This window comes from Elaeis guineensis, chromosome 12 (genome assembly GCF_000442705.2).
Source record: "Elaeis guineensis isolate ETL-2024a chromosome 12, EG11, whole genome shotgun sequence".
NCBI classification, from domain to species: Eukaryota; Viridiplantae; Streptophyta; class Magnoliopsida; order Arecales; family Arecaceae; genus Elaeis; species Elaeis guineensis.
In genome coordinates, this window is record NC_026004.2 from 74791876 (window position 1) to 74863693 (window position 71818).

At 45.9% G+C, this 71818-nt stretch overlaps 1 protein-coding gene across 2 annotated transcripts; it reads left to right on the forward strand.

Annotated features, from left to right (window-relative positions):
• Positions 1-16920: 16920 nt before the first annotated feature.
• Positions 16921-53324, forward strand: LOC105037226 (nuclear transcription factor Y subunit C-4-like). 2 transcript variants are annotated; one of them, XM_073246810.1, is made up of 4 exons: positions 16921-17484; positions 17587-17646; positions 17992-18181; positions 52180-53324. In XM_073246810.1, the coding sequence occupies exons 3-4, from the start codon at positions 18174-18176 to the stop codon at positions 53045-53047; spliced, it is 876 nt and encodes a 291-aa protein (XP_073102911.1). In that variant the 5' UTR covers positions 16921-17484; positions 17587-17646; positions 17992-18173; the 3' UTR covers positions 53048-53324. The 2 variants fall into 2 exon arrangements, with proteins under 2 accessions (XP_073102911.1, XP_073102912.1); XM_073246811.1 differs by lacking the exon at positions 17992-18181.
• Positions 53325-71818: the final 18494 nt, after the last annotated feature.

Genomic DNA, 71818 nt, shown 5'->3' on the forward strand with positions numbered 1-71818 from the left:
CAATTTTTTTTAGAATTTTGCTTAGATTTGAAACATTCCTTAGAGGAGGTTTTTCTTCCTCTTTTATTATGGTTCCTCAAAGTTTGAAAAGATATTCCTTTTTTAACTTTGGATTATCAATTTTATGTATAAATTCTAATAATAAGTTTTGTTCGCTATTACATAGATTTCTTTTGTGGAAAGCTCTTTTTCAGATTCATTTTTTCCTTCTAAGATTTCTTCAGAATTACTAATTTCTTCTTCACTTTCTGAGTCTATTAGAAGAATTTCTAATTATTTTTTAAGAGATTCTTGTAGGTTTAGTTCATCAATTTCTATGTTGTTTATTTTCATTTTTATCTTGCATTTATTCTTCATGTGTCCTACTCTTCCACGCTTATGGCAAACTGAAATTCTATTTTTCTTTATATTTCTCTTTTTTAAATATCATTTTGGGTTGTAAGTCTTGGATATTTCTAAAAAATCTTTTCTTTTAATGTTTGATTTCTTACAACTTTTGCAAGGATTATTTTTAAATATTTTCTTTTTATCTTTTGTAGATTTTATGGGATTATATCCAAATTGCTCACAAAAGGTTCCTAATTCTCTTTTAGTAGTTATTTGTTCCTTTTTCATTTGTGGTTTTAGTTTTAAGTAATTGCAAAGTTGTAATCCTTCATTGTTCAATATGCTAAACAATTCTCAATATGTTAGTTTATCATAGTCAAGAGTATTTATTGATACGAGCCTTGAAGTATCTTAAACATCTAGTTCTAATGATTTTAGGATGTTTTTATCTTTTATCTTGAGGGTAAGGTGTTGGGAAATGTGTCCCAAAAAGCCAATCGTCAAGCTGTTGACGGTTGAGCAACCAAGTATTGTAATTGATTTGTTAATAAATAAAATATATTTGGCATCTTCATCATAAGCTTTCATCTTCTAATGAACTCCGTTATTATGATGAAGTCCTTAGGACTATTTAAGATCGATAAAGAGAGGATTTATCGATTAGTCCTTAAAACTGTTCACGACCAAATGATAGGCTGTTAATAAGGACGACAGCTTCTATCGAGCATAGGTCGCTGTAGGCCATATGGGTTGGTTGTCCTCTTAACCAAGGAGTGTGGAGACACTGGTATGGCATACAGGTGAGATATAAGGGTACATCGTCATTGAACGTGACCAACTCCAGAGCATTCTACTGTCGAGAATGTCTCTGATGGGATATAGATATAAGTGTCCCTTAGACTTGAGATCGCCTCAGTGACTTGCAAGCAACTCACTGTGCTTTGGTATCGGACTAACTGAATTTCTAATTCAGAGACGGAAGGCTTTTGGGCATAGTCAAGTACTTGCGAAGTCAGAGTGTGATCGAGATGGGATTGACCACTCCAAGAGTTGGAGAAGAATGAGTCGCTGTATTTCAATTTAGCAAAACCTTGGCCAGGATAATCCATCAGATGGATTTGATATTTTGAAATACAATGTGGACAACCTGATCAGAGTTGACAGTTGAGCTCTGGGGTGTCCTATGATCATTTTGGTCAAGGGGATGAATTATATAAAAATTATATCCGCATGGGTTCTAAGGATGTTGTTCTACACATTCGACCTATCCGGTCGTCGGGTATCATTGCTAGATGGTCACTTCGATTGGTATAGGAATTTGTTCCTATGCTACCGGCTTAGGTTCGGACCTATGAGGTCACACACATTAGAGTTCATGATCCGATCGGATGGTTGATCAATGATTAAGAATCGTTCTAAGGTTAAATGATCAATACGATTGACATTTAACCCAGTACAAGTGTTGCATGAGGATCGATTAGCAATTTGATTGCTAATTGACTTAATTTGATTAAGCCAATGGATTGAGATTAAGTCTAATTAAATATGATTTAATTAGATTTAGTTTGGGCTTGATTGGATCAAGTCCAATTGGTTTATTGAATAAGCCAAGTGCAAGAAAAAACTAGTCTTAGTTCAACTAGGACTTGGATCAATCTAATTTTTAATTTGATTAGAAAATTAAATCAGATTTAAATCTAATTTAATCTGATTAAATTAGGTTTTCAATTGGGTTAAGATCTATTTTAATTGGGTTGATCTAATTTTGATTTGATTTGGTTTGAAAAACTAAATTAAAACAAGTCATAAAACAGAATCCTAGTAGGACTAGGATTCCACCTTGCGCCACATAAGCCTTCTCCACGCCCTCTCTCTTATTCAATGCCAATTTCCACTTATTTTGTGTGACAAAAGCCCTCTCCCAGGTCTCTCCCACGTTCACAAAAGGTCTCTTCTCTTCTTTCTTACATGGAAGGTGGTTTGGATCAAATCTAAAAGGAATAAGTTTGGATTTTGAATTCTATGAGATAGAGTTTTAGAAATCCAAAACTCTTTCAATTTTGTACCGAATTTATCCAAATTTTTTTTAGAATTTTCGTGGCCTTTAGGGTTTACATTGTGAACCCTTTTCTGGTGATCCATGCACAAAAATATGGAGGAGATGCTCAAGAGTTGGGCGTCCCTTAACTTGCCATGTTTGGATAAGCCTTGACTAGGTGTTTGACCTAGACAAGGACTCTATCATATCTCTCTATATAAGATGAGTTTCTTCATGAAATTATAGGAGAAGTTAGATATTTGAGAGACCTTTGTGCCATCCAAAAATTAAAGAGAAATACCTTTAGGTCGTGGAGATATAAAAGACGCAAGTTTGGATGTCTAGAGAGAAAAATGTGAAGAAGAAGAGGGTCTTCTTCTAGGGTTTTTATTTTCATATCTTTCCTCCTTCCATCTTGAGTTTTCTGAGAGCGTCTCAGATCTGAAACTCCTCCTTCTACTTTCCATCTTTGGAAGAGTCCAAATCAAGAAGAAAGAGGTATCTGATCAACCATCAAAGAAGGATCAGCGCAGTACTAGCATACTGTGCTGATTTCCTGAAGCAGGACTTCTGATCGAGATTCGTGGGCTCGTGTGGATGACTCCTAGAGGCCGGACGCATGTGCGGCTTGCAACATCATCCTTAAGCCCAGATCAACGAGGTTAGAGCATCTAAATCACAAGATAATAGATCTGATCTACTGTTTAATACATACATTAGATGTGGTATAAAAACATGTTGATTTGATCAACATGTAGTTCATGCTATATTTACATATTTTAATTTTTGATTTAATGCTATGTAATAATCATGTAATAGGATCTTAGATCTAGAGATTCTCTGATTTTAAAAAATAAATTTTGATTTATTTTAGTCTTCCGCTATATGATCTTGAAAAAGTTTCAAGATCTAACCCTGAAACCCTAGATCTGGTTCCTACAATTGGTATCAGAGCCTAGGTTCTTTATTTCATGATTATTTATATATGCTTAGATTATTTTTTAGATTAGATCTAATTTATAATCTAATTATTAAATCTAAAATTAAAATTTTAGATCAATCACAAACTGCAAGGTTGTCCTGCTGTAAGGTTTATCCCTTACAGTGCAAAGGTTGTCCTAGTTTGTGTAGATCTATCTTTAATCATAAATTTGTTAAATATGATCTAGATTAAATTTATGATTTATTAGATTTAAAAGATATTTAAATCTAAAATAAAATCTCTTTGTTAATAATTTTTATGCAAAGAAATTATTTAAAGTTGAAATTATTTCAATTACATGAACCTGTTTAGATTAGATCTAAAGTAGTTTCATGTTTATTTCACTTGCATCTTGATTATGAATCAAACATGCAATATGATTGGTAGAATCATATTGTAAAATTATTTTACAAATATGAAAATTATTTTTTGAAAAGTCAAACCCAACCCTCAGCCCAAAACTTAATTAAGAATTAAGAAGTTATTTGATTAGGTTCTAGGATTGTGAATTGAAGAACCTAAGACACATACCATAACACATTGGGTTAATGGGTTAGTGGGAATTAGGTCCATTAATTGGGTTAGACCTATGGTTAGATTAAAGATGGACTTAATTAGAGAATTGACTAAATCTAATCAATTGTTGTCTTAGATTAGGTCAAGGATTCTCTAGATCAATTACAATAGTTGTAGTTGGTCAAGTCCATGTCTTTAATGAGAACCAAATGGACTTGATTTTTGGCTAAGCGGTCTAGCACGAACTGTTAGGTTGATCTAATCGAAACTAATTAAACCAGTTGGTATCTAAGGTAAACCAGACCGATGGTTTTTAATTGGGAGCCCGCTTACCTGGCCATTTCTGATGGTGTCTAAGGCAAGCTTTGGCAGACCCTCCTACTGATCGAACTTACCTGGCCTCTTGGTGAAATTATGTTTTGATCGGATCACTTGACTATTCGAGCTGACCCATGTCAGCTAGGTAAATCAATGTGACTGATTTAGGTGCTCCTAGACCAGCCCTTTTAATGGTCTCCCTTAAGCTGACTTGGTGAAGCCAGTGGGAGGATCATGATAAGCTAGTTCATCTGACCTCATCCTCTAAATTATTTAAATTTTCTAAAATTATTAGGTCCTTAAAATGATAAAGTTATGGAGATAACTGAGTCATAGCCTCTCATTAAGGTGTTTGATAATGAGTCTATGAACTCAATAATCATTGCAGACCCAAAGGCCTGGTGCTTGTTGACTAATGGAATTATCACTCATCATATGACGACTTGGAAGTATCTCTCTAATGGTGGTTAGGTGAGCCAACCAAAGTTGGGCTTAATCATTCGTTGGTTAGATACACCAAGTATGATCATGTTAATGGTTGGACCTAACTTGATCCTTACAGTGGAGGCCAAAGCCTACTGATTAGGTTTCTGGGGCAAAATTAAAATTACTAGAAATTATTTAGAGAAACAATTGGTTATGAACCTACCCTTAGATGTACATGGGTTGGCCAACCAAAGTTGGACTTGTGTGCAGTCTAAGTGGATTCTAGTACCCGCTAAGGAATTAGGGTAATTCCTCAAATTGGAGGTAGAGGCTACCAATTCGAATAAAATAGTGGGAGAAATCTTTTGATTAAAGTCCAAATCTTTAGGTTTAATGAATCAATTACTAATTAGGTTATGGTTCTCTTTTGTGCAAATATGGCCACTTCCCTATCGCTCCGATCATTGTTGGACAATGATAAGTTGGTGGGACCCAACTTCGATAGCTGGTACCGAAAGTTGAAGATAGTCCTGGAGCATGAACGGATCCTATATGTGATAATGGATCCTGCACCTGAGGAGCTAGCTGTCAATGCACGTGGAACAGTCAGAGACACTTACCAGAAGTGGCTCAGTGATCGGACCACGGTGTGCTGTATCATGCTGGCTGCTATGAGCGACGAGTTCAGTCGCAGATTCGAGACGGCTCAGCCAAAGGACATGCTTCAAGTGTTGGAGGATGCCTTTGGCACACCCGATGATGTGGAGAGGCATAAGACTAGTTGTGCCATCTTCAACGCCAAAATGCAGAATGGTGCCTCTGTCACTGATCATGTATTGTACATGATCGGGCTGATGGAACGATTGAGCAAGCTCAGCTTTCCCTTGCATGAGCAGCTTGGGAAAGATGCAATACTGAACTCGCTGCCCGAGTCTTGTCTCCCATTCCTCACTCATTATAGAATGACAAAGCCTGAAGTAAACTACCATGGGTTACTGGGATTGCTTCAAAACTTTGAGAAGGATCACCAACTCCTCAAGGAGTCAGTGAACTCAGTGAACTCAGTGGGAGGTTCATCTTCTGGTTCTCGACCCTTTGAGAAAGGAAAAAAGAACAAGAAGAAGAAAGTCAAGAAGGTGCAAGTTCAGACTGGGACATCTGTGCAGAGCCAGACCAAAAAGATCAAGCCTGATAAGAGTCTATTCTACCGGCAAGCACCCTAGATTAGATAGTGTGTCAGATATCTACTTTTGGCACTGTAGGCTAGGTCATATAAACAAGAACAGAATAAACAGGTTGACTCAAGAGGGAATCCTCGAAGTCAGTGATTGTGAATCACTTCCAACCTGTGAGTCCTGTCTTCTTGGTAAAATGATCAAATTACCTTTTATTGGAAAAGGTGAGAGAGCTACTGAGCTCTTGGGCCTAATACATACTGATGTATAAGGGCCTATGAGCACCAGTGCTAGAGGTGGATATTTCTACTTTATAACTTTCACGGATGACCTATCCCGATATGGATATGTCTATCTAATGAAACATAAGTCGGATTCATTTGAAATGTTTAAACGATTCCAAAGTGAAGTAGAAAAACAAACTGGGAAGAGTATTAAAACTCTTCGATCTGATCGAGGAGGAGAATACCTTTCTAGTGAGTTTCTCACATATCTAAGAGAGAATGGGATTCTCTCCCAATTGACTCCTCCAGGAACACCACAGCATAATAGTGTGTCTGAAAGGAGGAATCGGACTCTGTTAGACATGGTCCAATCCATGATGGGTTTTGCTAGCTTACCGATATCCTTCTGGGGATATGCACTCGAATCGGCCTGTTATCTGTTAAATAGGGTTCCAAGTAAGTCTGTAATTAAGACTCCATATGAGATATGGATAGGGCGTAAGCCAGTACTTTCACACCTTAGGGTCTGGGGGTGCCCGACCTATGTCAAACGATTAGTCACAGACAAACTTGGACCTAGGTCTGACAAATGCTCATTCATAGGGTACCCCAAAGAGAAAAGGATATTTTTTCTACCATGCTGATGAACAAAAGGTGTTCGTCAGCCTTAAGGCAATCTTTTTAGAAAAAGAAGTTCCTTGGTGAAGGAACCATTGCCTCTAAGGTTGAACTTGATGAAGTTCAACAGGTAGAAGGACCGACACCAATAGCTGAACCTGAGTCGGATATGATTAGATCAGATCCGGAGCCCAATGTACCTGCACCATTAAGGTGATCCAGTAGAGTACCGCGTCAGCCGGACAGATACTACGATTTTTTGGTCCGAGACGGAGATCCCATCGAACTTGATGAGAATAATGAGGATCCGATCACCTATATGGATGCAATGCAGAGATCTGATTCCGAGAAATGGCTTGAAGCTATGAAATCCGAAATGGAGTCCATGAAGGTCAATGATGTATGGACATTGGTTGACCCACCTGAAGGGGTTAAACCCATTGGGTGTAAATGGGTCTTCAAAAAAAAGAGGGGCGCAGACGGAAAGGTGGAGACCTATAAAGCCCGTCTGGTAGCCAAGGGGTATCGTCAACGTTATGGTATTGACTATGACGAGACGTTTTCCCCTGTGGCAATGCTCAAATCTATTCGGATAATGCTTGCAATAGCTGCCCATCTAGATTATGAGATCTGGCAGATGGATGTAAAGACAGCTTTCCTGAATGGAGAGCTGACTGAAGAGGTGTATATGATACAACCTGAGGGGTTTACATCCACAGATGAGTCCAAGGTGTGCAAGCTTCAGAGATCCATTTATGGATTGAAGCAAGCTTCTCGGAGTTAGAACATGCATTTTGATAAGGTGATCAAAACGTATGGCTTCATTAAGAATGGAGAAGAGTCCTGCATCTATAAATGGGCAAATGGTCCAGTTGTGGTATTCCTTGTCTTGTACGTGGATGACATTCTCTTAATCGAGAATGACATCCCCGCACTACAGGGAATAAAAGTTTGGTTGTCATCACAATTCTCCATGAAGGACTTGGGTGAAGCATCCTACATCCTAGGGATGAAGATCTATAGAGATAGATCTAAAAGGATACTTGAGTTATCCCAGTCCATGTACATAGACACTATGCTGAAGAGGTTCAGCATGGAGAATTTCAAGAAGGGCTATCTACCGATAGGCCAAGGAATTTCTCTCTCTAAGAAGGATTGTCCGACAACTCCTGAAGAGAGAGAGCGTATGAGTAGAGTCCCATATACTTCAGCCGTGGGATCTATCATGTACGCCATGACATGTACAAGACCAGATGTGGCATACTCACTAGGAGTAGTGAGTAGATACCAATCTGATCCTGGAGAAAATCACTGGAAAGTGGTTAAAGCCATCCTTAAGTATTTGAGAAATACTAAGGACCAATGGTTGGTTTATGGCGAGTCAGATCTGAAACTTGTGGGGTTCACAGACTCCAGCTTCTAATCTGACCATGATGACAGCAGGAGTGTGTCGGATTATATCTTTACTCTGAATGGTGGAGCCATCTGCTAGAAGAGATCCAAGCAGCATACTGTGGTAGACTTTGTTTGTGAAGCAGAGTACATCGCAGCATCAGATGTCGCGAAAGAAGCTGTGTGGCTGAGAAAATCCATCACTGAGCTCGGAGTAGCACCCTCCCTCGATGGTCCAGTCCTGCTATACTGCGACAGCACTGGTGCCATAGCTCAGGTGAAGGAACCCAAAGCACATCAGCGGACGAAGCACATCTTGCACCGCTTCCACCTGATCCGAGCTCCTTTTCGACTTTTACTGAGGGCTTCGGCTGGGGGTATTTTATACCCAACACCAGTCCCCCTACTTTCGAGTTTGAATTTCGAACGAAGGAAGTACAGAGAGAGATGGGCACAGCCGAAGCCGTCCCTTCGAATCCTGCGCACCGCCGCTCCCAGATATTTTGGCATTAAATGTGTGCATATCGGAGCTCTTTTTCTGGTTAAGGTGACCTGAAAAGTCCTTTCCAAAATCCCGCCGAAACGCGATCCCAAGCGTCGCGCTACGGAAATCTGCGAACGGTCAATCCTTGATAGCGGTGAGGGGGACATGCGGAACACGTGGCATGCATCAGTTGGCCCAGGTACGCCCGCTGCCAAAACTGCGCTAAGATTCACTGGCTATTTAAACCCCCTACTCTCCCTTCGGGGCTTCATTCTGTCGAGAAGACGGCACCCTTCTTTCATCTGAGAGCCTAGTTACTCAGCTACTTCCCCCGCACCGGTCCTTGCCGTCTTCAGCCCCCCAATCCTTCTCTAAGGGGTTCCCATGCCATGTCCTCTACCCCGGAGGCTATCCTTGAAGGGATGTCTAGGGCTTGGAGGAAGGCGAAGAGGAGAACAGTGGCCGGTGAGGATCCCCGTTGTTTCAAAGGAGGCTCAAGGAAGAATTCCTTCAACAACAGGGGTTTAATAACGGGGGTCGCCGGTAAAGTTATTCTGCCCGAAAATTTTGGAGTAGCAAGGCGGGGTGATACCGGTCAAGAGGGCAGAGCTGTCGTCACAAGCAGTGATGGGATCCTTGATGCCATCGGGGCCGAGGGATCAGAAGCGGTCGGCGTCGACGGTGGGGCAGTGGAATTTGTTGCGGAGACGGTGGAAGTAGCGCATGCCGACCTTGCCGGAGCATTTTGGGTGGCGGCTGTCGCAGAGCATTCGGAGATGGAGCATATCTCTGGCATCACCGCTGCCTCCAAGGTGACTCCGACTCTTCTTGAAACAGGTCTTCGTCACTGCTGCCGTAGCCCTTACCACCCCCGGGAATCTATCCCACCCTTTTCCCCCTAGGGTTGGGACTTCGGAGATGGAGCGAAGCGAGACGGGACGAGAGCCGATAGGTCTGTTACACGCACTGGAGAACGTGGCTGAGAAGGACAGAGACGGGAAGAGGAGTTTGCAGCTTGGAGCGGCCTCCGGTATATCCTTTCCAAGCCGTATTCGCGAGGCTTGCAATGATGTATATCTTTTTTTTTTCTTGACCCACCGGGTCTTGTAACGTATATCTTATTAAATGAATAGGAGATTTTGTTACCTTGTCTGCATCTTGCATCGAATAGTTGTCTGTCGAACTTCTTCATTTTCCTTTCCTCTTTCTTCCTCCTTTTCTTCTTTTCTTTTTCACATCGTCCTAAGGTCATCGACGACCTCTTTTATTCGTGTAGGGTTGTTATTTGTCGAGCTCCTTTTCGACTTTTACGCCGTTCGAAGATACCCGATTGTCATTCCGTCAATGGCTGCAGGTTCGCTTGGGGCCATTCGGGCCCGGGGTCCCTTCCAGGGCTTGAATTCGGGGATCCGAGCCTCTGTCACCCTAAGGGAGTTGTCTTATTTTGCGCCGAAAGCTTCCTTGAAAGCTGGGACTCCCATCGGGAGTCCCAATCCTTGCTGTGACAAGGTTTTTTATACCTCGGGCGCTGTTTGTTTTCCAATCGTCACTATTGCAATCCATTGCCTTCCTTTTTCGCTTGGAGTATTTCTCCGCTGAAGCCGAGGCAAAGTTCGGCTCCCGTGGGAGTCCGAACGGAGAATCTCTCTCGAAGTTGGAGTTGTGGGCGGAGCCCGACTCCCGTAGGAGTCCGGGCGGAGCCTTCATTGGCGTCGTGGACAGAGCTCGACTCCCGTAGGAGTCAGGACAAAGCCTTCCTGCAATCAAAGTCATAGGCGAAGTCCGGCTCCCGTAGGAGTCCGGACAAGGCTTACCGGCAGTTGCTGTTGTCGGCGGAGTCCGGCTCCCGTAAGAATCCGGACGAGGCTTACCGACAGTCAAGGTTGGCGATGGAGCCCGGTTCCCGTAGGAGTCCGAGCAGAGTTGTCCTGTAGTCGATGTCGGTGATGGAGCCCGGCACACGTAGGAGTCCGGGCAGAGCTAGTCAAAGTCGGTGACGGAGCCCGATTGCCGTAGGAGTCCGGGCTGGGCTTACCACCGGTCGAAGTTGCTTAAGCTAGGGCAAGGTTTTCCTCTTGGGGGGCGCATATGGGCGTTGCAGGGCCTCTCTCCCCATCCGGTCTAAAAGAACCGGGCCTTTGACTTTGTTCATGTCAGGACGAGGTCCTCCTCCTGTTTCTGGCATGGCTGTGGGGGCGCATATGGGTGTTGCAAGGCCTCTCCCCCCATCCGATCTAAACGGAACCGGACCTTCGACTTTGCTCAAGTTAGGGCGAGGTTCTCCTCCTGTCCCTAACAGGGCTGTGGGGGCACATATGGGCATTGTAAGGCCTCTCCCCCCATCCGGTCTAAATGGAACCGGGCCTTCGACTTTGCTCAAGTTAGGGCGAGGTTCTCCTCCTGTCCCTAACAGGGCTGTGGGGGCACATATGGGCGTTGTAAGGCCTCTCCCCCCATCCGATCTAAATGGAACCGGGCCTTCGACTTTGCTCAAGTTAGGGTGAGGTTCTCCTCCTGTCCCTAACAGGGCTGTGGGGGCGCATATGGGCGCTGCAAGGCCTCTCCCCCCATCCGATCTAAATGGAACCGGGCCTTCGACTATGCTCAAGTTAGGGCGAGATTCTCCTCCTGTCCCTAACAGGGCTGTGGGGGCGCATATGGGCGCTGCAAGGCCTCTCCCCCCATCCGGTCTAAATGAAACCGGGCCTTCGACTTTATGAGGTTGCCCTTTTGTTTTTGATACAGTTTGTTTGAATTGTCCAAAGACATATGGGTATGCTATTTTCGATTAAAACGAAGTCACTGGTAGTACATCCGTAAGTTTTCTGAGCTCCACGGTCACGGGAGGTCGGCTCCTCCGAGCTCCTTAAGATAATAAGTTTCTGGCCGGACTACTTCTTTGATCTCATAAGGTCCCTCCCAGTTTGGGGCGAGTTTTCTCCGGTCCTGAGGTTGCGAGACAGTAGCTCGTCGAAGCACTAGATCTCCTGCTTTAAAGGCTTTGTTCTTGACCCGGGCGTTGTAATATCGAGCAACTTTCTGTCTGTAGGCTGCCATTCGAACCTGAGCGATCTCCCATCTTTCTTCCAGCAGATCGAGGTTGGCTCTAAGACTTTGTGAATTTTGGTGTTCGTTGAATGCCACGACTCGTGCCGACGGGAGTTTAAGCTCGATCGGAATGACGGCTTCCGTTTCGAAGGCTAAAGCAAAGGGGGTCTCCCCCGTAGGTAACCTCTGGGTAGTTCGATACGCCCATAGCACATGATAAAGCTCGTCCGCCCAAGTTTCTTTTGCTTTTTCAAGCCTTGTCTTAATCCCCTGCAAAAAGGTTCTGTTAGTCACCTCAGCTTCGTCGTTCGCCTGAGGATGGGCTACTGATGTGAAGTTGTGGGAGATGTTTAGATCTTCACAGAATTCGACGAATCTTGCTCCCGCGAATTGCCGTCCATTATTAGTGATTAGGGTTCTAGGCAGACCGAACCTGCACACAATTGACTTCCAAACGAAATCTTGTACTTTCGTTTCTGTGATTTTTGCTAGTGGTTCGGCTTCAACCCATTTGGTGAAGTAGTCGATCGCTACAAGGAGAAACTTTCTTTATCCAGACGCCATGGGAAAGGGGCCAAGGATGTCCATCCCCCATTGTGCAAAAGGCCATGGGGCACTCAAGGGTGTGAGCTCGGTGGCGGGCTGTCTCTGGACGTTGGCATATCTCTGGCATCGATCACACTTTTTGATATATTCAATCGAATCATGATGCATCGTTGGCCAGTAATATCCTTGGCGGAGTAGCTTGTGGGATAAATATCTAGCTCCCAAATGGTTTCCACAAACTCCCTCGTGTACTTCCCATAAGGCGTAGTCAGCTTCCGAGGGCCGGAGGCATTTTAAGAGGGGCAAGGTGTATGATCTTTTGTACAATTTACCCTCATAAAGGATGTACCGGGAGGCTTGATTTCGGAGCTTCCGAGCCTCCTTCGCGTCCTGGGGGAGAACTCCATCTCTAAGATAGGTTATCAGTGGGTCGACCCAACTGGGCTCGTGGTCGATCTCCATTATGGGCCGCGATTCTTCAGTACTTGGATGTTTTAGAACTTCAAAGAGGACGCCTTTGGGCAGTTCGGCCGGAGCCGATGTCGCCAGCTTGGAGAGAAGATCGGCTCTGGTATTCTCCAGCCTTGGAATCTGCCTAATGTCGAAACTGCTAAAGGCGGGGGTAAGCTCCTTTACTTTCTCAAGATATTTGGCCATACTGTCCTCCCGCGCTTCATAACTCCTGCTGACTTGTCCCACCACTAGTTGGGAGTCGCTGTGTACCCGGAGTCGATCTATTTCCAGCTCTTTGGCGATCCTTAATCCTGCGATCAAAGCTTCATATTCCGCTCCATTGTTTGTTGCGGGAAACTCGAAACGCAGAGCGTACTCCGCGATGACTCCCTCTGGGCTGACCAAGATCAGGCCTGCACCCGCGCCTGCCATGTTGGAAGATCCGTCCACATAGAGGGTCCAAAAGCAATCGGAGGGATTGGCTTCTTCGTTGGGGGAGTTCGGTTGAGACTTCAAGTCATCGACTTTGCTTTGCTCAGGTTCGGCCTCCTCTAGAATGGTGCACTCTACTATGAAATCTGCCAATATTTGGGCCTTTACTGCTGGTCTAGGTCTGTAGTTGATGTCGAATTTCGTGAGCTCGATCGCCCATTTTGCCATTCTTCCGGAGGCGTCAGCCTGGTGCAAAACCGCCTTGATCGGTTGATCGGTGAGTAGCGTCACGGTGTGCCCTTGAAAGTAGGGTCGGAGCCTCCGAGCTGCAACCAACAAGGCGTATGTCAGTTTTTCTAATTTGGTGTACCTGGTCTCGGCGTCCCTCAGCGTGCGGTTAATGTAGTAGACTGGTCGCTGGACTTTCGTTTCTTCTTTGACAAGGACGGCCGGAAGGGCCATGGGACAGACTGCCAGGTATAAAAATAGTTCCTCCCCAGGTTCAGGCTTTGCCAGCAGCGGGGGTGAGCTAAGGTAGTTTTTTAATTCTTCGAACGCCTGTTGGCATTCAGAGGTCCTACAGGAGTTCTTCGGCTGCTTGAGGATTTGAAAGAAGGGCAAACATCGTTCGGCCGACCTCGCGACGAAGCGATTAAGAGCCGCTATCCTCCCTGTGAGGCGCTGAACCTCCTTGATCGACTTTAGGGCGGTCATCTCTTGGATTGCGTGAATTTTCTCTGGATTGGCTTCAATCCCGCGCCCTGATACCATGAAGCCCAGGAACTTTCCTGAGGTTACCCCAAAAGCGCATTTAGTTGGGTTCAGCTTCATTCTACACTTTCGAAGAGCGCCAAAGGTTTCCTCGAGGTCGGTGACATGATTTCTGGAAGACTTGCTTTTTACAAGCATATCGTCCACGTAGACCTTCATGTTTCGGCCGATCTGCTCTTTGAAGATTTTGTTCACCAGCCGTTGGTAGGTTGCGCCCGCATTCTTGAGGCCGAATGGCATGACCCTGTAGCAGTAAAGGCCGCGATTAGTGATGAAAGCTGTCTTTTCTTCATCTTCCGATGCCATTCTAATTTGATTATAGCCGGAGAACGCGTCCATAAAAGTGAGGAGCTCATGGCCTGAGGTAGCGTCCACCAATTGGTCAATTCTGGGAAGGGGGTAGCTGTCCTTTGGATAAGCCTTATTCAGCTTTTTGAAGTCTATACACATCCTCCACTTGCCGTTTGCTTTCTTGACCAAAACAACATTGGAAATCCAATCAGGATAATTGACTTCCTTAATGAATCCGGCCTTGAGAAGCTTATCCACTTCCTCGGCTATCGCCTTCTGCCTCTCCGGGGTATGACTCCGGATTTTTTCTTTTGTCGGTCGATGCTTCGGATCAACTGCCAGATGATGCTCCATGACTTCCGTGTCAATCTCCGGCATGTCCGTTGGAACCCAGATGAAAACGTCTGCATTCCTTCGGAGGAAATCAATAAGATGCGTCCGCACCTCCTCCCCCAGGTTGGAGCTAATTAACACCACATGCTCCGCGTTCCCATCATTCAAGGGAACTGGTACCAGATCTTCGATTGGGCCGCCCCTTTCTTCGGTGAGGTCGTCGCGAGCATCCAATCCATCGACGGGATAGGGGTCGGCCCGGTCGCTTCTTTGCAAGGCGATGTTGTAGCAATGTCTGGCCAGGGCTTGGTCTCCCCGGACCTCTCCGATCCCCTGGTTGGTGGGGAACTTCAATTTCAAATGGTAGGTTGAAACGACAGCTCTGAGAGCATTGAGGTCGGGTCGGCCAAGGATTGCATTGTAGGCGGATGGCGCCTTTACCACCAAGAAATTCACCAGAGCCCTGGACTGCTTTGGATACTGACCCGCGGCCACAGTCAAAGCTATCATTTCCTCCGTCGGAACGGCGTCACCGGTAAACCCTACAAGGGGGAGCAAATCGGTCTCAGATGACCGCCAAGAGCGGACATTCTTGAAAAGGCATCGTAGAACAAGATGTCGGCCGAACTTTCGTTGTCGATGAGAATGCGACGGACGTCGTAATTCGCTATATTCAAAGAAACTACGACAGCATCGTTATGAGGGAATTGGACTCCCTGGGTGTCTTCTTCGGTAAAGGTTATGGGTTCTTTAACTTTTTGCCGCTTGGGGGATGCAGCTGGTATGTTGGTTGCCTCCCGCCGGGATTCCCCCGAGATGGTATTGACGGAATCCGGCAGGGGCCGGTCATCCGGCCACTCCTTATCGGCGACCATAGCCGGAGGCAGTTGTGCAAAGGCCTCGCGAGAAGGCATCAGATGAGGGAAGGAGGAGTGGGTGCCGGAAAAGATGGCCGGAAGTGGATCCGTTGAGCGCTCCTTTAAGAACAAGGGTATTGCGAAGACATACACCTTCCTCTAGCGCCAATTCTGTTGGTGCAAAAATCTGCTGGCGCCGGAGAAGCTGGAGTCGAGGAAGCCGCGGTCGCCGTCGGGACCTGCAAGGGAAGTCTAAACTGGAGGTGGGGTTGCTCCGGCAAGATCCTCCGACGCTCAAGTCAGTTCTCTGCCTCAACAAGAATGGAGTGCTCGAACGGAGAATTTAGCAGGGTTTTTAAATAAAAAAGACTAGAGCTTATGGAATAACGTATCTGGGGTTTCCCTTTTATAGACGAAGGGTGCAGCAGATTGACAGCGACGTCTATAACCGTCTGACAAACGGCTGCCCAGAGTCAGGCGGAATTTGCTGCGAAGAGTAAACCCGTGGCTATTGCTATGGCCTGCCACGTGGAGCCTGTTGCAGGTAGTAGAGCGGCATCCATTGCCGCTAATTGTCAAGGAGTAGTGGAGTCACGCAGCACCCGCCGCAAGGAGTGGAGCAGAATCATGGCCGTTGATACAGCCTGTCAGAGAGTAATGGAGTCGCGTAGGGTCCGCCGCAGGGAGTGGAGCAGAATCATGGCCGTTAATACAGCCTGGGAATGCAGATCCGTCGGCAGAAGCTCGGCAGTGGTCGGAGCTGATGATGGAGTTCGGCTCCCGCAGGAGTCCGGGCGGAGCCCGGCTCCCGTAGGGATCCGGACGGAGTCCCCTGCAACTAAAGTCAGGTGCGAAGTTCGGCTCCGACGAAGTCTGTCTGCAGTCGTTGGAGTCGAGGGCGAAGCCCGGCTCCCGTAGGAGCCCGGGCGGAGTCTTCCTGCAATTAAAGTCAAAGGCAGGGTCCGACTCCCGTAGGAGTCCGGACGGGGCTTACCAGTGGTTGATGTTGAGGACGGAGCCCGGCTCCCGTAGGAGTCCGGGCGGAGTCTAATTGCGGTCGAAGTTGTCGGCGGAGCTCGGCTCCCGTAGGAGTCCGGACGAAGTCTGTCTGTAGTCGTTGGAGTCGAGGACAAAGCCCGACTCCCGTAGGAGTCCGGGCGAAGTCTTCCTGCACTCAAAGTCAAAGGCGAGGTCCGGCTCTCGTAGGAGTTCGGACGGGGCTTACCAGCGGTTGATGTTGAGGACGGAGCCCGGCTCCCGTAGGAGTTCGGGCGGAGTCTACTTGTGGTCGAAGTTGTCGGCGGAGCTCGGCTCCCGTAGGAGTCCGGACGAAGCCTGCTTGGAGCCGATTCTGCTGAGGGCTTCGGCTGGGGGTATTTTATACCCAACAAATATAAAAATTATTTGATTGAAAATTTTGGATAGTGAAGAAAAAAAAATATCAAATAAGTATTTTATGATAATATATATATATATTTTAAAAAATATTTATTTTCTAATATACCTAAATTTTTTTTTTATCTTTAATGATCTTAAACAGTAAACACGCTCTTAGTAGTCATCAGATTGGCCGTTCGATTTCAATTTAACGACAGGATAACTTGTGATGAGCATAGATTTTCAATCCAACGGCGGATCTGTTCGTACCATAAAAAAGAGCTTGGGGCTCCAAGAATCGGACCGCCGTCAACTTTACCCTTCTCTCGTCTGTGCGCCTAACTCTCTCGAGCAACGGCCGCAAAACCTCCAATACCCCAATTATTCTATCCGAGGGCCGCCGCCACCCCGCTGACCTTCGAACCATCGGTCTCCGCTGCTGCTCCGGCGTCCTCCACCTATCTCGAGCAATGCCGCTGCTCTCCCCCAAGTCCTGATCCTCCGGCCTGCGGTCTTCGCCGCGCCGCCGATCATAAAAGTGCCGACTTTCATGGCCGGTACGGCTGTCCTCTAAGGCTGATCTGGCGGCCCCTCACCTCTCTGGAGCAACAACCCACCAGACCACCACCCAGCCCTGGTCTTCCATCCGACGACTGACGACACGCCGGTGACCTTCGAAACATTGGCCTTCGTGGTTGATCCGCTGATTACTCGCTTCATCCTATATGAAGACGTGATATTTCCAAATTATTCCCCTATTCTCGAGCGATAGACGAGCTGGGTGAGAGCTCGAGCTCGGCTCGATTTACGCTTCAAGACTGATTAAGCCAAGGTCGAGTTAACTGTCTGTGGAATTTGGATTTGCTTTTAGCTTTGGTAATTCCATTTCCTTTCTTTATGTGGCCTTTTGATTTATAATATTCTGTTTCTGTTAAGGCTTAAGATGAATGTGCGGTTAACTATCGACACAATTTGCAGGTCTTTTGGGTGGCTTGACGTTTTGTGCTCAATTCATACCAACATTTTCCATTCTTGAAGGTATATTCTGGTGGAAGTGACACTTTACTTGCTAGCACTAATTTATATTTTTCGCATTTCTTGAACAATAATAGCATACTGCCTTAAAAGGAAGTACTGCTTGCAGGGTGTGGTTTAGATTCCATGAGTATGAAAACTTATAACATATATCAGTCTTTTACATCATTTTATCAGTTAAAAAAGAGATTTTTTGAAGATCCATTTACTCAGTTAAATGAAAGAATGCTAGGTATCCTGTTTGAATGTCATGCTGCTCATGCGATTAGTGAATACTACTAACATATTTATATTTATTCCTACCCATACCAATGGACTAATTGAGAGGCGATCTGGTGCATTGAGTAGATGACATTGTTGAAGTGGATGTGTGGCTGAACTACCATGATGGAGCTGAAAATGCCAGAGGACATTGAGTAGAATGTGTAGATGATAGGATCGGGGTGATGATTTGGCCATATGCAACGTAGATCAAAGACAGTTTTCATAAGGAGGCATATTGGGTAAAGAGGTGTCCGAGGCTGACTTGGATGAAGCAGTTAGGAGTGATTTTAAGGCATTTTTTATTTTAAATATATTTCTTTGGAGTAGTTAACAGCAATTTGAAGGCATATCTGATTTTAAATATATTTCACTGTTTTTATTCCCTAACATATTATAATTGCTAATAGTATTGGTATGAGACATGAACAATGATGAAATGCAATTTTCATATAAGGTATTCAAAATTTTTTATCAAGCTTGTCTGTCATTTTCTAGTAAAAAACAGGGAGGAGTAGAAATTGATAACTTAGTATTTCAGATATGAAATTGGTGAAAATAAAGTCAAGTTGGATGTTAAAGCTTAGTAGATCCTGTTTCAGAATCTCCCTGGAAACTTGATCCTGCACATTTTCCAAAGTGCTTTCTTACTTCAAGAGTTTTTAAAATATCCACTTTCTTAAATAGGCACTCATGCTTTCTCGTTCACCCTCCCCTAATTCTAGCAGCCAAGTGTTGAAGGCATCTATGAGCTTAATAAACTTATGGCACAGGGAACCTTCTTCTTCCATTATTATTCACCTTCATGTAAGATCACTAAATTAAGTCAAAACTTTTAATCAAGGGGGTTCTTACTTTTGTTCAATTATCCAAGATTTAATTCTTATGTCAGGGGACTAGAAAGAGGAGCATTTTTCATTTTTTTTTGTTTTTAAAATCCATGCTTTTGAGTTCAAGATACTTATTTAATCAGTAACTCTCATTAATGCAGTATGTCATCTTTGATTCTCATTTTTGATTCCCACATGTTTTCATGATGAATGGTTTTTGTTACTACAACAGAAATTTGAAGTTATTGTTGAGTACATATACCAACTATATATAAGAATGTTCATTTGTCAGATTATTAAATCAAGAAAACACATTTTAGGGTTGATCTCTTTTAGTGGTACAATTTTGTATCCTATGTTAGTCATGCTCTATGATAATAGCACAATGACACTGTTCTTGTCCGTGCAATTTTCTCTATTGAGCTTGGTTCACCTCTAAGTTTTATTCATATTAACATAGTGCAAGCATGTAGAGAAAATAAGTCAAGAGAACCACTGTCTTCTTATGATTCGAAGAGATCACCTTCTGTTGGTGCAAAAATCCGCTTGCGCCGGAGAAGCTGGAGTTGGGGAAGTCGCGGTCGCCGCCGGGACCTGCAAAGGAAGTCTAAACCAGAGGTGGGGTTGCTCCGGCAAGACCCTCCGACGCTCAAGTCAGTTCTCTGCCTCAACAAGAATGGAGTGCTCGAACGGAGAATTTAGCAGAGTTTTAGGTAAAAACTAGAGCTTATAGAATAATGTATCTGGGGTTTCCATTTTATAGACGGAGGGGGCAGCAGATTGACAGCGACGCCTGTAACCGTCTGGCAGACGGCTGCCCCGAGTCAGGCGGAATTTGCTGCGAAGAGTAGTGGAGTAGACCCGTGGCTATTGCTATGGCCTGCCACGTGGAGCCTGTTGCAGGTAGTGGAGCGGCGTCCGTTGCCGCTAATTGCCAGGGAGTAGTGGAGTCACGCAGCACCCGCCGCAAGGAGTGGAGCAGAATCATGGCCGTTAATACAGCTTGTCAGAGAGTAATGGGGTCGCGTAGGGTCCGCCACAGGGAGTGGAGCAGAATCATGGCCGTTAATACAGCCTGTCAGAGAGTAATGGGGTCGCGTAGGGTCCGCCGCAGGGAGTGGAGCAGAATCATGGCCGTTAATACAGCTTGGGAATGCAGATCCATCGGCTGAAGCTCGGCAGTGGTCGGAGCTGATGACGGAGTTCGGCTCTCGTAGGAGTCCGGGCGGAGTCCTCTCGGATGGAGCCCGGCTCCCATAGGGATCCGGGCGGAGTCCCCTGCAACTAAAGTCAGGTGCAAAGTTCGGCTCCGACGAAGTCTGTCTGCAGTCGTTGGAGTCGAGGGCGAAGCCCGGCTCCCGTAGGAGCCCGGGCGGAGCCTTCTTGTAATTAAAGTCAAAGGCAGGGTCCGGCTCCCGTAGGAGTCTGGACGGGGCTCACCAGCGGTTGATGTTGAGGACGGAGCCTGGCTCCCGTAGGAGTCCGGGCGGAGTCTACTTGCGGTCGAAGTTGTCGGTGGAGTTCGGCTCCCGTAGGAGTCCGGACGAAGTCTGTCTGCAGCCGTTGGTGTCGAGGGTGAAGTCCGGCTCCTGTAGGAGTCTGGGCGGAGTCTTCCTGCAATTAAAGTCAAAGGCAGGGTCCGGCTCCCGTAGGAGTCCGGACGGGGCTCACCAGCGGTTGATGTTGAGGACGGAGCCCGGCACCCGTAGGAGTCCGGGCGGAGTCTACTTACGGTCGAAGTTGTCGGTGGAGTTCGGCTCCCGTAGGAGTCCGGACGAAGTCTGTCTGCAGTCGTTGGTGTCGAGGGCGAAGCCCGGCTCCCGTAGGAGCCCGGGCGGAGTCTTCCTGCAATTAAAGTCAAAGGCAGGGTCCGGCTCCCGTAGGAGTCCGGACGGGGCTTACCAGCGGTTGATGTTGAGGACGGAGCCCGGCTCCCGTAGGAGTCCGGACGGAGTCTACTTGCGGTCGAAGTTGTCGGTGGAGTTTGGCTCCCGTAGGAGTCTGGACGAAGTCTGTCTGCAGCCGTTGGTGTCGAGGGCGAAGCCCGGCTCCCGTAGGAGCCCGGGCGGAGTCTTCCTGCAATTAAAGTCAAAGGCAGGGTCCGGCTCCCGTAGGAGTCCGGACGGGGCTTACCAGCGATTGATGTTGAGGACGGAGCCCGGCTCCCGTAGGAGTCCGGGCGGAGTCTACTTGCGGTCGAAGTTGTCGGTGGAGTTCGGCTCCCGTAGGAGTCCGGACGAAGTCTTTCTGCAGCCGTTGGTGTCGAGGGCGAAGCCCGGCTCCCGTAGGAGCCCGGGCGGAGTCTTCCTGCAATTAAAGTCAAAGGCAGGGTCCGGCTCCCGTAGGAGTCCGGACGGGGCTTACCAGCGGTTGATGTTGAGGACGGAGCCCGGCTCCCGTAGGAGTCCGGGCGGAGTCTACTTGCGGTCGAAGTTGTCGGCGGAGTCCGGCTCCCGTAGGAGTCCGGACGAAGCTTACTGGCAGTCGAGGTTGGCGACGGAGCCCGGCTCCCGTAGGAGTCCGGGCGGAGTCGTCCTGTAGTCGATGTCGGTGACGGAGCCCGGCTCCCGTAGGAGTCCGGGCGGAACTGCTGGAGCCGATGTCGGTGACGGAGCTCGGCTCCCGTAGGAGTCCGGGCGGAGCTGCTGGAGCCGATGTCGGTGACAGAGCCCGGCTCCCGTAGGAGTCTGGGCGGAGCTGCTGGAGCCGATTCTGCTGAGGACTTTGGCTATGGGTATTTTATACCCACCACCAGTCCCCCTACCTCCGAGTTCGAATTTTGACGGAGCCCGGCTCCCGTAGGAGTCCGGGCGGAGCTGCTGGAGCCGATTCTGCTGAGGACTTTGGCTGTGGGTATTTTATACCCAACACCAGTCCCCCTACTTTCGAGTTCGAATTTCGAATGAAGGAAGTACAGAGAGATGGGCACAGCCGAAACCGTCCCCTCGAATCCTGCGCACCGCCGTTCCCAGATATTTTGGCATTAAATGTGTGCATATCGGAGCTCTTTTTCTGGTTAATGTGACCCGAAGGGTCTTTTCGGAACTTCCACCGAAACGCGATCCCAAGCGTCGCGCTACGGAAATCTGCGAACGGTCAATCCTTGATAGCAGTGAGAGGGACATACGGAACACGTGGCATGCATTAGTTGGCCCAGGTATGCCCGCTGCCATAACTGCGCTGAGATTCGCTGGCTATTTAAACCCCCTACTCTCCCTTCGGGGTTCCATTCTGCCGAGAAGACAGCACCCTTCTTTCATCTGAGAGCCCAGCTACTCAGCTACTTCCCCCGCACCGGTCCTTGCTGTCTTCAGCCCCCCAATTCTTCTCTAAGGGGTTCCCACGCCATGTCCTCTACCCCGGAGGCCATCCTTGAAGGGATGTCTAGGGCTTGGAGGAAGGCGAGGAGGAGAACAGCGGCCGGTGAGGATCCCCGTCGTTTCGAAGGGGGCTCAAGGAAGAATTCCTTCAACAACAGGGGTTTAGTAACGGGAGCCGCCGGTAAAGTTATTCTGCCCGAGAATTTCGGAGTAGCAAGGCGGGGTGATACCGGTCAAGAGGGCAGAGCTGTCGTCACAAGCTGTGGCGGGATCTTTGATGCCGTCGGGGCCGAGGGACCAGAAGCGGTCGGTGTCGACGGTGGGGCAGTGGAATTTGTTGCGGGGACGGTGGAAGTAGCGCATGCCGACCTTGCCGGAGCATTTTGGGTGGCGACTGTCGCGGAGCATTCGGAGATGGAGCATATCTTTGGCATCACCGCTGCCTCCAAGGTGACTCCGGCTCTTCTTGAAACAGGTCTTCGTTACTGCTGTCGTTGCCCTTACCGCCCCCGGGAATCTATCCCACCCTTTTCCCCCTAGGGTTGGGACTTCGGAGATGGAGCGAAGCGAGACGGGACGAGAGCCGATAGGTCCGTTACACGCATTGGAGAACGCGGCTGAGAAGGACAGAGACGGGAAGAGGAGTTTGCAGCTTGGAGTGGCCTCCGATATATCTTTTCCAAGCCGTGTTCGCGAGGCTTGCAATGATGTATATCTTCTCTTTTTTTTTTTTTTTTTTCTTGACCCACTGGGTCTTGTAACGTATATCTTATTAAATAAAAAGGAGATTTTGTTACTTTGTCTGCATCTTGCATCGAATAGTTGTCTGTCGAACTTCTTCATTTTCCTTTCCTCTTTCTTCCTCCTTTTCTTCTTTTCTTTTTCATGTCGTCCTAAGGTCATCGACGACCTCTTTTATTCGTGTAGGGTTGTTATTTGCCGAGCTCCTTTTCGACTTTTACGCCGTTCGAAGATACCCGGTTGTCATTCCGTCAATGGCTGCAGGTTCGCTTGGGGCCATTCGCGCCCGGGGTCCCTCCTAGGGCTTGAATTCGGGGATCCGAGCCTCTGTCACTCTAAGGGAGTTGTCTTATTTTGCGCCGAAAGCTTCCTTGAAAGCTGGGACTCCCATCGGGAGTCCCAATCCTTGCTGTGACAGGGTTTTTTATACCTCGGGCGCTGTTTGTTTCCCAATCGTCACTGTTGCAATCCATTGCCTTCCTTTTTCGCTTGGAGTTTTTCTCCGCTGAAGCCGAGGCGAAGTTCGGCTCCCGTGGGAGTCCGAACGGAGAATCCCTCTCGAAGTTGGAGTTGTGGGCGGAGCCCGGCTCCCATAAGAGTCCGGGTGGAGCCTTCCTTGGCGTCGTGGACAGAGCCCGGCTCCCGTAGGAGTCAGGGCGAAGTCTTCCTGCAGTCAAAGTCATAGGCGAAGTCCGGCTCCCGTAGGAGTCCGGACAAGGCTTACCGGCAGTTGCTGTTGTCGGCGGAGTCCGGTTCCCGTAGGAGTCCGGGCGGAGTTGTCCTGTAGTCGATGTCGGTGATGGAGCCCGGCTCCCGTAGGAGTCCGGGCGGAGCTGTCATGTAGTCGAAGTCGGTGACGGAGCCTGGTTCCCGTAGGAGTCCGGGCGGAGCTGTCATGTAGTCGAAGTCGGTGACGGAGCCCGGCTCCCGTAGGAGTCCGGGCGGAGCTGTCATGTAGTCGAAGTTGGTGACGGGGCCCGGCTCCCGTAGGAGTCCGGGTGGAGCTGTCATGTAGTCGAAGTCGGTGTCGGAGCCCGGCTCCCGTAGGAGTCCGGGCTGGGCTGTCATGTAGTCGAAGTTGGTGATGGGGCCCGGCTCCCGTAGGAGTTCGGGCTGGGCTGTCATGTAGTCGAAGTCGGTGTCGGAGCCCGGCTCCCGTAGGAGTCCGGGCTGGGCTCACCACCGGTCGAAGTTGCTTAAGCTAGGGCAAGGTTTTCCTCTTGGGGGGCGCATATGGGCGTTGCAGGGCCTCTCCCCCCATCCGGTCTAAAAGAACCGGGCCTTTGACTTTGTTCATGTCGGGACGAGGTCCTCCTCCTGTTTCTGGCATGGCTGTGGGGGCGCATATGGGCGTTGCAAGGCCTCTCCCCCCATCCGGTCTAAATGGAACCGGGACTTCGACTTTGCTCAAGTTAGGGCGAGGTTCTCCTCCTGTCCCTAACAGGGCTGTGGGGGCACATATGGGCGTTGTAAGGTCTCTCCCCCCATCCGGTCTTAATGGAACCGGGCCTTCGACTTTGCTCAAGTTAGGGCAAGGTTCTCCTCCTGTCCCTAGCAGGGCTGTGGGGGCACATATGAGCGTTGTAAGGCCTCTCCCCCCATCCGGTCTAAATGGAACCGGGCCTTCGACTTTGCTCAAGTTAGGGCGAGGTTCTCCTCCTGTCCCTAGCAGGGCTGTGGGGCACATATGGGCGTTGTAAGGCCTCTCCCCCCATCCGGTCTAAATGGAACCGGGACTTCGACTTTGCTCAAGTTAGGGCGAGGTTCTCCTCCTGTCCCTAACAGGGCTGTGGGGGCACATATGGGCGTTGTAAGGTCTCTCCCCCCATCCGATCTTAATGGAACCGGGCCTTCGACTTTGCTCAAGTTAGGGCGAGGTTCTCCTCCTGTCCCTAGCAGGGCTGTGGGGGCACATATGAGCGTTGTAAGGCCTCTCCCCCCATCCGGTCTAAATGGAACCGGGCCTTCGACTTTGCTCAAGTTAGGGCGAGGTTCTCCTCCTGTCCCTAGCAGGGCTGTGGGGGCACATATGGGCGTTGTAAGGCCTCTCCCCCCATCCGGTCTAAATAGAACCGGGCCTTCGACTTTGCTCAAGTTAGGGCGAGGTTCTCCTCCTGTCCCTAACAGGGCTGTGGGGGCACATATGAGCGTTGTAAGGCCTCTCCCCCCATCCGGTCTAAATGGAACCGGGCCTTCGACTTTATGAGGTTGCCCTTTTGTTTTTGATACAGTTTGTTTGAATTGTCCAAAGACCTATGGGTATGCGATTTTTGATTAAAATGAAGTTACTGGTAGTACATCCGTAAGTTTTCTGAGCTTCATGGTCGCGGGAGGTCGGCTCCTCCGAGCTCCTTAAGATAATAAGTTTCGGGTCGGACTACTTCTTTGATCTCATAAGGTCCCTCCCAGTTTGGGGCGAGTTTTCCCCGGTCCTGAGGTTGCGAGACAGCAGCTCGTCGAAGCACTAGATCTCCTGCTTTAAAGGCTTTGTTCTTAACCCGGGCGTTGTAATATCGAGCAACTTTCTGTCTGTAGGCTGCCATTCGAACCTGAGCGATCTCCCGTCTTTCTTCCAATAGGTCGAGGTTGGCTCTAAGACTTTGTGAATTTTGGTGTTCGTCGAATGCCACGACTCGTGCCGACGGGAGTTTAAGCTCGATCGGGATGACGGTTTCCGTTCCGAAGGCTAAAGCAAAGGGGGTCTCCCCCGTAGGTAACCTTTGGGTAGTTCGATACGCCCATAGCACATGATAAAGCTCGTCCGCCCAAGTTCCTTTTGCTTTTTCAAGCCTTGTCTTAATCCCCTGCAAAAGGGTTCTGTTAGTCACCTCAGTTTCGCCGTTCGCCTGAGGATGGGCTACCGATGTGAAGTTGTGGGAGATGTTTAGATCTTCACAGAATTCGGCGAATCTTGCTCCCGCGAATTGCCGTCCATTATCAGTGATTAGGGTTCTAGGCAGGCCGAACCTGCACACAATTGACTTCCAGATGAAATCTTGTACTTTCGCTTCTGTGATTTTTGCTAGTGGTTCGGCTTCAACCCATTTGGTGAAGTAGTCGATCGCTACAAGGAGAAACTTCCTTTGTCCAGACGCCATGGGAAAGGGGCCAAGGATGTCCATCCCCCATTGTGCAAAAGGCCATGGGGCACTCAAGGGTGTGAGCTCGGTGGCGGGCTGTCTCTGGACGTTGGCGTATCTCTGGCATCGATCACACTTTTTGACATATTCAATCGAATCATGATGCATCGTTGGCCAGTAATATCCTTGGCGGAGTAGCTTGTGGGATAAAGATCTAGCTCCCAAATGGTTTCCGCAAACTCCCTCGTGTACTTCCCATAAGGCGTAGTCAGCTTCCGAGGGCCGGAGGCATCTTAAGAGGGGCAAGGAGTATGATCTTTTGTACAATTTGCCCTCATAAAGGATGTACCGGGAGGCTTGATTTCGGAGTTTTCGAGCCTCCTTCGCGTCCTGGGAGAGAACTCCATCCCTAAGATAGGTTATCAGCGGGTCGACCCAGCTGGGCTCGTGGTCGATCTCCATTACGGGCCGCGATTCTTATGTACTCGGATGTTTTAGAACTTCAAAGAGGACGCCTTTGGGCAATTCGGCCGGAGCCGATGTCGCCAGCTTGGAGAGAAGATCGGCTCTGGCATTCTCCAGCCTTGGAATCTGCCTAATGTCGAAACTGCTAAAGGCGGGGGTAAGCTCCTTTACTTTCTCAAGATATTTGGCCATACTGTCCTCCCGCACTTCATAACTCCCACTGACTTGTCCCACCACTAGTTGGGAGTCGCTGTGTACCCGGAGTTGACCTATTCCCAGCTCTTTGGCGATCTTTAATCCTGCGATTAGAGCTTCATATTCCGCTCCATTGTTTGTTGCGGGAAACTCGAAACGCAGAACGTACTCAGCGATGACTCCCTCTGGGCTGACCAAGATCAGGCCTGCACCCGCGCCTGCCATGTTGGAAGATCCGTCCACATAGAGGGTCCAAAAGCAATCGGAGGGATTGGCTTCTTCGTTGGGGGAGTTTGGTTGAGACTTCAGGTCGTCAACTTTGCTTTGCTCAGGTTCGGCCTCCTCTGGGATGGTGCACTCTACTATGAAATCTGCCAATATTTGGGCCTTTACTGCTGGTCTAGGTCTGTAGTTGATGTCGAATTCCGTGAGCTCGATCGTCCATTTTGCCATTCTTCCGGAGGCGTCAGCCCGGTGCAAAACCGCCTTGATCAGTTGATCGGTGAGTAGCGTCACGGTGTGCCCTTGAAAGTAGGGTCGGAGCCTCCGAGCTGCAACCAACAAGGCGTAGGTCAGTTTTTCTAATTTGGTGTACCTGGTCTCGGCGTCCCTCAGCGCGCGGCTAATGTAGTAGACTGGTCGCTGGACTTTCGTTTCTTCTTTGACAAGGACGGCCGCAAGGGCCATGGGAGAGACCGCCAGGTATAAAAATAGTTCCTCCTCAGGTTCAGGCTTTGCCAGCAGCGGGGGTGAGCTAAGGTAGTTTTTTAATTCTTCGAATGCCTGTTGGCATTCAGAGGTCCAACAGAAGTTCTTCGGCTGCTTGAGGGTTTGAAAGAAGGGCAAACATCGTTCGGCCGACCTCGCGACGAAGCGATTAAGAGCCGCTATCCTCCCTGTGAGGCGCTGAACCTCCTTGATCGACTTTGGGGCGGTCATCTCTTGGATGGCGCGAATTTTCTCTGGATTGGCCTCAATCTCGCGCCCTGATACCATGAAGCCCAGGAACTTTCCTGAGGTTACCCCAAAAGCGCATTTAGTTGGGTTCAGCTTCATCCTATACTTTCGAAGAGCGCCAAAGGTTTCCTCGAGGTCGGCGACATGATTTTTGGAAGACTTGCTTTTTACAAGCATATCGTCCACGTAGACCTCCATGTTTCGGCCGATCTGCTCTTTGAAGATTTTGTTCACCAGCCGTTGGTAGGTTGCGCCCGCATTCTTGAGGCCGAATGGCATGACCCTGTAGCAGTAAAGGCCACGATTAGTGATGAAAGCTGTCTTTTCTTCATCTTCCGATGCCATTCTAATTTGATTATAGCCGGAGAACGCGTCCATAAAAGTGAAGAGCTCATGGCCTGAGGTAGCGTCCACCAGTTGGTCGATTCTGGGAAGGGGGTAGCTGTCCTTTGGACAAGCCTTATTCAGCTTTTTGAAGTCTATACACATCCTCCACTTGCCGTTTGCTTTCTTGACCAAAACAACATTGGAAATCCAATCAGGATAATTGACTTCCTTAATGAATCCGGCCTTGAGAAGCTTATCCACTTCCTCGGCTATCGCCTTCTGCCTCTCCGGGGCATGACTCCGGATTTTTTCTTTTGTCGGTCGATGCTTTGGATCGACTGCCAGATGATGCTCCATGACTTCCGTGTCAATCCCCGGCATGTCCGCCGGAACCCAAGCGAAAACGTCCGCATTCCTTCGGAGGAAATCAATAAGACGCGTCCGCACCTCCTCCCCCAGGTTGGAGCCAATTAACACCACATGCTCCGCGTTCCCATCATTCAGGGGAACTGGTACCAGATCTTCGATTGGGCCGCCCCTTTCTTCGGTGAGGTCGTCGCGAGCATCCAATCCATCGACGGGATAGGGGTCGGCCCGGTCGCTTCTTTGCAAGGCGATGTTATAGCAATGTCTGGCCAGGGCTTGGTCTCCTCGGACCTCTCCGATCCCCTGGTTGGTGGGGAACTTCAATTTCAAATGGTAGGTTGAAACGACAGCTCTGAGAGCATTGAGGCCGGGTCAGCCAAGGATTGCATTGTAGGCGGATGGCGCCTTTACCATCAAGAAATTCACCAGAGCCTTGGACTGCTTTGGATACTGACCCGCGGCCACAGTCAAAGCTATCATTCCCTCCGTCGGAACGGCGTCACCGGTAAACCCTATCAAGGGGGAGCAAATCGGTCTCAGATGACCGTCAAGAGCGGACATTCTTGAAAAGGCGTCGTAGAACAAGATGTCGGCCGAACTTCCATTGTCGACGAGAATGCGACGGACGTCGTAGTCTGCTATATTCAAGGAAACTACGACCATGTCGTTATGAGGGAATTGGACTCCCTGGGTGTCTTCTTCGGTAAAGGTTATGGGTTCTTCAACTTTTTGCCGCTTGGGGGATGCAGCTGGTATGTTGGTTGCCTCCCGTCGGGATTCCCCCGAGATGGCATTGACGGAATCTGGCAGAGGCCGGTCATCCGGCCACTCCTCATCGGCGACCATAGCCGGAGGTAGTTGTGCAAAGGCCTCGCGAGAAGGCATCAGATGAGGGAAGGAGGAGTGGATGCCGGAAAAGATGGCCGGAAGTGGATCCGTTGAGCGCTCCTTTAAGAACAAGGGTATTGCGAAGATACACGAGCCCTTCCTCTAGCGCCAATCCTGTTGGTGCAAAAATCCGCTTGCGCCGGAGAAGTTGGAGTTGGGGAAGTCGCGGTCGCCGCCGGGACCTGCAAAGGAAGTCTAAACCGGAGGTGGGGTTGCTCCGGCAAGACCCTCCGACGCTCAAGTCAGTTCTCTGTCTCAACAAGAATGGAGTGCTCGAACGGAGAATTTAGCAGAGTTTTAGGTAAAAACTAGAGCTTATAGAATAACGTATCTGGGGTTTTCCTTTTATAGACGGAAGGGGCAGCAGATTGACAGCGACGCCTGTAACCGTCTGGCAGACGGCTGCCCCGAGTCAGGCGGAATTTGCTGCGAAGAGTAGTGGAGTAGACCCGTGGCTATTGCTATGGCCTGCCACGTGGAGCCTGTTGCAGGTAGTGGAGCGGCGTCCGTTGCCGCTAATTGCCAGGGAGTAGTGGAGTCACGCAGCACCCGCCGCAGGGAGTGGAGCAGAATCATGGCCGTTAATACAGCCTGTCAGAGAGTAATGGGGTCGCGTAGGGTCTGCCGCAGGTAGTGGAGCAGAATCATGGCCGTTAATACAGCCTGTCAGAGAGTAATGGGGTCGCGTAGGGTCCGCCGCAGGGAGTGGAGCAGAATCATGGCCGTTAATACAGCCTGGGAATGCAGATCCATCGGCTGAAGCTCGGCAGTGGTCGGAGCTGATGACGGAGTTCGGCTCTCGTAGGAGTCCGGGCGGAGTCCTCTCGGGCGGAGCCCGGCTCCCGTAGGGATCCGGGCGGAGTCCCCTGCAACTAAAGTCAGGTGCAAAGTTCGGCTCCGACGAAGTCTGTCTGCAGTCGTTGGAGTCGAGGGCGAAGCCCGGCTCCCGTAGGAGCCCGGGCGGAGCCTTCCTGTAATTAAAGTCAAAGGCAGGGTCCGGCTCCCGTAGGAGTCCGGACGGGGCTCACCAGCGGTTGATGTTGAGGACAGAGCCCGGCTCCCGTAGGAGTCCGGGCGGAGTCTACTTGCGGTCGAAGTTGTCGGTGGAGTTCGGCTCCTGTAGGAGTCCGGACGAAGTCTGTCTGCAGCCGTTGGTGTCGAGGGCGAAGCCCGGCTCCCGTAGGAGCCTGGGCGGAGTCTTCCTGCAATTAAAGTCAAAGGCAGGGTCCGGCTCCCGTAGGAGTCCGGACGGGGCTCACCAGCGGTTGATGTTGAGGACGGAGCCCGGCTCCCGTAGGAGTTCGGGCGGAGTCTACTTGCGGTCGAAGTTGTCGGTGGAGTTCGGCTCCCGTAGGAGTCCGGACGAAGTCTGTCTGCAGCCGTTGGTGTCGAGGGCGAAGCCCGGCTCCCATAGGAGCCCGGACGGAGTCTTCCTGCAATTAAAGTCAAAGGCAGGGTCCGGCTCCCGTAGGAGTCCGGACGGGGCTTACCAGCGGTTGATGTTGAGGACGGAGCCCGGCTCCCGTAGGAGTCCGGGCGGAGTTTACTTGCGGTCGAAGTTGTCGGTGGAGTTTGGCTCCCGTAGGAGTCCGGACGAAGTCTGTCTGCAGCCGTTGGTGTCGAGGGCGAAGCCCGGCTCCCGTAGGAGCCCGGACGGAGTCTTCCTGCAATTAAAGTCAAAGACAGGGTCCGGCTCCCGTAGGAGTCCGGACGGGGCTTACCAGCGGTTGATGTTGAGGACGGAGCCCAGCTCCCGTAGGAGTCCGGGCGGAGTCTACTTGCGGTCGAAGTTGTCGGTGGAGTTCGACTCCCGTAGGAGTCCGGACGAAGTCTGTCTGCAGCCGTTGGTGTCGAGGGCGAAGCTCGGCTCCCGTAGGAGCCCGGGAGGAGTCTTCCTGGAATTAAAGTCAAAGGCAGGGTCCGGCTCCCGTAGGAGTCCGGACGGGGCTTACCAGCGGTTGATGTTGAGGACGGAGCCCGGCTCCCGTAGGAGTCCGGGCGGAGTCTACTTGCGGTCGAAGTTGTCGGCGGAGTCCGGCTTCCGTAGGAGTCCGGACGAAGCTTACCGGCAGTCGAGGTTGGCGACGGAGCCCGGCTCCCGTAGGAGTCCGGGCGGAGTCGTCCTGTAGTCGATGTCGGTGACGGAGCCCGGCTCCCGTATGAGTTCGGGCGGAGCTGCTGGAGCCGATGTCGGTGACGGAGCCTGGCTCCCGTAGGAGTCCGGGCGGAGCTGCTGGAGCCGATTCTGCTGAGGACTTCGGCTGTGGGTATTTTATACCCAACACCAGTCCCCCTAACTCCGAGTTCGAATTTTGACGGAGTCCGGCTCCCGTAGGAGTCCGGGCGGAGCTGCTGGAGCCGATTCTGCTGAGGACTTCGGCTGTGGGTATTTTATACCCAATACCTTCCTTGTAGTAGATTGATGAGCCAACCAATAGAACTTTTATTGCCAAATTTATAAGCTTTGTGAATTAGTAGAGAAACATAATTGTTATCAAATTTACCAAAGCATTCATCTTGTTACATCCTACCCCTTTTATAGCCACCAGAGCTCTAACTCAAGCAAGGACAAAATAGTGCCATGTATCTAAGGCTTTAATTCTTCTAGGGATGGCAATGGGTAGGGTTTGGGTCGGGTAGTATACTACCCATCCCCAAACCCGAACTTAATACCCTATACCCAAACCCTACCCGATACCCAATCGGGTAAGAAAAGAGATACCCATCCCCATACCCAACGGATTCGGAGATACCCGTGGATAACCCATTTTTCCATACCCAATCCATACCCGCCCCATACCCAACCCATATCCATCCATTCTATACTAAAAAAAAAAAGTAAAATAATTTTATGCATATTATCAATCAAAAAATAGAATTACCAATTATATATACATACATACATACGCACATACACACTTCTAACACACACACATACATACATGCATACATATATGCATGCATACATATACATACATACATATATATAATTATATATATATATATATAGAGAGAGAGAAAGAGAGAGAGATCATATATATGTGTGTATGTATATGTGTGTGTATATATGTATATATGTATATATGTATATGTATATGTATATATATATTCGGATATGTATATATGTATATGTATATGTATATATATATTCGGATATGTATATATGTATATGTATATATATATTCGGATATGTATATATGTATATGTATATGTATATATATATATATATATGTATATATATATTCGGATATGTATATATATATATATATATATATGTATATATATATATATATATATATAAATATCCTACCCATACCCGTACTATAGTTTTCGGGTTTTACCCAAACCCGAACCCAAACCCAGTCAAACCCTATTTTTCGGGTTTGACCGGTTTTGGGTAGGGTGTATACCCATCGGGTCGGATTAATTTTGCCATCCCTAAATTCTTCGGTCCCTTGTATAAATTGTCAAACAAACTAACCAACTGACTTGAACAAAACATTAAAAAAATAAATTAAAACAACTGTAACCTATATCTAAGCAACAACCTCTAGGTGGTATACTTGTAAAATTCTAGAACTTGCAAGCATTTTATTATGTGGCCTTGGATTTTATGTAGAAATTGTTGTCAAGTCTGACCTGATTTTTTTTAAAATTATAATGCATTGCAAATTTGCTGGTAACTTGTCCTACATCACATATACTGGTTTAAATAATGCAACAAAATATTTAAATGTTCTCTCAAAAATTGCAAACTCATGCTGCTTGATGTTGTATATCATGTGCTGTTCTTATGACATCAATCTGTCTCATATCTTGCAAATTTGCCCTGCACTCCCTTAGGAATTTATTGAGCATGGTACTGTAACATGCTCTGACCATTTTTATGTTTAACAACAACCCAGAAGGTTTTTGGAGAGAACTTGATTGTTTTGCCTGGCAGATATGATTTTGTATGCACAAATTCATGGTACACAAATCTGCTGGATTTAAGCATAGGACAACACATCCATCAATTCTAATAGACTTGGTAGCAAGGTGTTAAGACTGCATTTGGCATTACCAGGTACAAGCATACAAGCTCTGGTGCCACTTATTGGTCTGTGCCAATTGGCATGGTGAAGACTTCTCGATAGTGTCTATGCAGGGTCAATGGGCCTACAAATACGATCACATGTGTTATCATATTTGATGTTAGAGTATGTTAGTCTAGTAGAGTTTAGTCATTGGCTATGCATGTTAGAGGCTAACAAGAGACTACAAGTGTACATAGTGTGCTCTTCATCCCTTTGTTGAATGTTATCCAGATCATTTACTTTGCTTTTAACTCAATAAGTGGATGCATCAGGCGGGCCTTAACCCCAAATATCACGCTCCACTTTAGGACAGTGCATCATCTTGAGTGTTGAGATGGGATTGTTCCATCACCTGTCCTAGCAGCATGTTTGGTGCGTCTTGGGATATTCCCTGTCTGAAGTGCTAGGACAAGGTGGGAAAGTGGCATATTCCCTTCCATAGAGAAAGCTGGACAGTCCTATCCCATGGAATCTGCATCATTGTGTGGATGACAAAAGAACTTGTTTCTGTCTCTATTCATGGCGATTGGAGCCTAAACCAGGTTAATTATAATTATGATATCATTTGGGAGTGTATCCTTGAAAATCATGTGGCCATGGTATTAATGAGCCAAGGTTTCTAGTGCTAGACAGCATGAACTATGTCTGGCTAGTATTGGAATGCAGCCCTAGGTAGGTTTGACTTGGTACCAACCTAATGCACATAACAACGCAATCCAGCATGACATTGCATGTGTCTTAGCATGATGTAATGGGTAATGCTGGGGCATTTTGAATTCTTGAATGAGCCTTGAATACTTCTGTGAGTACCAAATCAAATTCAACAAGAACACATTCATAAAATTATAACCCATTCAACTAAACTTATTTTTAGTGGGAGTTTATCCAATTTGTTATGCCAAAATCATAGTGGAATTTCTGTTCTATCTTAGCTAATTCTCAAGACCGACATCTATTTGTAATCTTTTGGAGTTGACAAACCAATCTATTTAAGCTGAACAGATTATCACTTATGGGAAAAAGTTGCATGTTCAAAATCCTCTACAAATAATTCTTCCTCAACATATAGAATCCATTAGGGAGCACTTTCCTGAAGATATTTCTGTAGCTCCTCATCCATTGGTACGTCCATCAAATCTTAAAGATAAGCAGGATATATCCTATAGTACAAGGGATTATACAGTCATTAGTAAAAAGAAAAAAAAAAAAAGGGAGGGAAAGGGATCATATGATCCATGATACAAGTCTAGGTCTTATATTCCTATCTGGATGCTGGTGTAAGGGTAATAACTAGATGTTTGGGGGATGGGGTGGGGGTGGGAGGAGGGCATTTTTATTCAAGGAGTAAGACCCAAATCATGGGTGGTAAGATTCTAACAATAGTGCTACTTCTGATATTAGTGGGAAATATATTACTCTCATTGTTAGCTGTTTACATCATTTGGTACTTTGTGGGAAGCATGCTCTAGTTCCTTGTGGTGGCTGTAGATTAAATATCAAAGGTAGAAAACACCACAGTGATCGTGGTAGAAGGCTCGATGATGGGAGTTTGATAGCTGAAAAGAAAGATAGATGTAATGAGAATGATAAGTGGATTGGTTGTGGCTTGTCCAAACATGGTGTCAGTTCATAATGGGATATACGTGGAAATAAACCAAGGGCAAGCAAGGCATATGTTACGGGTGATATTGTTGGAGTTATGACATATTCTTTCACTTGATCATCTAGTAAGATGACATCACACTGTGCAATGAGGGCTTTGCTAAACTTTAGCTGTTGTTGAGGAACCGGCTATTATCATCCCCTTCCTCTCCATTTAGGTAGTCAAGCAACTGTTATCACATGTTTTCTGGGTGCACCCTGGGTGTTTATTTAAGGGCAGCGGAATACATGGCTAGTAATCACTGTACCTTTTCTCCTCTTCATACAAGATGTTCGATATGAGCATTTCTTAGATAAATAGCTCATCTGCTAAGGTCAGTTTATGTACAACCTATTGCAATCTTAAACCACTTATATTCTGTTTACCTTTATTATGGATATTCTATCTATCGACAAATAAATGGTCTTTAGATTGCTGTATGTCACTCTTTCTTAATTCTTGCACAATCGTCTATAATCTACAGCAGCTAACATGATTGAAAACATAAGGCAAGATAGCTGTGCTATGCGAGCCTTGATGCTACTAGTTTTGCCTATCTTATTTCATTGTACCCAGATTCTTGCAGGCTTGGATATCCATTGTCAAGAACATATAGCATCATGCAATTAGTTTAGCTATAGCATCTGAAATCTTATTTGAAGTGGTCAATTAGGAATGCATCATGTGATCTTCTTAAGGGCTTAGTGTTAGTTCATGGGGATAAGGACTAAAACAAGAAACCCGGAGACTAGGTGGTGGAATTTGCAAGGGGAGAAACAAATGATTTTTAAGGATAAAATGTTGAAGAAAGGAGAATAGGGTCTATAAGGGGAGGTCAATATCGTGTGCGAAGAGATGGCTAACAACAAGGTCTGCTTGACCTAGTTATGACGGTTCGTACTAGCTAATGACTGGTTCGATACATAACATATGGTACATGCCGAGGTGTACCAAAATAGGGAGAGGGAGGGGGAGAGGGAAAAGGAGATGGTGGACAGAGAGAAAGGAAGGGGGGAGACTTATCGGCGATCGCATTGCGGTGTCATGGTGTTGAAGAGCGGGGAGCGAGCGAGAGAGGGAGGGGGAGAGAGGGGGGAGGCTTGCTGGCGATGGTGTTGCAACATCGAAGAAGGGGGAGCAAGCATCTGGTGGAGAGAGTGAATGAGAGAAGAATCCTTGAATTAAACCATCGAACCTGGGGGAGGAGGGATTTTGTAGCCGAATTGACCCACCCTTTCGAGCTGTCTCGACTTGGTATTGGTTTGGTTCGGTTCAATTAAGGCGGAGCTGCCCAGTTTGGATCAATTCGACGATCATTGGTTAACAGCATGAAGAAAGTGAGCATAGAGGTATTAGGAGACTAGAAGGAAAATGGCTATTTGAAAGGAAACTTGGTGGTGGAATACATGAAATGCAGCTTGGGTAAAATTAAAAATGCAGAGGTAGGTGGAGCAAAAATTGAGGATCAGAAAGTTCTAAGTGTGATTATTTGCAATATTTAAGATCGATATTTTTAAGGCAGGAGAGAATAAAGAGGATGTTATCTATCAGATTGAAGCAGGTTGGACGAAATGGGTTAGTGCAACTAGGACATATGATTGTAAGATGGCAGCCAAGTTGATGAAAAATTTTATAGAATAACCATATGACCAGCTATGCTTTATGGTATAGAATGTTGTATGGTTAGAAAACAACATATGTGCAAGATGAGTGTGGCTGAAATAAGAATATTGAGATGGATTTGTAGTAATATAAGTTAGACTAAGAAATGAAGTCATTTATAAAAAGGTTGAGGTAGCATCAATTGAGAGAAGGATGATTTAAATGATTTGGAAATCAATAATGTAGGTTGAGAGATGCAACAACACAAAGGAGTGACCTGATACATGTAGAAGGAACGAAGAGGGATAGAGATCGAAAATCACATGGATGAAGTAGTAAAGAAGGACTTATTATCTAGACATCTTTCAGAAAGTATGGGGCCAAAATCGAGCAAAATGGAGGCACATGATTTATGTAGCCCAGCCACTTTAGGATCAAAGCTTAGTTGGAGCTGTGTTAGTTTGTGGAGATGCTCCATTTTCTTTTGGTTTTTTAAATATATGAGAACCTTTCAGAGATCCAACTTATTGTGAATTTTGATGATTATGTTTGTTTGAGTGTTCTTGATTTATGTAGTTTGGTAATAAGAAATCATCTTAAGAACACTACATAAATCACCTCAAGGAAATCATCTCAAGGAAATGGATAAAAGAGGAATCCAACTTATTGTGAATTTCTGGATTCCTCTTTTATCCATTTCCTTGTGGTTTGATGATCATTGCATTCAAAATGGCTTTGACCAGCTCTTTGCTAGACATGCAGGTCATCTTATTTGATGAAGATTTAGTTCTTCTATTAGGATTCAAATCTGAGAAGATTATAGTTGACTGTAGGGTCCCTAGAAGGGTCCATTAGGTCAAGCAAATACTGGCCAACTAGTTCAATTCAGGAATACATTTGGGCAGCTCGTTTGAGATTTATGATTCTCTTTTGTTCAGAGTCCTTGTGGGAAAAGGGAAGGAAGTTGGTTGAGTCTGTTTGAAAGGCTATTAGGCTCAGTTGCTGGTCAACTATGCATTTCTGAATTTGATCATGAAAACTGATAAAAAAGAAATGGCTGCATGCTTTTCTTCTTCTTCTTCTTCTTCTTATTTCCTACCTTTCTTCCTTATCTTGTTCTACTTCTCTTATATATTCCTTCTTTTCCTCTATTCTTTATTCAGGTTATCTGTTGCATTGATAAAAACACAAGAAATTACTGCTTTTTGTGAGTTCTGAAAATCAGATCTAAATAGATCTGTTGTTATTGCTTATGTCAAAACAATTTTAAACCAGAACATATTGGAGAATCCTAGTGGGTATCCTCAAAACTTCAAAGGGGCTCCATCAGGAGATTATCCTGTTAATAGGTACTGCTGTAGAGTTGTATCAAACAAAGGAAGAAATTTCTTATTCTTCTTTAGCAACACCAATAATCTACTTTACAACATGCTCATCCTAATGTTCTTGAGTTTTCTTTAAGAAAATGTAAGTGTAGTGTTTCTTTTTGGTTTTTTCAAAAGGCTGGACTCTTTCAATTATGCCATCCTTGCTTGCATTATTAGTGGCTTAACATTTTCCACATGATTGTTGGAAGCAAGCAATATACACTGAAATCAAAAACCTAACGTGACTTGGAGAAAAATCCTCAGTTTGTTTCCATTCATGAGCTGCTTAGTTATGGAGAGGGTAGGAGGTTCAAGGGAGTAGGGGGAGGGGAATTGGATGAGTGATGAAGGTATTGGTTGCGGTGGCGTTGAGACAATAGCAGTGACAAGGAAGGAGAAAAGAGCGATAAGGAGTAGGAGTGTCTGTACACTCTCAATCTCATGACAGGTGTCCATTGGTGGTGGAGCAGTTGAGGATTCAATGCAGTGATGATGAGGGAAGGAGAGTTTAAGAGGGGGAGGCGGCGAATCTCTCTATTGAACAGGTAGAATGGTAGATATAGAAATTCAAATTGGTGTTTTCAAGGTGGTAATATCAATATATATTGTGACTAAGGTTTCAGAAATTAGTACCGAGATCCATATCAGTTCTTGATCAGTATGGTACGATACCGGACATCGTACCGTACTGAGTGTCGGTACTGTGTGGCGTATTGGTTTCATACCGATACACCACAAAGTCTTTTTATTTTTTCAGTTGATTTTGATTTCAAATAAATTTTTTTATTAATTTTTAAATTACTTTATATCCAAAGTAATATATATTTATATTATATAACAATTTTATCATCCGAAAAAATAAAAGAAGTCTAAAACAATGCATTAAATATATCTAAAGTACAAATTACAAAAAATAATATACTATCCTTAAGATCTCTACTAATCTAATCTCTCGTCGAGTGTCTGTGATGTTCATAGATATTCGAATCATTCGCATACTCCGAAGGAATATCAGTCCATTCCATAGCACTGTACTCCTGAATATTCATCCCATAAGATATCCTCTCTGAATTGTAAGACATCTCAGATCTCTTATTCAAACTCTGACTTTTGAGAGGTATCCTTGGGATAATGTTATGGCTGTGGAGCGGTCAATCTAAATATGTCAGCAGCAAAATCTGATCTGTAAGATGCTCCAGACTGCATAAAATAGTAGCCACTGGGAGATGATGTCTCGAATGCACCATATCCATATGGATCATAAGTTGTCTGTGGGTGATAGGATCCATTATGCGAGGATGATCCAGATACATTCATGAATCTTACTCCACGTGTAAGGTCATCTGAAGTTGCATCATGTGCTGGACAATCTTTGGAAAGCCGTCGTCTATATGAAATCATATCCTTGCGGGGTCTATCATCTCATGTACTATGGTCCTTATCTTGTGTGGCATGTGTAAATTGAGACTCATCAATGAATCGAATACCACCTTACGGTAGCATCTCATGAATAGTGGTCTTATATCTTCCAATCTTTTTTTGATCATTAGATTCATGACTACTATCATCACTCTTGTTACAGCTGGTCTCCGAATTTGAGTTAGCTAATTTCTGCACTCTCGGATGCTGCAACTGTCTTTGCGAGAAATTTATCTTTTTGAGCTCTTTCGGTGCCTCTCTGTTATTGACTTTGCTGTATCTGGGAGGATGGATGTCTTCTTTCTGCTTGAGAGGATCGGCCTCGTTTTAACATTTTTCGCTCAAACATTTAGGAGGATGTCTCGGACATGGAGTCACGTGATGACTGACTCTCCTGTGATCCCTCAGGCTTGGGCTGATCAACTGGAATCTTATGTGGAATATTTATATCTGCCCACTGTCCTGAATCTATCCTGATCTTTCTATCTACCGTACTGGTTAGTTGTGGAGGGGATCCTGGCTCATCAAGTTTCAGTTCCTGCTGCTCTTTTGTAAGCCATCCAACCATCAGATCCTCATCATCAATGGCATAATTATCTATTGTCAGATCAGTGTACTTCAGCTGTACTTCATTCTGAATGCATTTTAGCCTCAATCTTAAATTATATTGCACGTATACAAGATCATTGAGGTATTTCTATGTCAGATAATTTTTCTATTTGTCGTAGATAAGGACGAAAGTCGACCAATTGCACTCACATCTCTTAGAGGAGACCGTCTGGGAAAGAATGCGGATGGTCATATTTCAAATTTTGTGCGGACTCCAAAATGAATCCATCATTCAGTTGCAAGAATATTAAACAAAATTGCATATTAGATTTCATGATATTAGTAGGCATGTAATGTCAACAAATTTCTCAGTATTGATATGTAATTTATCTGGATTTATTTTCTTTTTACTTATGACAACTGATGAGACTCTAAAGCTGTCGTCCCCTCTCTAAACTATTTTATTTATGAAAAATATATATATTAATTAATAAATATATTATTTATTACAGATCGAATTAAGTTAAATGCTCACATCTTAATTAATCTAACATATCTCTTGTAGACACAGATGCGATTTTTGAATCAGGCACCATCGTATATATCACATTACAGAGAGCATTGAGAAGCTTATTATTCATATTTATCCTAGGTATGGTATACTAGAACCTCGGATTCAAATAGTGAGTTGAAAATAAATTTTACAAATAATTAAATAGACTTATATAAGTATAAGAAAAGAAAAATTTTGAGATACTTTTTGAATTCGTGCTTACCGGCTAGATGCAACTCCCTATCCATCTGATAGTAAGCTGAAAATAGATTTCACAAATGATTAAGTAGACTTATATAAGTATAAGAAAAGAAAAATTTCAGATGATTTTTGAATTCATGCTTACCGGTTAGATGCAAATCCTTATCTATCTGATAGTTCCAGCGGTAATGAATGATGTTGATGTATTTCTGGATATCTTTTGGATCTATCTCACTAATCTATTTTTTCATCCTCTTCATGTGATACAAGAAGTCTATTTGGGGGTATCTTTTACTATCCACGATGCGAAGCACCTCATATAATGGTTTGATAATCTTCGCTATTTTATCAGCCTATTGTCAGAATGATTGGCTGGTCATCAAGTTTTTCACTTGACTTTCATCAGTATCGATCTTCGCATATCTGCTTTTCTATCACTCGATACTGACAAACATCTGACGCAAGGCTGTTTTCTTCTGCAGAACGCTATTAAATGCTATGCAGTTTGAAGCAAATCATGTGACATCCGATCTTAAGATCTCTCCTCTATTATATTTCCGCATCAATGACAGGATCTATATATGATTGTAAATAAATCTAATAATAGACTGGGCTAAGTCCACTATTTGCTGCATTGTACGAAGCTTCTCAATATCCATCAACATGAGGTCAATGCAATGTGCAGGATATGATGTCCAATAAATATGCAGTCGTTGCTCCATCAGCAACTCATTGACGGTCTTATATTGCAGCCTATTATTTGTGATGACCTGCACGATATTCTACTCTCCTAGTGAATCAATCACCTCCTCCATTAGTCTAAGAATATATGCGGTATTGTGCATCCCATCTGAAGCATAATTGACTTGTGAAAAAATATTTTTCCATCACAATATGTCAAGAAGTTGATGATACTTTGTCTAGTAAGATGGATCCAACAATCATACATCACTGTCAGTCCGTAAATAGGTAATTTATTTTTGTAAGAAGAAATTCATCTTTCTAAATCTTTCTTATTACTATCAAGAAGCTGATCATAGATTTTTCTAAGTGCCGGGGGATCTACACCAGGCCTGCAGCTTGTATGGCTGAAATGACAGATCGATAGTAAGTATTGCTCGCTGCATTCGCTGGAATGTGACTGAAATAAAATTATGATCCAATAGCTCGCCACATATTTTTCTTCTTATCCTTCCTCAATATAGTGTCAATTTTTTGCTGTTTTGAATCCTTATGGAAAAAAAAAATCTGTGGATCCAAATCATGGATGATGGTTCCTACTAGAATGTCTCTGGAGGACCTTTTATTGTCAAAAGCCACCAACATCGATGAAATACCGTCTGCCTCTACTGACTGGCTTCCTGACAGAGGTGGTCTTCTTAAACTCGGACTCTCTCCCAATAATCATAGAGTCGAATTTTGATTCATAGAATGATGGTCCAAATCGTTTGCTATATCTAACCATCTCCTCCAGCCAGTACTGATCATCCAGACTCGTCTGAATGATAGCCTCAATCTGTCTCCTTGTTATCTAGAGCGGAGGCCTCTGATTCTCTGGAATGATAAGAAGGTGGCTCTCTAATTCGATAGTTCATTTTTGTTCTCTTCTGTTTTGTCCTCTCCTTCGTTGCTTTAGAATCAGCGAAGTGCTTTTTCATGAGCTGTCGGATCTTCTGTGAGCATTTCCGACACATGATCACATCAGAATAACCACCAATTAAATACTGCTTCAATCTAGTCATCCCTCTCTTGAACTATGTGCTGTATTATTTGCATCTCCAATGGTGTCGAGCTGAGAGTATCTCATCATGCTAGCAGTCAATGTCATGCTCCGGCTCTTTACTTATTTCTATAAATTTAACAAAGCACGATAGTTTAATAATTATAAATTTTTTTTAAGAATACTCATTTTTCATAATTTTTATTTATATATAAATTTTTAAATTTTTAATAATAATTTTAAATCTCATAAATTCAAAAAATATGTTATGTGCTTCAAATAATAATTCTGAATTAGTTAAAATATATTACTAATTTTATATTTTATATTTTTTATATATTTTTAATTATTTAAATAATTAAAAATTATTTTTAAATTTTAAAAAATTTTAAAAAATATTTGAGGTTAGATCCAAGTAGAAATATGTCATGGATGCTACATATATTTTTTTAAGTCCATTAACATGCATTAGATGTTATTTATTTATTTTATTCAAAATTAAGCTTAGGCTCTATGCATATTATGCATCAAAATCTTTACAATCAAACATAAAATCTATACTGAAAGTAGTTTGAATCATCCTAAACAATATTTTGATTTTATAATCTTTTTGAATTTATTTTTTAATAATTTTTATTGTGAAAATATATATATTTAAGAAAATAATTAGCGAAAATTAATGATTTTAGTTTCATCGTATAGATCATCCAATGATCTATAATATAATGAAATCATACCAAAATTATAAATTTTGATATGATTTTTTCTTATTTTTCTACTTATCATTTTTTGATCAAAAAAAAGATGAAAAATAAAATATTTAGTGACAGAATGATGTATTACCTTATTTTCGGTAGAAATATGTCATCTTCTTGAAGTTGTGAAAATTTTTTGAAAATTTTCCTCTTTTTTTGGGCTTTGTTCGCGTGTATTGTCGCCTCATTGAAGCCTGAGAGCTTCTCTGGCTCTTTGCCTTTCATTCAAAAGGTAGAGAGCACCAAGCCACCAATTATTGGTAGCCCCCACCCCACAAACACGCCCCCACGTTATCGATACAGCTTGGTTCGGGCCTGAATCGAGCCAAACCGAGCCATACCGCTCGATTTTGGATGGTTTGTCCGTGAATCGTACCGAATCGACTGGTTCAGTGTAGTTCGTGTCATTTTCCAAAAATTAGGGCCGAATTGGACTGGTGGTTCCCCACTGGTTTGGTTCAGTTCGGTATGGGATGTACTTGAACTGATTTGGTATGGTTCGCATCATTTTTTGAAAATTAGAGTCGAACTGGACCGATTCCCCACCCGTTCGGTTCGGTTTAGTTCGATACGGGATGTACCGGCCGATTCGGATTGATATGGAATACCTTGATTGTGACATTTATATTTTTCATAGCTCTTAAAGATTCAAATTGGGTAATATTATTTGGGAAAGAACCTAAGCTAATCTTAGAAGTCATTGGACCTAAAATATGTAGGCTTGGCTCGAGGAGTGTAGAACCTTTTTGTGCAAGCCCTCTGAAATTTTATTGGGGGGGGGGGGGATGTGTTGAAAAATGTCCAAGTGTAATATAGCAACTTTGTGGTTGCTAATTTAGAGGATAGGCATATTTTGTAGATCTAAAACTAGAAGTTTAGGAGATCTTTTAAGGTTTGGGTGGATAATTTCAGTCACGTGGGCACATTTCAAGGTGTAGTAGTAGTTGAGTTGATCCTTTTGTGTTCGTTATATGTCTTCCAAGCATATTTTCCTTTGCTATGCATGTCCATGATATTTACTGTTGGTTGAGACATTAAGGTCCTCTTTGGGATTGCTATTGGCAATAGAGCTTTTCGAGCTTTTGAAAGTAAAACTTTCAAAAAGTAGAGTTTTGAAAAAAAAACTATTTGCTGTTTGGTAATCATATTTATCAAGTACTTTGAAAATTTAATATATGTTTGATAACTAAAATAAAAACGTGCTTTTGGTATTTTTAAATGATGGTAACAGACATCATGTAGTATTGTATAGTAAAAAATAATATAATATTATATATTAAAATATTATTATATTGAATAATATTATTATCATATAATATAACATAATATTGTAACATAATATAATATTATTATAATTATAATGTAATATAATGTAATGGATTATAATCTAATTTAATAATAGATGTGTTGGGTGTAAAACCCCCCAGCTGAAGTTCGTGTCAGGAGTGACCCCTCGGGGATTCTACTGACGTCAGACCTCCGACGACACCTCGCCGAATCTCTCTGGCGGCCGAGCCTCCGCAATATTTCCAAGTTCTGCCGACGGATGGACCCCCACCAACGTCGACCTGACTCACCACGACGGGCGGATTCCACCCAAGTTCGGTGGTGGTCGACTTCACTTGCAGACTTCGGCCGGACTCCTACAGGAGCCGGGCTCCGCCCACGACTCCGGCTGCGGGCAGACTTCGCCCGGACTCCTACGGGAGCCGGGCTCTGCCCAGGACTCCGGCTGCAGGCAGACTTCGCCCGGACTCCTACGGGAGCCGGGCTCCGCCCATGACTTCGGCTGCAGGTAGACTTCGTCCGGACTCCTACGAGAGCCGGACTCCGTCCATGACTCCAATCGCAAGTAGACTTTGTCCGGACTCCTACGGGAGCTGGACTTCGCCCGACTTTAATTGCAGGTGGACTTCGCCCAGACTCCTACGGGAGCCGGACTTCGCTCCTGACTTTAATTGCAGGTGGACTTCGCCCAGACTCCTACGGGAGCCGGACTCCGTCCCCGACGTCAACCGCAAAAAGACTCCGTTCGGACTCCTACGGGAGCCAGATCTCGTCTCCGACTCCGTCTGCGGGAAGACCCCGTCCGGACTCCTACGGGAGTCGGACTTCGCCCCCGACGCCAATTGCAGATGGACTCCGCCCGGACTCCTACGGGATCCGGGTTTCATCCCCGACTCCGATTGCAGGTAGACTCTGCCCGGACTCCTACGGGAGCCGGGCTTCGTCCCCGACTTCGACTGCTGGTAAACTTCATCCGGACTCCTACGGGAGCCGGACTTCGCCCCTGACTTTAATTGCAGGTGGACTTCGCCCAGACTCCTACGGGAGCCGGACTTCGTCCCCAACGTCAACCGCAAGAAGACTCCGTCCGGACTCCTACGGGAGCCAGATCTCGTCTTCGACTCCGTCTGCGGGAAGACCCCGTCCGGACTCCTACGGGAGTCAGACTTCGCCCCCGACGCCAATTGCAGGTGGACTTCGTCGGGACTCCTACGGGAGCCGGGTTTCATCCCCGACTTCGACTGCTGGTAAACTTCATCCGGACTCCTACGGGAGCCGGACTTCGCCCCTGACTTTAATTGCAGGTGAACTTCGCCCAGACTCCTACGGGAGCCGGACTTCGCCCCTGCCTTTAATTGCAGGTGGACTTGGCCCAGACTCCTACGGGAGCCGGACTCCGTCCCCGACTTCAACCACAAGAAGACTCCGTCCGGACTCCTACGGGAGCCAGATCTCGCCTCCGACTCCAGCTACAGGAAGGCTTCGTCCGGACTCCTACGGGAGCCGGACTCTGTCCCCGACTTCAGCAGCAGGAAGACTTCGTCCGGACTCCTACGGGAGCCGGACTTCGCCTCCGACTCCAACTACAGGAAGGCTTCGTCCGGATTCCTACGGGAGCCGGACTCCGTCCCCGACTTCTGCAGCAGGAAGACTTCGTCCGGACTCCTACGGGAACCGGACTTCGCCTCCGACTCCAACTACAGGAAGGCTTCGTCCGGATTCCTACGGGAGCCGGACTCCGTCCCCGACTTCAGCAGCAGGAAGACTTCGTCCGGACTCCTACGGGAGCCGGACCCCATCTCCAACTTCGACTGCAGGAAGACTTCGTCCGAGCTCCTACGGGAGCCAGACTTCGCCTCCGACTCCAGCTACAGGTAGGCTTTGTCCGGGCTCCCACGGGAGCTGGACTTCCGTCCTGAACTCCTGCTGAAGGTCTCGATCGAGATTCTTCGACAAATGATCCCCATCCGGACTTCTGCGGAAAGCAGACTCCAATCGAACTTTGGCCGACAAGTCCGGACCCTCTGGCAGGCCGCAGTAACGGCCACGACTTTGCTCCACTCCCTGCGGCGGATCCTACGCGGCTCCATCACTCCCTGGCAGGCCGCAGTAACGGCCACAACTCTGCTTTACTCCCTGCGGCGGATCCTACGTGGCTCCATCACTCCCTGACAGGCTGCAGTAACGGCCATAACTCTGCTCCACTCCCCGCGGCGGATCCTACGCGGCTCCATGACTCCCTGGCAGGCCGCAGTAACGGCCACGATTCTGCTCCACTTCCTGCAACGGATCCTGTGCAGTTCCGCCACTCCCTGACGAGTCGCGACAACGGACGCCGCTCCACTCCCCGCAACTGATTCCACGTGGCGAGCCATGGTGACAGCCACGACTCCACCCCATTACTCTTCATGATAAATTTCTCCTGGCTCCGTACGGCCCACGACGAGGCGATCATAAACAGTCGCTATCAATCCTTTGCTCCCCCCGTCTATAAAAGGGGGACCCAAGATACGTTATTCTCTAAGCTCTATTTTCTTTCCCAAAACTCTGTTAAAATTTTCGTTCGAGCACTCCATTCTTGTTGAGGCAGAGAACTGACTTGAGCGTCGGAGGGTCTTGCCGGAGCAACCCCACCTCTGGTTTAGACTTCTTTTGCAGGTCCCGACGGCGACCACGACTCCCTCGACTCCAGCTTCTCCGACGCAGGCGGATTTTTGCACCAACAAGATGATAATATAATAAATTATATTATATGTTTATCGTATATCATAATATTAATTTATTATTATTTTGTATTATAGTATAATAATATAATATGATATGATATAATATGTAATTATAAGATTTGTTGGTGGGCATTTCGATCATTAGAAAAAAATAATTCAATCAAAATAGTTTCTTGATATTTGCCGGAAAGCATTTTTGGGTAAAAGCTCCAAAATGGAGCTTTTCCGAAATAGACTTTTTCAGTTGTCTGGCAAAGTTAAAATAGCTTTATGATTTTTTACTAAATATTATTGCACCATCCAAAAGTGCAATTGGAGGGCTAGAAAGTGTTTTCTGGCACTCTGAAAGCTTTGCCAAATAGGGCCTAAGTGTAGCTATGGTTAAAGATATTTCTAGGATAATATTCTTTCTCATAATAAAGATTTATTAAGCTCTATCATGGTTTAGATCAAGTTGTTAAAATTCTTTTTTCCCCTGATCAGATCATGTTATGTGCCTTTATTTGTCTCTGAATTCTTTTTGATAAGAGTAAGATAAAAACCATTGAAATGGGGTATCTCTTAGCCATTAATTTTGAAAGGGCCTCATTTTTTGTTTTCACTTTCACAAAAGTTGCACTCTCTATTCCATTCTTCTTATTGTAAAATGCTTGTTCCTCTTAGGTATTTCTTTCACAAAATCCAATACGGCATTTAACTTACTCATTCCCATAAATCACTATATTATTTGCAAATATAAATTACCTTGATACATCTTGAACTTTAGCAGTGATCAGATCTATATCATTTGAATTTTAAAGAAAATATGCACATATTGCTGACCTCAATGCATGCTCATCATGATTAGAAACATGGTCGTTTCACCAAAATTACTTTTGACATTCATCAGTGCTCCAACATGAATGCCTTTCAACAGTTTCACTGTAGTACTTATCCACCAGATCACAATAAGGGCCTGTTTGGATCCAGAAGATCCTATCATTCTAATAAGATCTTTCTGGTTGGGGCTTCTCTTTTAGGGAGATTTGATCCTTTTTTCAAGGTGATTTATCTTATCCATAGGAGATAGGAATTAGTTGTTGCCTGGCTTTGTCAAATTCTTTGATCCAACTTGATTTCAATCTATTGGTAAACCATAAGGACTAGCAGAGAAGATCTTTCTGGACCAATGAGATCTGACTGGTATATCCCTAAATGGTACTATTCTTATATTTTCATATGCTTTTTGCTAGTTGGCAAAAGCCATATATATGTTTATTCCCTCTTTTATCCATATCTATCAATTGCATTTCTAGATGATAGTCTCCATTGTTGGGCTTTCTTTATTAACTTGGTTCTTTGAGATCCTTATTATTTATTGTAATGTTTTTTCTTTCAACTTTTCCCTTGACATCATAATGTAGCTCAAAAGCGCAGTTTCAGTATTGCTGATGCATTTTGGAACTTGACTTCTATCTCTACTCTTATCAACGGATATCAAAGCTCATGTTCGATCATTTGAATTATAACTGGCATAATTTTCTAGAAGCTACAGAGGCAATTGCGGCAATGATAAGCATAATCAACATTACTAAAAGAACTCAAATGTGTCAGAGAATATGCAATTAAATGCTTTCCATTGTCATTTGGACTAGGATATGGTTGTTAGAAACCATATTTCATTATTAGAATCTGTAGGTGAATTAGTCGAGAAGATTAAAAAATTTTAGGGTAAATTACAAAAATCCACTTAAGATTGGTCGAAATTACAGTTACACCTAGCAATTTTCAAAACCTATATTTACACTCTTCACGTTTTATGCAACCCTACAGTCTAACCCATGCTATTAGGCGGCTTGTTAATGTTAACTTGGACCTAATTGCCATATTGTAATAAAATTTTGAAATGATCGAAATAGCCTTAAACAAAGGATAAGAAAAAGCCAGGCCCCAATGCATGCATTCTCTTCAATCCAGCCAAAGGCTAGAGATGTCCATCGATGGCAAATTGCCGTGCTCGACAGGCAAGATTAGGGGAGGTGGGGTTTTGTCATCATCCAGGCCATTGAAGAAAGGGTCCTTGAGGAGCTCGATGGTGGAGGGTCGGGCGTGGGGCTTGGCGAGGCAGTGCTTGATGAAGGCCTCAGACCTCGGGGTCGTGGACCTTGCCCAAAGCTGTCGGGCGCACCTAGGCCGTGACCTTGTGGTAGATCTTGGGGATGCTGTTGCACTCATTATGGGGATCTCCAGCACGCACATCCCGAACGAGTAGATGTCCACCAGCTTTATGTACTGCTCGTATAGCTTTGGCGCCATGAACTCAGGCATCCTCGGTATCGAATGCGCCACGTGGCTCTTCCCCATGATCACTGCCAGTCCCAAGTCCCGGATCTTCTCCTGCAACCACCCATTAGAACATTGGCACCAGCATCGGTGTTTGCAGGGCCTTGTTTCACGGTCGTACTTGGTCGATGTTGCCGTTGATGAAGATATTGCTTTGGGTGAAGACTTCGAAGTGGGAGAGTAAAGAAATTGTTCATGAATGCCACCAATCCAATCCATTGATGCTCCATTCAACTCTGGAATGAGAAGATACAATATACTTTGGGGAAAAGGAAATAGAATACTATGTATCTTTAAAAAGCCAAAGAAAGAAAGAGAGAGAGCAAGCGAGGGAGCAAAATGAACAGATGTAGGTGAATTAGAATTACAAGTCACCACTCAAAATGAAGATGTTAAATCAAGAAATTACAAGCAAAAGTCCGAGCTTGATTTAGCTATAAACATTAAGGGGAAGAGGAAGAGGACTAGACAGTATGATTGGCTTCCAACAGCTAGCTAGCAAGAGGGATTGGCGCCTAACTTGGTGCTGCTGCTGTCGATGGCGGTGCTCTGTTGATTATGTTGTTGCTGGCATTGATGGCTGTGATGACATTAGTTGTGGTGGCCGTGGTGGTGCCATTCTTGATGGCATAATTGGGCTTGGAGGAAGAGGGGGCAGGCCTCAGCACTCTCATAAGGCTGGCAAAGGCCCAGGCTTCAGCCCATGTGGCGTGCCCCCTCGACCTCGTGCAGTGGCACCATGCACAGCGGCTATGATCGAGGACATTTTGCAGCTGCCGTCAAAATTGTCGGCAGGGAGCCAGTAGGAGATCATCCCAAACCCTCTGAAGAATTTGTCGTACTTGATCCGCTCCTTGAACCTCCGCTGTCGCTCATCGACCTCGTCGTCGACATCGTCCATGTGGAGCGACATCTTGGGCTTGGCCTCTCGATGGGGGATGGGACTCGACTCTTCGGAGGGTGCAGTCGTCGAACCCTGTGGAGATGTACTCAAAAAAATCCCTCAAGAATTTGTGGCTCCCAAACCGCTGGCTCCCGCTTGGGCTTTCCACTTCCTTACCTTCTCCTCCTTACCTCCTCCATGCTCTTGCTTTGGAGTCTTTGCCTCCTTAAGTGCGGCGGTTCCGAAGTCCTGAATGCATCTGCTCCATTGTGGCGCATGCATGAGCTCAAAGAGGAAGGGAACCGACTATTCCAGGTGAGCCCTTGTTAAAAAATGTGGAGAGTAATTTGGTCATTTTATAATTTTGTAAGTTTTTGGATAATGCCATTATATCTTAGGGGTGTAAGTATAGGTGTTTCAAACTATTGGGTGAAAGTATAATAAAGATAAACCTAAAAGGATTTTTGTAACTTAAAATTTTAAGGAGCCTGTGCTCTTGAAGCATAGAGTTCATTTAGTTGCACCACATGTATGTTTTCCTAGCTTGAATTTCTTCAACGAGTGCCTTGGTTTTGTCTTAGTTTTCCTCTATAAGATATACTGTAAGAGCTTTTATTTTGGAAAAGAAGGCAGCCTTAGAGACTTCTACCCTACTAGGCTTCAATCTTTTAGGGGGTGTTTGGTTCGCAATCGGAATTAAAATGGGAATAAGAATTGGAATGATCAGGAATCGGAATGGTCAAATCCTCCAAAACATTTGGTTCGTGATCGGAATCGGAATCGAAATTGAAATAAAAAATTGAATCCATAGAGGAGAGTAGGAATTGAGTTCTATATAGATTGAGTCATTCTCATTCCATCCCGGAATCGGAATCGGAATGGGACTCTTCCTAACCAAACGGTTGGAATGGAAGTCACCCATTCCGATTCTGATTCCAGACTCCCACTCCCCCCAACTAAACACCCCCTTAGTATTAATGATATTGATTCACTTGATAGCACTGTGAAGTAGATTGTTGGGTAAACTAGTCGTACATAAGTTTCACCTAATTTGGTGAAAGTGGCCATCGGTCATGTATCTAGTGAGGACAGCTATTTTTCAAATTTTAATATTTTAACTCACTTCATGATTGTGGATCAATATGGTTTTGGGCTAGGAGAGTTTCATCAATCTTCGCATGATTGCGGTCATTCTGTACTTAAATTGACATGCAGATGACTGCTGAGAAATTGATTTACTAGATAATAGGGCTTAAAAAGTATGTTTGAAACTACATTGTAAGGGAGGAAGGTTTCAAGTGGCTAGGGTTCTGAAAGTGGAGATCACAGTAATGTATGTTTTTTGGTCACTTAATAATTTAATATTTACTGAATTAAAGAAAGGTCATTGAGGATGACTAAGAATAAACACAGTGTTATTTCCAATGTTCTACGAGTTATTTTAGATAATATATTGAGTACTTTTGACAGGACCATGTGTAGGTTAATATGTTTTACATTCAAGTCATATTAGTTTTAGTACCCTTCATGACGCAAAATAACGCAAATGCTGCAATCTCGTTTATAATATGACCCTTTCAACACAACCACATTTAATTCTTATTTCTGGTATAGGTTGATGGAAGTTGCTTTTATCAGTAAAATCCATTAACAAGCAACTAAGTAGGAATTCTTGGCAAATGCAAATCCATAAGCTGACCCTGTATGGCTGGGACAAGGATTAATGGTTATCATTTTGGTGTATAGAATATATCATAGCTTCATTGCTGAGAATTTTCAAATATATAAACAGCATCATTGTTAAGAGAAAAAAATGTAATACAACTATTAATTCTCATAGTTTGTTTGCTTGTTGGAGTTGGTAAGCATATAAAAGTGCAAGTTTTTGCCAGTACTTTTAGGTTTTAACCTCAAGCATCAAATTGCTAGCAACATTTGACATCTGTAAGTCTGTAACTGCCAGTACTCTTAATTTTTTCCCTAAATATCTTATTGTATTTCCAGTCATGTGGTCAAAACTCAAGTAGTCAAAACACTAACTGGCACTCCGAGCATGGAACAGTCCACGCAGCCATCTCATCCGGTGATGGGAATTGTCACTGGTGCTGCCCAAATAGCATATGCTGCTCCTACTTACCAATCTGCGGCAATGGTAACCGGAGCTCCAGCAGTAATTGGAGCCATACCATCTCCTGCACAACCAACCTCAACCTTCCCCACTAGCCCAGCGCAGCTCACAAGCCAGCACCAGCTTGCTTACCAGCAGGTCCGACAGTTCCATCACCAGCAGCAGCAGCAACAACAGCAGCAGCTCCAGACCTTCTGGGCTAACCAGATGTTAGAGATTGAACATGCTACTGATTTCAAGAACCACAGCCTGCCGCTTGCTCGGATTAAGAAAATCATGAAGGCCGATGAGGATGTCAGGATGATCTCAGCTGAGGCCCCCGTGATCTTTGCCAAGGCATGTGAGATGTTTATACTGGAGCTCACACTAAGATCATGGATCCATACTGAGGAAAACAAGAGAAGAACACTTCAAAAGAATGATATAGCTGCTGCTATAACCAGGACTGACATATTTGACTTTCTAGTTGATATTGTTCCCAGGGATGAGCTAAAGGAAGAGGGCATTGGGATTGCCAGAGCTGCTTTGCCTACCATGGGTGCTCCTGCTGACTCGGGCCCCTATTACTATGTACCAGCACAGCATCAGTTGGCAGGCCCAGGGATGATCATGGGGAAGCCAGTTGATCAAGCAACCACAGCGGCAATGTACACTGCCCAGCCACCTCATCCGGTGGCTTACATGTGGCAGCAGCCTCAGCAGCAGCAGGCACAGCAGCAGCAACAAATGCCTGATAGCGGCTAAATATATAAAAAGGATAGAGAACTACTAAATGGCTCAGGAATTTTCAGTCCCAGGAAGGAAAGTTGTTCAACCAAATGGCATGTACTCATCTGCTGTAAGAGTGGTTGTTACGATTAGCGTTCCATTGACCTTTTGTTGGTTAGTAGGTCAAGTATTTAAAACCCTAGAGTTTTTGCCAGAGTTGAAGGGTCTCAATTTTTTGTACTGGTGTTTTATCTGAGCTGTCATTTTCTGACTTGGTAGGGAATAAAACATATTGTTCTTAATTTAAAACTGATATCCGTGATCTCTAGAGGATTGTTGTGAGAATCAATACTGGGAGTGGGGGACCTGGATTTTGGATCTTCAGACGGTTCTCGTCTGTTCAACGTACGTTACGATGTTAAAGATTGTGTTGTGGATTGCATGTGAAAACTTGCTAGTTAGTGCTTGCGTGGTTGATGTTATTAGGCATTTCTGTAGGTAACAGTGGTTACAACAAAGATGTCAGGGGATTCGTTCCAATGCTCGCATGCCATCAATGAGCATGCATTTCCGTTGGCATATTGTGTTTTTGTGAAGGTCAGCATGATTTGTCAAACATTACCAGTTTACTGCGTGTGTACATGATAAAATTTTAAAATTGTCTTTCAACAGGTATTGGCAAAAAGGCCCTTCTGCCTTGTATTTTGGTGGAACTAACTGAATAATTGCCTCTTGAGCTAGTGTGTCATACAGGAATCAGAGGCAGGACTTGTGAACTATCATACAATCTCCAATATTAAATATTTTTCCATGCATGAAATATTGAAGACTTCTTGGTAGAAAATTTAGGGAGACGTGTGATTGGAATTATTCCAAATAACTAATTGTGTTAAAAAGGTTATAACGAATAATTTGCTTGTCATGATTAGTAGTCGATTGCACAAAAAGGTACAAGAGGATTAGCATTTCTGTTTGTAGGCCAGCTATCTTTCCCATGAGTGGGAGCTTTCAGGCTAATCATCTATCTCTATCTGATCCATAAATCCTTTGGCTGGGGCTCCATCTTGACCATCCTCGATGCAAATTATTTGGATGAAAATATTTGAGGACATATGACCGGGACCTGAAGTTAAAACCTGCTTTTCTTACTAGTCATGGGCCACAGTGGCAATGCCCAAAGCATGAGAAGCTTCAAATCAGCCTTTCTTTTCAGCGAGACCCTATGGCCTGGTGATATCTATCCTTCCATATCTTTATCAACACTCATGCTGAGGCACAGTTCCTGTCAAAATACGGTGGCCAAGTCACCTTTTCGAAAGAGCTACTATGATGCACTCTAGGATTTTGTTGGTGCATTCATGTAAATCTTTTATTTTGAACATTTATTTAGCAACCAGTATGTTGACTAGCATGGTTATTTCATAACAATATTCAGAATTGCACTTTTATAAATTTATAAAAAAAAAAAGATTATGGGATTTAATGTACCATGCATGAAAAATCAATTTCAAAAAATGGATCAGGAATGGGAAACCTTATTGTGGATGTATGGTTAAACTTTTCATGATGAGAATGTAATTACAACAGGAATCTGTTGATTAGTTTAGCATGTTGTGGAATTATATTATTTTCATGACGATATATTTGAAAAGTTTATAAACATTTGGAATACCTTTTTTTATTTAATTCAAACTGGTATAGAATTTGTTTGAAGTAGTCTTTGATTGCTTTGATATTACTAAATCAGTCGTACCTCATCCCACTAGCTTGAGTGGCACATGACAGATGGCTGCACATTTTACGAGGTTTGATCCGTAGGATATGCAAAATCTACTTGAGATATTAATTTTTTCTAGATCTTGCATAACATTAGGATGACGACGGTTGAATTTGTTTTAGCTATTTAAAATTTTAAATATTTTTTAATTATTTTAGTTTTACCACCGCTTAATATTATGTAGGATCTAGGAAAGATTCATATCTCAAGTAGGTCTTGTATGTCCAATAAGTTAAATCTTGTAGGATGTGTGGCTGTCTATCATATGCTACTCATATACTATAGGTGTAATAGATTTAGAAAAAAGAAAAATTACTAAGATTAACTTACAATGCATGAAAAATCAGTTTCAAAATATGAATCAAGCATTGGAAAACTTGTTGTGCATGTAGGCCAGACTTTTCATGATGAAAATGTGCTACAAAGGAAGTTGTTTATTAGTTTAGCATGTTGTGAAATTATATTATTTTATTGATAATATTTTGAAAGTTTGAAAACATTTGAAATACTTCATATACATGGTTAAAAAATCATGTGGAATTGATTTAAAGCAGTTTTTGATCACTTTGATACTACTAAATTTGTCGTATCTTATCCCACTAACATAAGTAGCATGCAACAGATGGCCATATGCAAGGTTTGACCCATAGGACGTGCAAGACCTACCTAAGATATTAATGTTTTCCTGGATCCTGCATAACATCATTAATGATTGTTTTCACTGTAAAACTTTTAATATTTTCTAGTGTTTTATTTTCACTATTACATTATGTTATGCAGGATCTAAGGAAAATTTAATATTTAAGATAGATCTTGCATGTCTTATGGGTCAAATTCAATACGATGTATTGTCCTCTATAATGTGTCACTCGTACTAGTGGGATACGGTATAATAGATTTTTAAAAAAATATGATTAAGTTTATTTATGATGCATGGGAAGTTAATTTCAAAATATGAATCAAGAATGGGAAAACTCATTCTATATATTGCCTAGATTTTTCATGATTAAAATTGTACTTCAAACAAATTTGTTGGCTAGTTTAGCATGTTGTGAAATTATATGACTTTAATGATAATATTTTTGAAAAGTTTATAAACACTTTGGTGTGGAATAGGTTTAAAGTAGTCTTTGATTCATCTGATAGTATTTGTGACAATTCAAGACCTCATCCAAAAAGTTAACCAAAATGTTCTTTGGTCTATGTTGCTGCACCTCTCCGATGAGGTGTGACGTGGTTGGACAGCTCGAGTCGACTACAAAGCTGGAGTAGACAGGTGCCCATGGGGACTCAGACATCTGCAAAGAAAGTTCACATACATCAGAGAAGATGGTTGGAGGTTCTCCGATGGGGGATCCTCCGATAGTTAAGTCAGAGAGTATTAGAGAAGAAGAACAGTAAAGGTAGTGAGAATAGTGGTCAAGATTAGGATCCTCTCTTATTTCTTCTCTCTTTTTTTTTATAGGGTAGAGCCTGCCAGGTGGTTAGCACCTGTTGGAGCCAGAGTAATGGCTATCAGTGCCAGAGTAATAGGTGTCAGCAGGTTGTTACAGGATCAGTTGTCACATCTAGGAAAGTAGTGGGCTATTGCAACAGAATGCCAACTCAGTAAAATCTGTGTGCCAAAAAACTCATGAAAATGTCCGATCCGGAGGATGGCTTATAGGGAGCTAGGGGCGAAAATTAGGTGAGGTCAGCTAAAAGCCGATGATGCTGACTTCATCTATGCCCCCACCTTGTGGTCGATCATATGTCGATGATGTAGACTTTGGTCATTTGCCGATGATGCCATTGCTGCGTAGTGCACAACTGCTTGGTTGCCCACGTCATGATGCCAGGTGTCTGCCATGTCTCCATAGATTGGACACATCATCAAGCAGGCCAAACTTGGCCCAACACTTGTCCCCCACTTTTCAGTACGAAGTATTTCACAATGGAAAGTAGTTCATTGGCCGACTTTCGAGGTCATGTGCTACGGTGAGCTCTTTTGCCTTTGTGAAGCTTCGCTTTTCGGGTTGAAGAGGTTGGACACCACGTCAGGCATCATCCGATATGATGTGAGTTTGACTTTGATAGATAATATTTCATGACATCGGCAATTTACATTGGGTTGTCGTCGAGGTAGCGCTTCAATTGATGTTCACAGTCATCAGGCACTTTTGGGTCCGGTCATGATTTGGCACCTATATAGGCACAATCTCTATTACTGAGCTATCGCCTGTCATTCTACATTGATTATCGATTAAAATGTACGAGAGGGCATGTTGTCTGAATTTGAAAAAGGCACTGACATATCCTTTTCGCAATAATGTCAATACAGGATTTGAGGCATCCTAATGATTTCAAAAGAGGCAGTTTCTAGTATGCCAACTTAACTCACCGAATGATGCCGCATGGCGATGCCCTAGGTGTCGGATGATAGGAATGAAACAATCTTGATTGCTGGTGCTCCCCTATTTAATTTTGTAACCCGAGCTTGACTCCCATTTTTCTGCCATTGCTACTACTCTTGCTTTTGAAGTTCTTGCTGCCATGGTCTTCTTCCTAGATAGCTCTTGAGCATCTCTTGGTCAAGTTCTTGGTAAGAAACCCCTTAGCCAATTCCTCTTCCTTCTTCCTTGCTTCTTTAAGCTTAGGTTCTGTAGTTTCCCTATAATTTTCTTTCTCGGTTCCATGGCCCATTGTGGACTTAGGATGGATAGCAATCCCGAATCCTCTAGTCCATCTGAGGTAGCCCCTTAGGAAGATTTTGATGAGGCTCCTCATGGTTGGGGCTGGGCATCCTTGGGACCCGACCATGAAGAGTCCCATCTTACTAAATCCGACTTAAAAAAGTTTCAAATTCAGTATTTCATTCCTTCTTCATTTAGGTTAGTAGTTCTAGGTAGAGATGATAGGGTTTCAAAACCTCCAGAGAGTTGTGTTGCCTTCTATGAGGAGACACTTCTCTCTGATTTTTGATTTTCTTTGCATCCCTTCATTTGCAAGTTTTTAGACTATTACAACATTCTTCCTATCCAGATAGCTGCAGATGGGATTAGGACTCTTATAGCATTCATTTTGATCTGCGACATCGTTGAAGTTTTTTCTCGATGTTTGCTTTTTCAATCTCTTTTTTCATTAAAGAAGCACCCCTATGATAAAGATTAATGGTACTTCTCCCCTCGACTGAAGTGCAAGATCATAGTTGATCTTCCATCTTCAGTCCATAGTTGAAAAATTAGGTTCTTTTTTATTTTTGGACCAATCCTGGGGTTTTAAAACCATCTGGGGTAAATCACGGTTAGAGTCGAACTATAAGAAAGATCCATTCGAAGGAGACCTAGGCGGCTATAATAAATTGGTTGGAATTCACGCCACCCAATTTTTTAAAAGAAGATGGTGAGAATCCAGTTGTAAAACCACCTCACCATGTCGCACTGGCAGTCATCTATGCATAGCACTCCCAATGAGTGAATTGTCAGGGAACAACCTCTCCGATCGCTGTCGTTTATCCATATCCAATTGTTGCACTGATGGAGCAAGTTCAAGTATTTGCAACTGCTGTACAGTAACTACTGTAGGATAGTGCAGCGAGGACACAAGTTCCTCCTGCAACTCTATCTTAACAAAGCCACTGGACCCACATAGAAGGGTTCGAACGAGGGCACTAGCACTCGAATGTGGCTCAAGTCTCACACTGACGGTCATGGTCAGCCGAACCGGCTCCATGCCACTCGCCTCGACAACCTTGAAACCTAAGAGGAGATGATCAAAGATATCGATTATCGAAGCCGTCCAAGGAGGACTCCACCACAAGCCTCTCCCCATGCCGGCACTATTTTTGACATAAAGATAACCTTAAGAAGAAGGTTTAGGAGTTGGAACGAAAGATTGCTAAGTTCTAGTCAGAAGGTCGTCAACAAAATGATAGCTTCAGTTTCAACACCTGACCACCATTCTCCCAGGACATTCTAAGCGAACTGATCCCATATGGATTCAAAATGCCACGATCGAGCCATACGATGGCTTGATCAATCCACTCGATCATCTAAAGGGCTACCAAGCCCCCCTTATGATGCTATAGGGCACATCGGATGCCCTCCCATGCCTTGCCTTCCTAGAAACTCTCAAGAAGAGTGTCAGAGTCTGATTCTCTAGCCTCTCATGAGGATCGATCCACTCCTTTGAGCAACAGAAAATATAGTTCATGATGTACTTCAGCAGTCAAAGGCTACAGTTGAAGAACAATGACAACCTCTTCTCCATTGAGCAAAAAAAAGGAGAGTCGATAAGAGATTATATGGCATGTTTCAACATCGCCACCCTTGAAGTCTATGACTTCAATGAGTTCATCACGATGTTAGCGATGAAACGAGGACTCAGAGATGAATACTTCATTTTCTCCCTCAACAAAAACTTTCTAAGGAACTACGTTGATCTCCTTACTCGAACATAAAAGTATGCTCAAGCTGAGGAGAGCAAAGTCCTTCACCATTAAGAAGAAGGGAAGAAGAATGGTGAGAAAAAAAGAAACTATAGAGAAGATCGCACAGCCCACGAAGAAGATCGTGGAGCTTGGAAGGAGGGGATAAACTATTAGAAACTAAGGGTTGATTGATATGTATAGTTGAAGGATAAAATAAAATTTTAATTAATCTTATAGTAGAATAAAAATTAATTTTTAGATTAATTAATCAAGATCTCATCTCGTATCAATCTTAGATCCCTCATAGTTGTTAAGATTAAGATTAGAAGGAAAGAAAGATCAGATCTTCACCTTTGCACAGGTAGTTCTTCACAGTAATCTGATGATCATGGATATCTTCACGATTCCTTTGAAGCTGCATAAATATCTGATCTCTACAGGCATCCACACGAGATTATCGTCTGATCAGAGTACCTGATCTTACTGGAGTGCTAGCTCCTTTATAGAGATCCTCTTTGATGATGGAGTTATTTTTTCTCTTTACTAAAAATTCTTCTCAATGATTTTAGTATTTTTTCTTCATAGATCATGCTTTACATGAATAGATTGTTGGAAATTATGTCCTAAAGCTAATCTTTTTATGATTGTGCTAATTATAAATGTATATGAATTGATAAATAATAAAAATTATTTAATATTTTTCATTACAAAGTTATATCTTCTAATGAATTTTTATATTATGATAAAATTCTTAGGACTACTTTGATCGATAAAGGAGAATTTATCGTGTAGTCCTTAAATTAATTCATGACCAAATGATATGCTATTACTAGGATGATAGTAATATCAAGTGTAGGTCATTGTGTGCCATATGTGTTGGTTATCCTCGTAACCAAATGGTATGGAGATACTGGTATGACATGCAGATGAGATATAGAAATATATCATCACTGAACGTGATCAACTGTGGAGCACTCTGCTGTCAAGGGTAGCTTGCGAAGGGTATGGATATAAGTGTCTCTCTAATCTGAGATTATCATGATGATTTACAAGCAATTCACTGTACTTTGATGTCGGACTAATTGAGTTTTTAATTAAATGATGAAAGATTTTTGGATATAATCAAGTACTTATCAAATCAGTACATGAGTCAAGATGGGATTGATCCCTCCGAATTAGTAGGAGATATGCATCAGTATATTTCAATTTAGCAAAGTCTAGGTGTGATGAATTTGAAAAAGATTGAAATACAATATGGATAACTTATCTAGGATTGATAGTTAAATCTTAGGTTATCCTCGAGCATTAGGGTCAAAGGGATGAATTGTACAGTAAATTTAATTGATGGTTAATCTTATGCAAAAATTATAATAAATTAATTCATCAAGTGTTAATAAATTAATGAAAGATTAATTAATAATTAAATTATTGATTAACTTAATTTGATTGAGCAAAAATGATTAAATAAAATCTAACTGAATTAGATTCAATTAGGTTTGACCTGATTAGGTTATGAGATGACCTAATTGCTAAGGAAGAATTGTCCCTGATTTGATCTGAACTTTGGTTCAATCAATTCTTAATTTGATTAAGATTTAATTAAAAATTTATGAACCTAATTAGATTGAGTTGCATATATTTTATTTGGGCTAAATCAGATGTCATTTGATTTGAATTTGTTGGTGCAAAAATCTGCTTGCGCCGGAGAAGCTGGAGTCGAGGGAGTCGCGGTCATCGCCGGGACCTGCAAAAGAAGTCTAAACCGAAGGTGGGGTTGCTCCGGCAAGACCCTCCGACGCTCAAGTCAGTTCTCTGCCTCAACAAGAATAGAGTGCTCGAACAAAAATTTTAGCAGAGTTTTTAGGTAGAAAATGAGAGCTTAGAAAATAACGTATCTGGGGTTCCCCTTTTATAGGCGGAGGGGCGACAAATTGATAGCGACGCCTCTAACCGTCTGATAGTGGGCCGCCCGGAGTCAGGAGGAATTTATTGCAGAGGGTAGTGGAGTGGGATCGTGGCTATCGCCGTGGCTTGCCACGTGGAGTCAGTTACAGGAGTGGAGCGGCGTCCGCCGTCGTGACTTGTCAGAGAGTGGTAGAATCGCACAGGATCCACCGCAGGGAGTGGAGTAGAATCGTGGCTGTTAATATGGTTTGTCAGGGAGTGATGGAGCTGCGTAGGGTCCGCCGCAGGGAGTGGAGCAGGATCGTGGCCATTGCTACGTCGTGCCAGGGGATCCAGACTTGTTGGCCGAAGTTCGGTTGGAGTCGGTAGCGAGGTCTGATACTCGTAGGAGTTTGGGCGAAGTCTACTTACAGTTGAAGTCGTAGGCGGAGTCCGGCTCCCATAGGAGTCCGGGCGGAGTCTTCCTGCAATTAAAATCAAAGGTGAAGTCCGGCTCCCGTAGGAGTCCAGACAAGGCTTACTGGCAGTTGGAGTTGAGGACGGAGCCCGGCTCCCGTGAAAGTCCGGGCGGAGTCCCCCTTGTGGTTGAAGTTGTGGATGGGGCCTGGCTCCCATAGGAGTCTGGGCAGAGTCCTCCTTGGAGTCGCAGACGGAGCCTGGCTTTCGTAGGAGTCTGGGCGGAGTCTTCTTTGGAGTCGCGGACGGAGCCCGGCTCCCGTAGGAGTCCGGGCGGAGTCTTCTTTGGATTCGCGGACGGAGCCCGGCTCCCGTAGGAGTCCGGGCGGAGTCTTCCTTGGAGTCGTGGGCAGAGACCGGCTCCCGTAGGAGTCCGGGCGGAGTCTTCCTTGGAGTCGCGGACGGAGCCCGGCTCCCGTAGGAGTCCGGGCGGAGTCTTCCTTGGAGTCGCAGACGGAGCCCGGCTCCCGTAGGAGTCCGGGCGGAGTCTTTGTTGGAGTCGCGGACGGAGCCCGGCTTCTGTAGGAGTCCGGACGGAGTCTTTCTTGGAGTCGCAGACGGAGCCCGGCTCCTGTAGGAGTCTGGGCGGAGTCTTCCTTGGAGTCGCGGACGGAGCCCGGCTCCCATAGGAGTCCGGGCGGAGTCCTCCTTGGAGTTGCGGACGGAGCCCGACTCCCGTAGGAGTCCGGGCGGAGCTTACTGGTAGTTGAAGTTGAGGACGGAGTCCGGCTTTCGTAGAAGTCCGGGTGGAGTCAACTTGCAGTCGAAGGTCGGAAGAGACTTGTGAGGGTCAATTCCGCCAAAAACTTCGGTCGAGGGTATTTCATACCCAACACCAGTCCCCCCACTTCCGAGTTTGAATTTCGAATGAAGAAAGTTCAGAGAGGTTGTCGTAGTCGAAGTTCCCCTTCTGACGTCTCGGTGCAACCGCCCTCGGATATGTCAGCATTTAACGCGCGCATGCCAGAGCCCTTTTTCTGATTAGGGTGATCCGAAAAGTCTTTTTGGAACTCCCACCGAGATGCGATCCCAAGCATCGCACCGTGGAAATTTGCGAATAGTCAATCCTCGATAGCGGCGAGTGGGACATGCGGGACACGTGGCAAGCACTGACTGGTCCAGGGATACCCACCACCATAATTGTGCTGAGATCTGCTGCCTATTTAAACCCCCTACCCTTCCTTCGGGGCTTTACTCCACCTAAAAGATGGTATCTTTCTTTCGTCTGAGAGTCTGGCTATTCAACCACTCCCTCGGTACCCTTGCCAACTCCGAGCGTCTTCCGCGCCGGTCTTTGCCATCCCCAGCCCCCCGATTTCTCTCTAGGGGGTGACCCCACCAGGTCCTCCACCCCAGAGGCCATCCTCAAGAAGATGCCTAGGGCTTGGAGGAAGGCAGGGAGGAGAACAACGGTCTGCGAGTTCTCCGATCATCGAGCGACCGCTGAAGGCCCCTGTCACTTCAAAGGAGGTTTGAGGAAGAATTTCTTCAACAACAGGGGTTTAATGACGGAGACCGCCGGTAAAGGCGTTCTGCCTGAGAATTTTGGAGTAGCAAGACGGGGTGACACCGGTCAGGAGGGCAGAGTTGTCATCGCAAGCTGTGGCGGGATCCTTGATGTCGTCGGTGCCGAGGGACCAGAAGCGGTCGGCGTCGATGGTGGGGCAGCAAAACTTGTTGCGGGGATGGTGGAAGTAGCGCATGCCGACCTTGCCGGAACACTTTGGACGGTGGTTGTCACGGAGCATTTGGTGATAGTGCATATCTCTGGCGCCGCCGCTGCCTCCGGGGTGACTCCAGTTCTTCTTGAAACAGGTCTTCGTCGTCGCTGCCGTCGCCCTGATTGCCCCCTGGAATCTATCCCATCCTTTTCCCCCCGAGGGTGGGATCTCGGAGGTGGAGCGAAACAAGACGGGGCAAGAGCCGATAGGTCTGCTACACGCACTGGAAAATACGGTCGGGAAGGATAGGAACGGGAAGAGAAGTTTGCAGCTCGAAGCGGCCTCCGGGGTATCCTTTTCGAGCCGTATTTCGAGCCTTGTAATAATGTATTCTTTTCTGGCCCTCCAGGTCTTGTAACGTACATCTCGTTAGTTGAAGAATGAGAGGAAGATTTTGTTACCTCATGAATTGCTGTCTGCCGAACTTCCTTCCCTCTCTCATCTCTCTTTTTTTTTTTCGACGTCATCCTTAGGTCGCCGGCGGCTCTTTTATTTGTGTTGAATTGTCATTTTCTGAGCTTCTTTTTGGTTTTTGCATTGCTCGAAGATACTCGGTTGCCATCATATCGATCCATCTTTTCCGCCAGCGACCGCAGACTCGCCTGGGGGCCATTCGGGCTTGGTGTCCCCCCTCAAGGCTTGAGCTCGGAGGTCTGAGCTTCTGTCACCCCAAGGAAGTTGTCCTACCTCGAATTTGCGTAGAAAGCTTTCTTGAAAGCCAGGATTCCTGATGAGGGCCCCAATCCTTGCCGCGACAGGGCTCTCCGCACCTTGGGTGCTGTTTACTTTTCAATCGTCGCTGATGTGGCCCATCGCCTTCCTTTTTCTTTTTCGCCTAAAATTTTTTCTCTGCTTTCAGCGAGGCTATGGGAGTTTGGTTCCCGTGGATGAAGTCGGGGTGAAGTTCGGCTCCCGTGGGAGTCCGGACGAAGATTACCAGCCGTTGAAGTCGGTGACGGAGCCCGACCCCCGTAGGGGTCTGGGTGGCGTCTTCTTGTAGTTAAAGTAGGGTGCAAAGTCTGGCTCCCGTAGGACTCCAGACGGGGCTTATCACTAGTCAAAGTTGGCGACGAAGCCCGGCTCTCATAGGAGTTCGGGCGGAACTTACCATCGATTGAAGTTGGTGACGGAGTCCGGCTCCCGTAGGAGTCCGGGCGGAGTCCTCCTTGCGGTAGAAGTCGCGGCGGAGCCCCGCTCCCGTAGGAGTCCGAACCTTCGATTTTGCTAAAGCTAGGGCGATGTTTTTCTCCCATCCTTAGCAGGGCCGCGGGGCGCATGTGGGCGTTGCAGGGCCTCTCCCTCCATCCGGTCTAAATGGAATCGGGCCTTCGACTTTGCTCAAGTTAGGATGAGGTTTTCCTCCTGTCTCTAACAGGACTGTGGGGGCGCATGTGGACGTTGCAGGACCTCTCCCCCCATCCGGTCTAAATGGAACCGGGCCTTCAACTTTGCTCAAGTTAGGGCGAGATTTTTCTCCTATCCTTAACAGGGCTGTGGGGGCGCATATGGGCATTGCAGGGCCTCTCCCCCCATCCGGTCTAAATAGAACCGGGCCTTCAACTTTGCTCAAGTTAGGGCGAGGTTTTCCTCCTGTCCTTAACAGGGCTGTGGGGGCGCATATGGGCATTGCAGGGCCTCTCCCCCCATCCGATCTAAATGGAACTGGGCCTTCGACTTTGCTCAAGTTAGGGCGAGGTTTTCCTCCTGTCCCTAACAGGGCTGTGGGGGTGCATATGGGCGTTGTAGGGCCTCTTGCCCCATCCGGTCTAAATGAAACCGGGCCTTCGACTTTGCTCAAGTTAGGGCGAGGTTTTCCTCCTGTCCCTAACAGGGCTGTGGGGGAGCATATGGGCGTTGCAGGGCCTCTCCCCCCATCTAGTCTAAATGGAACCGGGCCTTCGACTTTGTCGGGATGAGGTTTCCCCAAGTTTGTTCGAATTGTCCAAAGACTGCAGGTATGCAACTTTTGATTAAAATGAAGTTTTTGGTAGTACATCCATAAATTTTTTGAGCTCCATGGTCGTGGGAGGTCGGCTCCTTCGAGTTTCTTAAGATAATAAGCTCCGGACCGGACTACTTCTTTGACTTCATACGGTCCTTCCCAGTTTGGGACGAGTTTCTCCCGATCCTGAGGTTGCGAGACAGCAGCTCGTCGAAGCACTAGATCTCCTGCTCTAAAGGTTTTGTTCTTGACCCGGGTGTTGTAATATCGAGCGTCTTTCTGTTTGTAGGCTGCCATTCGAACCTGAGCTATCTCCCGTCTTTCTTCCAGCAGGTCGAGATTGGCTCTAAGACTTTGCGAATTTTGGTGTTCGTCGAATGCCACGACTCGTACCGATAGGAGATTAAGCTCGATTGGGATGACGGCTTCCGTACCGAAGGCTAAAGCAAAGGGGGTCTCCCCCGTAGGTAGCCGCTGGGTAGTTCGATACGCCCACAACACATGATAAAATTTGTCCGTCCAAGTTTCCTTCGCTTTTTCGAGCCTCGTCTTAATCCCCTGCAAAAGGGTTCGATTAGTTACCTCAGCTTCGCCATTCACCTGGGGATGGGCTACTGATGTGAAGTTGTGGGAGATGTTCAGATCTTCACAGAATTCAGTAAATTTTGCTCCCACGAATTGCCATCCATTATCAGTGATTAGGGTTCTAGGCAGACCGAACCTACACACGATCGACTTCCAGACGAAATCTTGCACTTTTGCTTCTGTGATTTTTGCTAGTGGTTCGGCTTCAACCCATTTGGTGAAGTAGTCGATCGCTACAAGGAGGAACTTTCTTTGCCCGGATGCCAGGGGAAAGGGGCCGAGAATGTCCATCCCTCATTGTGCAAAAGGCCATGGGGCACTCAAGGGGGTGAGCTCGGTGGCGGGCTGTCTCTGGACGTTGGCGTATCTCTGGCATCGATCACACTTTTTAACATATTCAATCGAATCACGATGCATTGTTGGCCAGTAATATCCCTGGCGGAGCAACTTGTGGGATAAAGATCTAGCCTCCAAATGGTTTCCGTAAATTCCTTCATGTACTTCCCACAAGGCGTAGTCAGCTTCCGAGGGCCGGAGATATTTTAAGAGGGGCAAGGAGTATGATCTCTTGTACAACTTGCCCTCATAAAGGATGTACCGGGAGGCCTGATTTCGGAGCTTTCGGGCTTCTTTCGCATCCTGGGGGAGAACTCCATCTCTGAGATAGATTACCAGTGGGTCGATCCAGTTGGGCTCGTGGTCAATCTCCATCACGGGCCGTAATTCTTCTGTACTCGGGTGCTTTAGAACTTCAAAGAGAATGCCTCGGGGCAATTCGGCCGGAGCCGACATCGCCAGCTTGGAGAGAAGGTCAGCCCTGGTATTTTCCAACCTTGAAATCCGTCTAATGTTGAAGCTGCTAAAGGCGGGAGTGAGCTCCTTTACCTTCTCAAGGTATTTGGCCATATTGTCCTCCCGCGCTTCGTAATTCCCGCTGACTTATCCCACCACTAGTTGAGAGTCACTGTGCACCCGGAGCTGACCTATTCCCAGCTCTTTGGCGATCCTTAGTCCTGTGATCAGAGCTTTGTATTCTACTCCATTGTTTGTTACGGGAAACTCGAAACGCAGAGCGTATTCCGCGATGACTCCCTCCAGACTGACCAAAATCAGGCCTGCACCTGTGCCCGACATGTTGGAAGATCCATCCACATAGAGGGCCCAAAAGTGATCAGAGGGATCGGCCTCTTCTTCAGGGGAGTTCGGTTGGGACTTCAGGTCGTCAACTTTGCTTTGTTCAGGTTCAGCTTCCTCTGGGATGGTACACTCTACTATGAAATCTGCCAGTACTTGGGCTTTCACCACTGGCCTGGGTCGATAGTTGATGTCGAATTTTGTGAGCTCGATCGCCCATTTTGCCATCCTCCCAGAGGTGTCCGCCTGGTGCAAAACCGCCTTGATCGGTTGATTGGTGAGTAGCGTCACGGTGTGCCCTTGAAAGTAGGGTCGGAGCCTCCGGGCTGTGATCAATAAGGCGTAAGTCAATTTTCTAATTTGGTGTATCTGGTCTCGGTGTCCCTCAACGCGCGGCTAACGTAGTAGACTGGCCGCTGGACTTTCGCTTCCTCTTTGACAAGAACGGCCGCGAGGGCCATGGGAGAGACCGTCAGGTATAAAAATAGCTCCTCCCCGGGTTCAGGCTTTGCTAACAGCGGGGGTGAGCCAAGGTAGCCCCTCAATTCTTCGAACGCCTGTTGGCACTCGGAGGTCCAATAGAAGTTCTTCGGCTGCTTGAGGGTTTGAAAGAAGGGCAAGCATCGTTCGGCCGACCTTGCGACGAAGCGATTAAGGGATGCTATCCTCCCCGTAAGGCGTTGAACCTTTTTTATCGACTTTGGGGCAGCCATCTCCTGGATGGCGCGAATTTTCTCTGGATTGGCTTCGATCCCGCGCCCTGATACCATGAAGCCCAGGAACTTTCCTGAGGTTACTCCGAAAGCGCATTTAGTTGGGTTCAGCTTCATTCTATATTTTCGAAGAGCATCGAAGGTCTCCTCGAGGTCGGTAACATGATCTCTGGAAGACTTGCTTTTTACGAGCATATCGTCCACGTAGACCTCCATGTTACGGCCGATCTGCTCCTTGAAGATTTTGTTCACCAACCGTTGGTAGGTTGCACCCGCGTTCTTGAGGCCGAAAGGCATGACCCTGTAATAGTAAAGGCCACGATTAGTGATGAAGGCTGTCTTTCTTCATCTTCCGGTGCCATTCTAATTTGATTATAGCCGGAGAACGCATCCATGAAGGTGAGGAGTTCGTGGCCCGAGGTCGTGTCCACCAGTTGATCGATTCTGGGAAGGGGGTAGCTGTCCTTCGGACAGGCCTTATTCAGCCTTTTGAAGTCTATGCACATCCTCCACTTGCCGTTTGCTTTCTTGACCAGGACAACGTTGGAAATCTAATCGGGATAATTGACTTCCTTAATGAATCCAGCTTTAAGGAGCTTATCCACTTCTTCGGCTATCGCCTTCTGCCTCTCCAGAGCGTGACTCCAGATTCTTTCTTTCGTTGGTCGATGCTTTGGATCGGACGGCCAGATGATGCTTCATGACCTCCGTGTCAATCCCTGGCATGTCTGCTGGAACCCAAGCGAAAACATCCGCATTCCTTCGCAGAAAATCAATGAGACGCGTCCGCACCTCCTCCCCTAGGTTGGAGCCGATCATCGCTACATGCTCCACGTTCCCGTCATTCAAAGGGATTGGCACAGATCTTCGATTGGGGCACCCCTTTCTTCGACGAGGTCATCACGAGCATCCAGTCCATCGATGGGACAGGGGTCGGATTGATCGCTTCTTTGCAAGGCTATATTGTAGCAGTGTCTGGCCAGGGCTTGGTCTCCCCGGACCTCTCCGACCCCCTGGCTGGTGGGAAACTTCAACTTCAAATGGCTAGGTCGATATGATGGCTCGGGAGGAGCGTTGAGCCAGGTCGGTCGAGGATTGCGTTGTAGGCTGATGGCACCTTCACCACCAAGAAATTCACCAGGGCCTTGGATTGTCTGGATATTGACCTGCGGCCACAGTCAAAGTTATTATTCCTTCCGTCGGAACGGGTTGTCGCCGGTAAACCCTACCAAAAGGGAGCAAATTGGCCTCAGATGGCCGTCAAGGGTGGACATTTTGAAAAGGCATCGTAGAATAAGATGTCGGCCGAACTTTCATTGTCGACAAGAACGCGACGGACGTCGTAGTTTGCTATATTCAAGAAAACTACGACCGCGTCGTTATGAGGGAATTGGACCCCCTGAGTGTCTTCTTCGGTAAAGGTTATGGGCTCTTCAGTCTTTTGCCGCTTGGGGGACACAGCCGATATGTCGGTCATTTTCTGTCGGGATCCTCCCGAGATGGTGTTGGCGGAGTTCGTCGGAGGCCGATCGCCCGGCCATTCCATGTCAGTGACCGTAGCCGGAGGATGCGAGGCTTGGGGAAACCAAAGGCGAGATTGGGGTCCGGGGGTATGGCTGCGGAGGCCGTGGGTAGCTGCGCGGATGCTTCGCGAGAAGGCATCAGGCGAGGATCCAGTGGGGGAAAGGAGGAGTGGGCACCGGAGAAGATGATCGGAGGCGGCTCCATTTGAGCGCTCCTTTAAGAACAAGGATACTGCGAAGACACACCCCTTCCTCTAGCGCCAATCCTGTTGGTGCAAAAATTTGCTTGCGCCGAAGAAGCTGGAGTCGAGGGAGTCGAGGTCGCCGTCGGGACCTACAAAAGAAGTCTAAACCGGAGGTGGGGTTGCTCCGGCAAGACCCTCCGACGCTCAAGTCAGTTCTCTGCCTCAACAAGAATGGAGTGCTCGAATGAAATTTTAGCAGAGTTTTTAGGTAGGAAAATGAGAGCTTAGAAAATAACGTATCTGGGGTTCCCTTTTTATAGGCGGAGGGGCGACAAATTGATAGCGACGCCTGTAACCGTCTGATAGTGGGCCGCCCGGAGTCAGGAGGAATTTATTGCGGAGGGTAGTGGAGTGGATTGTGGCTATCACCGTGGCTTGCCACGTGGAGTCAGTTACAGGAGTGGAGCGGCGTCCGCCGTCGTGACTTATCAGGGAGTGGTAGAATCGCACAGGATCCGCCGCAGGGAGTGGAGTAGAATCGTGGCTGTTAATACGGTCTGTCAGGGAGTGATGGAGCTGCATAGGGTCTGCCGCAGGGAGCAGAGCAGGATCATGGCCGTTGCTGCGTCGCGTCAGGGGATCCAGACTTGTCGGTCGAAGTTCGGTTGGAGTCAGGTAGCGAGGTCCGGTACCCATAGGAGTTTGGGCGAAGTCTACTTACAGTTGAAGTCGTAGGCGGAGTTCGGCTCCCATAGGAGTCCGGGCGGAGTCTTCCTGCAATTAAAATGCAAAGGCGAAGTCCGGCTCCCGTAGGAGTCCGGACAAGGCTTACTGGCAGTTGGAGTTGAGGACAGAGCCCGGCTCCCATGGAAGTTCGGGCGGAGTCCCCCTTGCGGTTGAAAGTCGTGGATGGGCCGGCTCCCGTAGGAGTCCAGGCGGAGTCCTCCTTGGAGTCGCGGACAGAGCCCGACTCCCATAGGAGTCCGGGCGGAGTCTTCCTTGGAGTCGCGGACGGAGCCCGGCTCCCGTAGGAGTCTGGTGGAGTCTTCCTTGGATTCGCGGATGGAGCCTGGCTCCCGTAGGAGTCCGGGCAGAGTCTTCTTTGGAGTTGCAGATGAGCCCGGCTCCCGTAGGAGTCCGGGCGGGAGTCTTCCTTGGAGTCGCGGGCGGAGCCCGGCTCCCATAGGAGTCTGGGCGGAGTCTTCCTTGGAGTCGCAGACGGAGCCCGGCTCCCGTAGGAGTCCGGGTTGGAGTCTTCCTTGGAGTCGCGGACGGAAGCCCGGCTCCCGTAGGAGTCCGGGCGGATCTGCCTTGGAGTCACGGATAGAGCCCGGCTCCCGTAGGAGTCCGGGCGGAGTCTTCCTTGGAGTCACAGACGGAGCCTGGCTCCCATAGGAGTCCGGGCGGAGTCCTCCTTGGAGTCACGGACGGAAGCCCGGCTCCCATAGGAGTCCGGGCGGAGTCTTCTTTGGAGTCGCGGACGGAGCCCGGCTCCCATAGGAGTCCGGCGGGAGTCCTCCTTGGAGTCGCGAATGGGAGCCCGGCTCCCGTAGGGAGTCGGGGCGGAGCTACTGGCAGTTGAAGTTGAGGACGGAGCCCGGCTCCCGTAGAAGTCTGGGCGGAGTCAACTTGCAGTCGAAGGTCGGAAGAGACTTGTGAGAGTCAATTCCGCCAAGAACTTCGGTCGAGGGTATTTCATACCCAACAGAATTCAAATAAGAAAACTTAGAGTCCTTATTGGAATAGGACTCTTCTCTCTGTGCCAACTCAGATTGCATGATATATATCTCCACACACAAAATTGTTTTGTGTGAGATTTTTTCACACCAAAGAGTTCTCCAGATCAACCTCTCCATGCCAATAAATTTATTTCTCCTTATATGTGTGATATTTTGAGAAGATATTTTGTGGGAGATTAGTTGGAGAATGAAGGAGTGTCCCATATTTTTTTGGCATATTTTTGGATGTAAAATTATGAAGAGAGGTGAAATCCTGTAAGAGTTCAGGATCACTAGGACTCTTCATCCCACCTCCTTACATGCCTATAAAAGGAGCTTTTGTGGTTTCATTTTTATGTGTAAGATAGCAGAAGAGAGCTCTTCATGTGGTAAAAGTTTTGATATAATTCATGATATAAAAAATAGAGAGAAGGGTTCTCTCTCTTGGGGTGTGCGCAAAAATTTGATTTCAAATTTTTTGGTTCTAAGGGTTTTGGGAGAGAGAATAAATTAGAAAAAAATTATTTTCTTCTTCATCTTTTTTTTACCTTTTCATCTCCTCTAAAAGTCCATCTTCAATCCTTAAAAAAATTTTAAAAATTTAAAGAAAGGATCCAGATCAGTCAAGAAGAAGGTCTTCACGTGAGCTAGAAACTCCCGAGAAGATCGATCAGATCGGAGCTTCGAGTGGATTTTCTATAGAAGCCGGACATATGTGCGGCTGCGAGCAACTAGCAAGG